At 39.1% G+C, this 72,089-nt stretch overlaps 2 protein-coding genes across 2 annotated transcripts; both read left to right on the top strand.

Moving 5' to 3' along the window:
* Positions 1-22,953: 22,953 nt before the first annotated feature.
* On the top strand, positions 22,954-25,157 carry LOC145820589 (uncharacterized). Its single transcript, XM_082916728.1, has 3 exons — positions 22,954-24,826; positions 24,921-25,105; positions 25,152-25,157. The coding sequence occupies exons 1-3, from the start codon at positions 23,257-23,259 to the stop codon at positions 25,155-25,157; spliced, it is 1,761 nt and encodes a 586-aa protein (XP_082772854.1). The 5' UTR covers positions 22,954-23,256.
* Positions 25,124-27,311, top strand: LOC114316223 (uncharacterized). The gene is made up of 4 exons (XM_082888525.1): positions 25,124-25,228; positions 25,303-25,708; positions 25,792-25,997; positions 26,079-27,311. Exons 1-4 carry the CDS (start codon positions 25,184-25,186, stop codon positions 26,730-26,732), a joined length of 1,311 nt encoding a protein of 436 aa, XP_082744651.1. The 5' UTR covers positions 25,124-25,183; the 3' UTR covers positions 26,733-27,311.
* Positions 27,312-72,089: the final 44,778 nt, after the last annotated feature.

Genomic DNA, 72,089 nt, shown 5'->3' with positions numbered 1-72,089 from the left:
TTGCATTGGTACTTGATTTAATTATTATCACCTTTCGAATTGTCATTGTTAAGATGTTCAAATGGAACCTTGCTATTTCATTGGACATTTGCATCGTCATTCCATTTTATCACTAATGCTATTGATTTTAAATATTGCATCGGAAAAAGTATTGTTTTGAGAAAGGAAATTGTTTTGTGAAATAAGATCATATTGATTTGTTTTGGGATAAATACGTTACTAAATTCGGATATGGGGTGTAGTTGATATTGGTTAAGTTGGCCTGAGTGTCCATGGTGAAAGACTGAAAACATTCATGGAGGAGGTACCACATGCCTTCCGGTTAGCTACCGGTAAAATGGGGATTAGTAATGCTTGTTATGCCTACTTATAGAAAAATTATTGAATTGTTAAATTCTCAGGATTGCATTGTGCACAAAAGTTTCAAAATGTAGTGATGTATGTTTTTGAACATGGCATGACATATGCATTCATCCCAAGAAATTATAAAAAAATGTATAGACTTTGTGAAGATTTTCCTACTGGGCATTGTGCTCACCTCTATAGGATTTTGTGCAGGAAAGGTTGTGGTGATCTTGCCGAGTTAGAGGCGTGGAATATGTTTTGAGAGCACAAGACTCTTTTCTTTTATTGTAATTATTTTTGACAACCCAAGAGCTTTACATGTATGGGTTCAAAGAACCATTTTTTGTGTAATCGGGCTTAAGCCTTGGAATTTATAGCCCTTGGGGGCATTTATTTATACTTGACTTACCATGCCACAAGCTATAGATTCATATACTAGGGATGTTAAATGTATACTCGTATGTGGAATATCTTTTGTAAATCTTTTGACGGTTAATGAGTACATATGTTGGGGATTTGAGAATGACGACAATATTGAGATTTGGTTTCCATTTACATTAAACAATGAAAGTTGGTGAATTTTTATTGTGCAAATTTTCAAGGCGTGACAGAGGAAAACCTACAGCCACAAAGGCCAGTAGTACAAAAACAGAGCATGACTTGCATAATCAGTTCTAATACAAAGCCTAACCTGCCTAAGATTGAAAACTATGTCATGAATAGAGTAAGAAAAATCTGTGAGATTGGATTTGGCTTAAAGAGCAGCCCTCATGTAACGGCTCCAAAATGTGTGTCACGATGATTGTTATGTAATTATGAATTAATATGATTTAATTTAGAAATATCTATCCGAATTGGGAAAATATATGTTGGGGCAACGACTTCGGAACTGAAATTGACAACCTTAATGGGTTCAGAAACCGAAATTGGGTACATGGACATGCTAATGGGAATTTTTAGCACCATTGGGGAAGTTTAATTGAAAATTGATTTCTTCTGACTCAGTAAGTTGTGTTTGGCTCTTATATATGTATATATATGAGGTATGAGGTCATATGAGCTCGTCCTTATCAACTAAGAGCCCAAACTATCTTAAGAAAGAGGGAGGAAAAAAAAACCGAGAGAAAGGAATAAAGAGAGAAAGAAGAAGAAGAAAGAAAGAGAGAAACCAAGAAGAATGTGTTGAAATTGAAGGAGATGCTCAAGATCAAGATTGTATTCAACAAGATTATGCAAGATTAAGTAGCTATGAAGGCCCTAGGTAAGAATCTAACTCTTAATTCTTGAAAATTAAGTGTTATGGAGTTGGACTTATGGATTATGTGTGAGTTTTGCATGCATTTTGTTATAAAATGTTAAAAACATGTTGTACCCTCATGCATGACATAGATTCATGAATTTTTCTTGTATAGATTTGTAAATAAACTCCATGGATTTTAAAGATTGGAGCTCAATTTGCATAAATGATGGTCTTGTATTTCAACTCAAGGATTTGAATATTTGTATGAAATTTAACCTCGACATTGAAGTTGTGATTTTGTTTAAAGCTATGAAAATCCTACGTGATTCGTGATTAGATCAAGATTAAAATATTTCAATTCCCAATCATACAAAACACACAATCTAAATCATCAAGCACTTACGAAAATGATTTAGATTGTTGTTTTCGAAATAAACAATAAATCGACACAAACGATTTTTATGTGGAAAAACCACAATTGAAGAACCTTCAATTACAATCAAAAACCACGTGCGAAACGCAACTAATCAATCCACTACTGAAGAAATAAAGATTACAAAGATAATAAACAAATTACCCAACTCATTCAATTTGTCTTCAAACCTTCTGTAACTCTTTCACCAAGCCTTCGTCTCAGAATTGATTAATCTGAAGTTGAATCCACAACTTTACTTGTCGAATCAACGACTACGTACAGAATCAAACTCCTTTGAAACTCCACGTTTGAATCTTCGGAATCCACCGAAGAAGAACACTTTTGAATATGAAGTAACAAACTCCTTGATGTATGTATCTTAGATCATAAGTTTAGAACTCACTCAAATCATCAAGGAAAACACAGTAAGACTTTCAGAAGAAAACCTCAAACAAAACCCTAAGACTCTTAAACAAGATCTAGGAAAATTAAACCCTAAAATCAGCCTAAACAGATATATATAGAAAACAGAGGTCACGATCTCCGCTCGAGCGCAGGACAGGCCACTCGAGCAGCTTCAGTAAAATACGTGTGTGACCAAACAGGTTTCCACTCAAGCACTGGAACACACGCTCGAGCGCGAAATCACACTTCCCAGTATGTTTACAGACATGACCAACTACTGAGATAACACATATTACGCTCGAGTGCCAATGGGCCCGCTCGAGCGGGAAAGACAAAAAATAAGGAAAATTACAACTTTTCAAAATAGAGTTTGTACGAGGATTTGACAATAAAGGGACCTAACAATCTCCCCCTTTGTCAATTCCCAGACAAAACTCTTCTAAACAATTTTCCTTAAAACACACGCACTAGACAACCTGACAACCTAGCGGATAAGTAATCAAAACAACTTTGTAATCAACAAATAAGGTGATGTAATCAAAAAAATAAGTTGAGCTGCCATCCGAACAATCCATCAAACATCCACCTGTGAGATAGCAAGCAACGCACTAGAAAAACAAAAACTGTGGAACTGCATAAGAAGATATCAAAACAGATGACTATGAATAAACGAAAGTCCTGAAATAAACAAGAGTCCACAAAAACAACATATAAAAAAAAACTATAGCCAAAATGTATCAAAGTATCCAAATATCCAAACTGTACCACAAAATATCCAGACTTCCAAACTGTACCATAAAAATATCAAAACTGTACCAAACTGTACCACCAAAAACCAAAATATCAACTGTATCTTCAAACTCAAAAATTCTCCCCTTTTTTGGCGGGAGACAATGAGTAAAACATGCTAACAAGTATAGATCTGGGTCAAGCATCAGGGGGAAGAGGAGGCTACTGGATGTGAAGTAAAGATATAATATGAGCGAGCTGAGTAGTAGTCTGGACAGTCGACTGCTCCAACTGTCCAAGGCGGCCATCAAAGGCATCAAACCGAGCATCCAGAAAATCCAACCACTGTGTCACAACCTCCTCGAAACGTCGAAGCTGGTCATGAAAAGTCCGGGACGGAACAGCATCCTCCTCAGCACCAGCTGTGGCAGCATCAATCTTTGCCTCCTCGGCAAGTCCAACTACTATACCTATGGAAGTACCAACCCTAGAAGACTCTCCCTTGACATGTGCACGACTCTGGGAAATAGTTTTCTTAGTAAAAGGCCTAGATGGAAAGGTAAACTCATCATCCTCTAAAACGGGAACTTCAAGCTGGGACAAGAGACGGTTGATTAAACAACCATAAGGGAGACCTAATTACTTGTTACCAAAGACAGCAATCATCTTATGAAGAATGAGGGTGGCAAGATCGATGGACATATGACGAGCAATACAGAAAAGAACGAACCCCTGTTCTTGATTGATTTCAGAAGAGTGAGTGGTGACAATAATATTAGCACACACAATAAGATTAAGCAATCGAAACTCAGGAAGGAGTTCAAACTGTTTAATCAAAGTGCCCTTGATCCAAGTAAGAGGAACACCACACAAAACTTCAGCCACGACATTAAAATCACAAGTAGGACGAACCGAAAAAGGATAATGTTCCGGAAACACCCAGCCAATACTAAGAAGCCCTCTAATAAGCTCGGGAGTAGCAGAGATGGACTTAGTCTGAACCTATGTGGTGAAGGAAGGACCAATGTCATCGATATTCTCAATATTATAGAAAAACTCACAGACCCAGTCTAGATTTTGGCGTCCGGAGAAGGACAAAACCAAGTCGCCGCCTAATAGATCAAACAAAAGACGGATGGGGATAGACTCGAAGGTATTGGGCTGGACATGACATTCGAGATGAACAGTCCTAGACACAAACGACTTACGGAATAACTTGGCTTGTTTAGCAGAGGGAAATCTAGCAAGATTAAATGAAAAACGCGACAATGTAGACTTGCGTCTTTTGGGAGCAAACATGGTGACACCAAACATAACTAAAGCCCAAAACAAAACAAAACAAGCCCAAAAACCAAAGCAACAAAGCACAACAAACATTAGTAACAGTGTTAGAAAGATATCAAAACCTAGTATAGAACAATGACAGACTCAGAGCATAATATGAGTATGAGCATAATATGATACCATAATATGAATGACAGTATAATGAAAAAAAAACACTAATGTGTATCTAAAACCTAGCAAATTGGAATCAAACTCACCAAAGCAACATAGAATTGAGAGATGAGAAATCATCATGAAAGGCATGAGATCAACAACGAAGAACCCTAGAACTATGGACACATTAGACTACATAAAAATGCAGTAAACTCACCATGAAGATAAAACCAAGACTTGGTGACAGTGTGTGAAGCAAGGGAGAAAAAAACGAAACAAAAAAAAATAACAAAAAAACAACCTAAAAATGACCTCCACAAGAGCCGAAATGACAGAGAAAATCAAAGAGAAAGAGAGGGAAAAACTTACCAAGGTTGAATCGGAGATGAAAGAAGAAGGAGGATGGCAAAAGCAAGCCCAATGAGGTCGCAGTCCAAGCCCTAGGGAAGAGAGAATGAAAAATGGGGGAAAAATGAACTGAAAAGTTGAGGGAGGGAGTTTTAAACAAAATCAGTACGCTCGAGCGTAGGTTTTAACGCTCGAGCGTGATCCAAAGCACGCAGAGACCCGCTCGAGCTCGAAAACGGACGCTTGAGCGCCAAATCAACCCTCACAGAACTGTAAAGCATGGTGCAAAATGCTGCAAGACCCAAAACCATGCTCGAGCGTGGGAATGTCCACTCGAACGGGGACAAGACATCTTTTTTTTAAAAAAAAAAACAAAAACAAAAACAAAAACAACTAAGATGTCCTGTAACCAGCAGAGAGTCCAATTAGAAGACTGTATCACTAGGATAAGATAGTCCATCAATCATGAATCCTGTAAACTTGTACAAAAAAAATTAAAACACCAGGTCATGAACAAAACAGATAGAATTTAACCAATGACATAAGCAACATAAGAATGCATAACTCAAAAACACATATGAGAGCTCACAAATAGAATGTGTGTATGTGCAATCCATGAGAGCCACAAAGCTAGAGTTAATCCTCATAGTGATCGGATGACTGAACCTTCGACAAGAGTAACTGAATATCACAGAGAAAAGTCAAACCACTAGGAATCATGGGGTATTTGTTGAGAAAACGCAGAGGTTCCCCCTCAATCAATGATTCCCCTTTTTTTTCTTTTTTTTCAACTTTTCTTACTTGTGGGCACTCACTGGTGGCATGCACGCTCAAGAGTATGGAGACCAAATCAGAGAATGATGAAATCAAAAAGAATGGCCTGGTTGGTGCCTCTGAGGTAGCCTTTTCCTAATGCTCAGATTTCAATGAACTGAAGGAGAAACCATGGAAGTGAACAAAGATGGTAGATGGTTAAGAGACTCAACATTACCCATGATATACTAGTATCGGTCAATTCCTCTGTCAAAGTACAAGAAACACTGTTAGTGGTTCATAGAGAATTTTGATCACTTGTGCGAAAACCCCTGCAACAGTTTATCTCAAGGATGTGTACAGAATGAGATCATGAAGTAAATGAGTATGAGCATTCAGAATGAGCTATGAACAAAAAAGAATAAGATCTTGTAAGTAACATGAGCAGTGTTCATATTCATTTTTTATGCAAAGATAACAGGAATCAATGACGATGAGATTATGACAACCAAGTATACAGAAAGCCAACCACGCACACCCACTTAAAAAAATAGGTAACACCCTAGTCACTGAGCACCACACCCAAGGTCTTTCTAAGAAACTCAAACCAAAGAAGATTAAGGGGTTTTGTAAAAATATCAGCTTTTTGATGCTCAGTGGGTACATGTTCAAGAACAACAAGGCCTTCTTCCACTAACTCTCAAATAAAATGATGACGAATGTCAATGTGTTTGGTGCGAGAGTGTTGGACAGGATTTTTTGAAATGTTTATGGCACTTGTGTTATCACAGAAAAGAGTGAGAGTGTTCTGTTCTATCCCATAATCATGAAGCATTTGCTTCATCCACAACATTTGTGCACAACAACTCCCTGCAGCAATGTACTCAGCCTCAACAGTCGAAAGAGAGATGTCATTTTACCTTTTACTATGCCAAGAAACCAAATTATTCCCAAGGTAAAAACACCCCTGGATGTACTCTTCCTATCATTAGCACACCATGCCCAGTCGGCATTAGAAAAACCAGTAATTTCAGCTGTAGTATCAGCAGAAAACCAAACCCCATACCCCAACGTCCCATTAACATATTTGATGATGCGTTTGACCGCAAGAAGATGAGACTCTTTAAGACTGGCTTGGTAATGAGCACAAACACCTACACTGAATGCAATATCAGGACGACTGGCTATGAGGTAAAAAAGACTCCCTATCATACTCCTATAAGGGTAGGATCAACATCAATACCAGAGGAATCTTTGGAAAGGTGAAGACTGGTGCTTATGGGAGTACGTGGATGTTTGGCAGACTCAAGACCAAACTTTGACACAAGATTTTTGGCATACTTAGTCTGAGAGACAAAGATTCTAGAAGGAGACTGTGTAATTTGTACACCCAAGAAATAGGACAACTCTCCCATCATGCTCATCTCAAACTCATGTGCCATACAATCCGAAAAATATTTCACAAGATGATCAGCAGTGGATCCAAACACAATATCATCAACATAAATCTGAGCAACAAGAATATGAGACTTAGTATGCTTCACAAATAAAGTCTTATCCACACTACCCCTTTGAAAATCATTATCAAGAAGAAAGGTAGTAAGTCTATCATACCAAGCCCGAGAGGCTTGTTTCAACCCATACAAAGCCTTGTCTAACTTGTAGACATGATTTGGGCATTTAGGGTCCTCAAACCCTTTTGGTTGCTCAACATATCTCTCTTCTTTCAAGTACCCATTTAGAAAGGCACTTTTCACATCCATTTGAAACAATTTAAAACCAAGAAAACATGCAACACCAAGTAAAATACGAATAGATTCGAGACGTGCAACTGGGGCAAACATCTCATCATAGTCAACACCCTCTACTTGTGTGTAGCCTTGAGCAACCAACCTAGCTTTATTCCTAACCACAGTTCTCATCAGATTTATTTTTAAAAATCCACTTGGTACTTATCACATTCATGTCTCTAGGTCTGGGAACTAGAGTCCAAACATTGTTATGTTCAAATTGACCTAATTCTTCATGCATAGCATTGACCCAACTATCATCTAGCAAGGCCTCTTTAAAAGTCTTAGGTTCAATTAATGAAACATAACACATATGTGATACCTCATCCCGAATCTATCTTCGGGTTTTCATTCAATCTGATACACTTCCAATCACCTGTTGAGCTGGATGATTCAGTTTTACCCTTACTGATGGTTTGAACTCAGGACTTGCGGTGGCAGAAACATCAAGAGTGATGTCTCTTTGTGCACTCTTTGGACTTGAACTTAGCTGATGCTGTCACAACTTCTTGTGCTTGGAGCCGACTGTTATCCTCATTGTAACCAAACAAGATTGGAGATTGGAGACTCACCATTGTTATCCTCATTTGTTGCTGGAGTAGGTGAACATGTGTCATCTATAACCACATTGATTGATTCCATTTAAGAAGAAGTTCGTAGGTTATAGACTCGAAAAGCCCTACTAGTGGTTGAATACCCTAGAAAAATACCTTCATCACTTCGGGAGTCAAATTTGCCCAAAGGCTCTCTATCTTTGAAAATGTAACACTTACTCCCAAAAGTTTTGATGTATTTTACATTAGGTTTCAATCTTTTCCACAATTCATATGGAGTTTGTAAAGTGTCGGGCCTTAAATACACGTGATTTATGACATAAACACCAGTATTTAGGGCTTCAGCCCAAAATTTTGAAGGAAGTTTCTTACTAAGGAGCATGACCCTAGCCATCTCTTGAACAACCCTGTTCTTCCTCTCAATGACTCCATTTTGTTATGGAGTAATAGGTGCAGAAAATTCATGCTTAATTCCATGCATATTACAAAAATCTGAAAACGAACTATTTTCAAACTCACAACCATGATCAGTTCGGATTCTTATGATACGCCCAATGGAAACACCCTGTTCATTTTGGATTTTAAGGACTAGGGCCTGGAAAGTATCAAACGTATCATATTTTTCCCTTAAAAAATTTATCCACGAAAATCGAGTAAAATCATCAACAGTTAAAAAAATGTATCTATTACCTCCGATGCTTTCAGTGCGAGTAGGTCCCATTAAGGCCATGTGAACCAATTCAAGAGGACGTTTGGTTGTAAAGCTATTCACCTTTTTATGAGGGGCACGGGTTTGTTTCCCAAGTTGACATGGTCCACACACATGATTTAGATTTTTACCCAATTTAGGTACTCCTCTCACAAGCTCTTTGTTGGCTATCTTAGTTAGGTCTTTGAAATTCATGTGACCTAATCTTTGATGCCACAAATCAATGTTACTTATGATGGCTGAGTGACAAGTGAGATCATTAGTAGTAACAATCTCATAGCAGTTATCAGATGTGCGAACCCCATGCAAGACAGTATTTCTCTTTTTATCCAAAATTTCACATTTATTTTTTGAAAACAATACTTCATGATGGGAATCATACATTTGAATAATGCTCAAAAGATTTGCTTTAAGACCATCAACAAGTAAAGTATTTTCAAGCTTGGGAACACCAGCCATACTTATAGAGCCCTTACCAATGACTCTAGAAGTGCCACCATCTCCAAATGTAACAATTCTACCTTCATATTTTTCAAGAGAGGTGAAGTAGGATTTGTCACCTGACATGTGACGAGAGCACCCATTATCAAGATACCACATGTGTGAGTCACGTGCTTTTAGAGTAGTGTGAACAACTAGACAAGTCAAATCATCTTTTCTAACCCAAATCTTTTTGGTCTTAACAAAATCAAGTCTGACAGTCTTGGTAAATGTCTTGGCGTTATGAGCACCCTCATGAATCTTAGTATTCCACCTAAACATGTAAGGTTGTCTCTTAATCCGAAAAGTATTCGAATTTTTACCCTTTTGAGACACCTTACCAAACAATTCAAAGCAATAAGGATGAATGTGGCCATACCTACCACAATGATGACAAATAAAAACCGTTTTTACCTCCCTTTTGTTGATCTTACCCCTTTTAGGTGGATGAAGAGAGGGATCATCCTGGTCTGCCTTCAACTTTCCCTTTACTTGAGTCTTCAGGTCATGTGATGTAGAGGCTTGTCCCTTGTGAGCTGTCGCATTTCCATAGTCTAGCCCACTTTTATCACAACCCATTTGTTGAGACCCAAGAATGTCTTCTAATGATTTGGAACCTTTGTTCCACATAGCAATTGTGGCTCTAGCAATTCGGAGTTCTTCATCTTTCTGACAAACCAACTCTTCCAATGTAGCTTGTGACATCTCAAGACTTTCAAGCTTCTCTTCATATGTGGAATACACTTTCAAGAGTTCATTCCTTTCAGTTTCACATGATAGGAATTTCCCACATAGGTCTTGCTTGTCACTGGAGATCTTGATGACATTCTGCTTTGCTGTTACAAGTTCTCCTTTTAGCTTGACATTCTCGCTTTCACATGCTTTGAGCTTGAGAGAGAGTTTGTCATTGATTTTGGACAAATTCAGAGATTCTTCGTAAAGCTTTTCGTAAGCTTATTGTAGTTCATCACCATTAATCTCATCTTTGTCTTCTGATGTTTCATCATCTTCTTTTTATTCCTCATTCTCCTTGACCTCATCCAGTCTAGCAACTAAGGCAGGAAAGGTGATAGATGGCGGTGAAGATGAATCTCCTCTTTCATGAAATTGGCTCAGAATTTCCCATGCATCTTTAGCCTTTGTGCAGTGAGCAACTCGTTGTTGTTCTTCATCAGAAATTGCTCTACGAATAGTAACCAGGACTCTCTGATTGCTTGGATTGTCAGCACTTTCAACATCTTCTTCGATGGCTTGCCAGCCTTCTGGGTCAAAAACTCTCAGAAACGCCATCATTCTGATCTTCCAATACAAGTAATTACTCCCATCAAAGGTGGGAGCATGATGCAGATTCTGTCCACGAGCAAATTCCACTGGCTTCAGAAGAGGTTGTGTGAAAGTGGACCAAAAGGCCATGAAAGCACTATCCCCGTCTTCACCAGATTCAGGTTCTTCGGGTTCTTACTCCGACCCGCTTCCATCATCCCAAGTCACTATGTAGACTTTCTTCCAATTCTTTTTCGAAGGACATTCAAGGGAAATATGGCCAAACCCTTGACATTCATAACACATAACCTATTTCCCCTTTACAATCTTCTTTTCAGTTTTTGGAGCAAGTTTTGGTAGAAAAGTTTTGAGTGTTTCATTACTCTTGTCTTTTGAAATAGGGTCTCTAAAATTAGGCTTCTTTTTCTTCAAAATTTTTTTAAACTGTTTAGTAAACATAGCCGTCATCTCAGACTCTAAATCAAACTCAGTCTCCAGAGTTTTTGCTGTCTCATGAGCACTAGCAAAAGCCACACTATCTTTTTGTTTTTTCTTAGAAATCTGGTGGGCTTCATAAGTCTGCAAGTTTCTAACCAACTGATTAAGCTTGAGGGTATCAACATTCTGAGCCTCCTCAATGGCTGTCACTTTTGATTGGAACCTCTCGGGTAAAGACCTCAAAATTTTTCCAACAACTTTAGCCTCGGGGATTTTTTCACCGAGTGTGAATCAAGAATTCACGATGTCGCTAAGTTTTGCATAGAAATCATCAAATGTCTCATCATCACGCATAAAAAGGGTTTCAAAGGCAGATGTGAGACGTTGAAGTTTTGACCTTTTGACAGAAGTAGTACCTTCGTGAATTGTTTCAAGAATATCCCAAGCCTCTTTTGCTACCTCATACGTGCAGATACGACGAAACTCTTCAGGTGTGACGGAGCAAAAAAGGGAATTAAGAGCTTTACTGTTCCAACTCGAGTTTTGGTAATCGGTTGTGTCCCATTTATCAAGGGGTTTAGGAATATCAACACCATCAATGGTGACAATAGGTTCACTCCACCCATAGATCACGCAGTGCCAAACTTTCTCATCGATGGATTTTAAAAACGCTCTCATACGAGCTTTCCAATAAGAATAGTTTGTACCATCGAGTAAAGGAGGTCTATGGGTGGAGTTACCTTCATGAATTGAATCCATATCACTAGTCACACAAAATCGCACTCCTATAGTTTTGATAAAAACAAAGAATGACCTACTCTGATACCAATTGAAAATCCTAAGTGATTCGTGATTAGATCAAGATTAAAATATTTCAATTCCCAATCATACAAAACACACAATCTAAATCATCAAGCACTTACGAAAATGATTTAGATTGTTGTTTTCGAAATAAACAATAAATCGACACAAACGATTTTTACGTGGAAAAATCACAATTGAAGAATCTTCAATTGTAATAAAAAACCACAAGCGAAATGCAACTAATCAATGTACTACTGAAGAAATAAAGATTATAAAGATAACAAACAAATTACCCAACTCATCCAATTTGTCTTTGAACCTTCTGTAACTCTTTCACCAAGCCTTTATCTCGGAACTGATTAATCTGAAGTTGAATCCACAACTTCACTTGTCCAATCAACGACTACGTACAGAATCAAACTCCTTTGAAACTCCACGTTTGAATCTTCGGAATCCATCGAAGAAGAACACTCTTGAATATGAAGTAACAAACTCCTTGATGTATGTATCTTAGATCATAAGTTTAGAACTCACTCAAATCATCAAGGAAAACACATCAAGACTTTCAGAAGAAAACCTCAAACAAAATCCTAAGACTCTTAAACAAGATCTAGGAAAAGTAAACCCTAAAATCAGCCTAAACGGATATATATAGAAAACAGAGGTCGCGATCTCCGCTCGAGCGCTGGAACACACGCTCGAGCGCGAAATCACACTTCTCAGTATGTTTACAAACACGACCAACTACTGAGATAACACATATTACGCTCGAGCACCAATGGACCCGCTCGAGCGGGAAAGACAAAAAACAAGGAAAATTATAACTTTTCAAAACAGAGTTTGTACTAGGATTTGACAATAAAGGGACCTAACAAGCTAGATATGTTACATTCAACATGTTTTTGAGAGTTTTAGGCCTTAGTTTGCATGGATTTCAAGGTAATTTTTTAAATGAAGAAGTTCTACACTTGAACAGATTTTTGGACTGAGTTTCAACCCAGACCGCTCGAGCGGCTTGGGCCACTACACGAGCGGCCTGGGCCACCGCACGAGCGGCCAGCCTTGCTCTGTTTCACTTTGCACACTGCTTTGGCTCTGCACGTGTGGCCAAGGCCATCGCACATGTGATCTACACGACAGTCTTGATTTCATTTTCTTTCCATTTCTCTGACTACCAGGCTTTCATTTGCATGGTTTTCAGGTGTGCTTTACATACATGTGCATTTCATGAATGAAAAGACAGTTAAAGAACGAATTGAACTAACTGAATGAACAAGTAACGAATGAACCGAGTAGGGGAAGACTGACTAATTAAATTGCATGTGTAATAAGCGGATGTGCTTGAATGTGTTTCTATAGGTCAGACATCGCACTGTGATCACATGTTTCAAGGAGCCGACTGTAAGTAACAACCTTGTAAAGATATATTCGAATTTATAAGTATTTTCTGACTTATAAAATGCTTTATTTCTGAAATGCTATTTTCTTCCTGATTGAATGATTGTCTTGTTTTACGAACTATATTCGTGGTATCCTTAGCATCTGTTACTGCTACTGTTACAGAGATCTTTGTCAGTTCTAATTCTTAGAACTTCTATTTACGATATTGATGGCATGTCCATCAATTCTGACTGTCCGATCTTCATGACCGTTTATACTGTTCTGCTATTGGATGTGCCACGTATATGACTACTATGTTTTCTGTATGAGATGTGGATCTGCTATGCAAATGATTATACTTTTCTATTTACTGCTATAATTAACTGATTTGGATTACAGTAAGGACATCATTCTTAACCTTTTTACACTGTTGTTATTCATTGGACTCTAGCTCATTGTTTTACATTTGTGTGTAGGTGCCCAAGTGCAAGATCGGACTTAATGGCGTCGACCTGAGCTCTGTCTTTGTCAAGCCAGCTATCGTGCCTCACTTCGAGGTTCAAATAGGGTCAAGCTTCAAGGCTTTATGGTTGGTTTAGACTCACCCTTTGTATTGTGACCATGTGTTATTTGTGATCAACCGTTAATTTGATATTGGGATTAAGTCCCTAAGTTTAGTTAATGTCTTTGTTCAAAAGCTCGTTGTGAACGTTTGTGTAAATAATTTACTATTTGGACTTATGTGTATATATAAAGTTTTGTTCTGTCAATTTAAGTCTTTACAGCTCATTGAATGTTATATTTTATTATTTCTTAGCTTCTGCTAGCCCCGATTATTTTGATTTGTATAAGAAAGCCTTTGGTAATCACGGATTACTAGCCGGTCACTTCATCGAACCTTATGAGGCGGGGTTCGGGTCGTGACACCTCAACTTTACAATCTCTCCAAAATCATTGAGATTGGACTGGCAGCCATTGAAAACAAAGTCATTTCTTAGTTTCCCACGGGTGTTCAGGTCAACTTAACACACACTTTAATTCATCTCCGCTTGCGGTAGGAGCCTGCCGTTAGCCGTGAGGTATTGCAGCTGCTGGAACTCAAACTAATCCCCGCCTGCAGTAGGAGCCTACTGCTGACCATGAGGTATTGCAGCTGTTCAGACTCGAACTAGGGAGCAAACCCAATCGAACCCTTGAGCCATACCTAGAGGTGGACAAACTATTGGTTATAATTTTCAAGAAGATTGGGCTGGCAACCATTGAAAACACAACCATAGAAAGTTTGCCTATGTTTGGTTCTCTTTTGGAATTGGGACTCTAATAAAAAATTTCGAAACTCTTTTCAAAACTTATAATTAAACGCACAACTCAAAAACATATCAAACGCAATTCCAAAACTAGTTTCAAAACTCAAAAACAAATTCTTTTCAAAATTTTATTTTAAAAAAATTCAAAAATATATATATTTTTTATTTTTTAAAAAATTATTTTTAGAATCATGATTTGAGTGTGAAATTGTATTTTGAGTTATGAGTTATGAGTTATGAGTTATAAGTTGAGTTTTGAAAAGAGTAAATTTTTTTGGTTATGAGTTTTGAAAAGAGTTTTGAGATGTATCTTGAATTTTTTTGAATTTATTTTTTTCAAATATTTAAAAAATTTCATAATTTTATTTTTTAAGGTAAATAATTCTTTATTTACTTTACTGCGCACTGCATTTCATACATTTGTGTGCCGAATTTTTTAAAATATTTTAAATATTTAAAAATTAAAAAAATCATTTTTTATTTTAAATATATAATTTTTATTTCAAATATTTTATTTTATTTTAAAAATATATTTTTAAATATTTTAAATTTTAATATTTTAATTTTTTTTACTTTTTTAAAATATTTAAAAAAATTTAATTTTAAAAAAAAATTGGATCGCCATACATATCTAAATCATAAAAAATTATTTGACGAATACTTAAAAAAATAACAAAAAATATTTTTTGAAAAAATTAAAAAATATATATTTTTTCAAAAATAAAAATAAACAAAAAAAATGAAAAATATAAAATAATAAATAATTTTAGTGGACAAAATAAAAAATATTTTTTTGAAATTTTTTTAGTAGAATTTTTAAAAAAGATTGGTTATAAGTTTTGAAAAATATTTTTAAATTGAGTTTTGAATTATGTGTTTGGTTATGAATTTTGAAAATAGTTTTTGAATTGAGTTTTGAGTTATATGTTTGGTTACAATTTGAGTGTGGAGTTGTGTTTTGAGTTTAAAATATTAAAAAACAAATCAAATATTTACAAAATAAAATAAAATATTTAAAATTAAAAAAATTATATATTTAAAATAAAAAGATAAAATTTTCTTAGGCATTTAAAAAAAAAATCCAAAAAATTTCAAAGCATAACTCAAAATTCAGAAACTCAAAACTCAAAATACAACTAAAAACTTTTTTCAAAACTCAAAACTTTTTTCAATATGCAAAATTCAAAAACTGTTTTTAAAACTCATAACTAAACAAATTTTCTCTTTTGAAAACTCAAGTCACAATTCCATACTTAAATTACAACTCCACACTCAAATTATAATTTTAAAACTAAACTAAACTGATTCTTCAATTTAAAATGAGATTTCATCATTTTGAGATGAAATTTCTTCATTACTAAACAATTAAAAAAAATTCAATTTCCAAAACGGAGAAATTTTGATTTTCATCACAAATTTCTAGTCTTTGGACAAAATTTATCGGCTTTAGGGATGAAATTTACAATTTTTGGGTTAAAAATTTTCATTTTTATCCTTGAGTTTTCCGAACTTTGAATGAAATCTCTCAATTTTAGAAATTGAAAAACTGCTCAGTTTTATGAAATTTCACTATTCCTTCTTTATTTTTCAGTTTGCTTGTTTTTGGGGATAAAATCTACATTTTTTTTTTTCTTATAGTTTCTCATTTTTAAGTGTGAAATTCCCCATTTTTAATGAAATTTTATTATTTCTGAAAATTGAGAAATATTTCATTTTGTCAAAACTAAGAAATTCTGAACTTAGTGAAACTACGAAATTTATGAATTTAATAAAATTTAGAATGAAATTTCTCAAATTCGCGAAATTGAAAAATTTCTTAGTTTTTTCAAAACAAAACCAAAATTTTAAATTTTCTGAGAACTTATAAATTTCTTAATTTATCAATTGAAATTTTCACACAAATTTGAAAATTACTCAAATTCTTGAAATTATATATATATATATATATATATATAACTCGGAAACTCTCATCTTCTTTTTTAGAGAGAAAGAAAAAAGAAGAATACCAAAGACCTCTAAAACTAGGGATGGCAATGGAGCAGATTTGTATTGCCCTGTCCCTGCCCCATATCATATTGAGAGAAGGGGCAAATTGAGAAGGTGACAGGTGCAAAACGGGAGCAAGTTAACCTTCTAATTTTAAAAATGGGAATAATAATAATAATTGGAGTTAATATGTATATTACACATATTCATTGTAATTAATGAAAGTTAAAAGATATGAGATGATAGAAAAATAAGTAAAAAATTAATATGAAGTGTAATATTTTAATGTTTTAATTTTATTATATTGAAAAAATTTAAATTATTTATATTATGTATATTGGTTAGGGAATGTAGGGACGGAGCGGGATAAAAAAAAATTATCATCCCTATATAAAACATCATCATTAAATTTATTTATTCTGATGTAGCAGAGAGTTGAGTGTTGGTTGATTGAATCTTAATCAAATCATTTTGGTCTTTCACTTTTCAATTGTGACACATTTGACTCTGAATTTTAAATCTAGTTCCAAATAAGGATAACTAAAGGTACCATTACTCAATCTCAAAGGCAAAATCATCAATTTAATAAAATATAAATTAATTTGACAAAAATAAATGTCAAAAATATTTTTGAATTTTGAAAAATATTTCTGCCCACCAATAATAAAATTATGTAAAATTGATAAATCTTTTAGACATTTATTTATTTATTTATTTATTTTACCAAATTAATTTTTATTATGTGTTTGGATTATGATTATGTAATGGGTGGTTGTTAGGCTTTTAATGTGTAATCAATATATTTAATACTATGTGAAATGTTTTTAGTTTTGGATTTTTTGATTAAATGGATTAGTTTAATAATGATATCAAAGTTATCTCCATATTTGACTTTTGAAAAAGTACAAACCATTTAATGAAAATAAAAACAACTACCTATTACATGATCCTCATCCAAATACATAATAAAAAACAATTTGGTAAAATAAATAAATGTCTAAAAGATTTATCAATTTTATATCATTTTATCTTTAGTGAGTAGAAATAATTTTTAAAAATTCATAAATATTTTTTTAACATTTATTTTTGTCAAATTAGTTTATATTTTACTAAATTGACGACTTTACCCTTAAAATTGAGTAATGATATTTTCAATTGTTCTTATTTAGAACAAGATTTAAAATTCAAAATTAAATATGAGCCATTAATGTAAGGGTCATGCTTAAGTGTGCAACCCCCTTAAGGTTGCACACCATATGCAACCCAATTGTTAGCCGTTAGATTACAATAATTGATCAAGACCATTGAATTGTTTAATCCTGAAAAAGTTGAAACCGGGGCAACCGGTTAATGCTTGTATTTGCATGATTGCATCCCACTCACTCTCTGTATTTCGTCTCTATCTCTCTCTGTTCTCCTCTCTGTGTAAGGTTGAGTCAGTGTAACCGTTGATTTCCATTACAGGGAGAAGCCCCTGTTGGGTTCGTTCCATTGACGAAGCTCTGTAGGGAACAGTATAACGGGCGATTTCCAACAACAACGTAACTAGAAGGCTGTGTTGGTTCCATTGCTGAAGTGAAGCCCTTCTCTCGAACTAGATATGAGGTATGGAGCTGTGTCCCTCTCTCTGTCTCCCTCTCTGTCTCTCTGGCCCGTTCACTTCAGCTATTTTCCCTCAACTAAACCCCCATCCTAACTTCAACCGCTCTACGCTTCGCTCCAACGGAAACCCCTCCATTGGCAGCTAACCTTTCTCTTTCTGTTTCTCAAGCGAGTGTTTGTGTTTGCACAAACAGGTAACCCGTGTGAAAATGTCATGTTTGTGTTTGTGTTAACAATTTTCGGTCATCAAGTAATTGTTGGTAGTAATGTCATGTGCAGTATGGCCCCAGCGGAAGTTAAAAGGGAAGGTGATGGTTATGACATTCCAAATGAAGCAGATGACATCCGTTTGATGAATGAAAGTCGGGCAGAACCTGATCATGGTTGCGAAGCTGGTCCGAGCAATGAAGAAGCAACCAACATGAACGTTGAAGATGGCGGAGCCGATGTGAAAAAAGAAATGGTTGACGATGCTCATCGCAATGACATGGTTGGTGATGTTGAACGTGCTATTCTGGAACAGAAATTTGATTCGGTCGAAGATGGAGAAGATTTCTACAATGCGTATGCTAAAGCGAAGGGATTTAGTATACGAAAATCCAGATTTAACACAAATAAAGAGGGAAAGGTCGTTAGTAGGCTGTGGTTGTGTTCAAGGGAATGTCAGAGATTACCAAAATACTTGGACCGTGTTGCTGAGAAGAGTAGAGCTCCCAAGGCACTAACAAGAGTAGGTTGCAAAGCCCAATTTCGCATACGGTACGATGCGGATGCTGGTGAAGGGGGAAAGTATGTTGTGACTCACTTCGTCGCAGACCACAACCATGAATTGGCGGAACAACACTGTGTGATGTATCTGAGGTCACATCGCAGTTTAAACAGCGGTGACAAAGCTCAAGCAATGGCTATGCGCAATGTCGGTGTGAAGACTAGCCAAATCATGGACTATATGGTAAATCAGTCCGGGTCTTATGAGAATGTTGGTTTCATCCGCACGGATCTGCACAACCATATTCAAGCCGAACGTAGAGCAGAAGTTGAGGATGGTGATGCGCAGGGTGCGTTGGTTTACCTATGCGCAAAACTTGATGTTGATGCACGTTTTTTTTACAAGTATGATGTGTGTAACGATAACAAGTTACAAAATCTGTTCTGGGCAGATTCGAAATCGCGGGCCGACTACGCAAAGTTTGGTGATGTGTTGATATTTGACTCAACTTACAGAACCAATGCATACAAGAAACCGTTTGTCATGTTGGCTGGTGTGACTAGCCACTTTAGGACCACGATATTTGCATGTGTTTTGCTAGCTAATGAGACAATTGAGACATACACATGGGTTTTGGAAACATTTATGGAGGCGATGGGCAATAAAGCACCTGTGTCCGTACTGACAGATGGGGATAAGTCGATGCGAGAGGCAATCAGAAGAGTATTTCCAGATGCAAGACATCGATTATGTAATTGGCATCTTGGGAAAAATGCTGTTTCAAATGTTCACATAAGTGGCTTTGCACATGCTTTCAAGCAGTGCATGGACATGGAAACGGATGAGACAAAGTTTGAGCATGGCTGGACGACAATGGTCGAAGAATTTGGACTTCAAACCAACAGTTGGGTGTTGGAGACATATGAGAAGCGTCATATGTGGGCTGAGGCATATATGCGTGGACATTTCTTTGCTGGGATGAAGAGCACTCAGCGCTCGGAGTGTATGAATGCTTATTTCAATCCCTTCCTCCAACACAAATTGAAGCTATATGAATTTGTTAGGCACTATGATCGGGCTCTTGCAAGGATAAGGTATAACGAGGCTGGAGATGATGCTGAAACAAATAACACTTTTCCGGTATTGATTACTCCATTGCGAGATATAGAGAGACATGGAGCTGAGCTATTCACCCGAAATATATTTAGAATGTTCCGTGATGAAATCTTAGAAGAGGGGAAGTTGAATGTGAAGGATGTGTTCCCTTTGCCGGATGGTCAGAAATGCTACTATATTCATAAGTACAGAGTGAAGGACAGATCATGGATAGTAACACACAGTCCAATGGATGCTGCAATGAGATGTTCTTGCATGAAGTTTGAGTCGTTGGGGCTACCTTGCTGCCACATGATATGTGTTATGAAAGCTGAAAATTTAACGCAAATTCCCCCAACTTGTGTGCTGCATAGATGGACAAGGGCTGCAAGCAAGGATGGCCAGCAATGGCCTCAACCCTCAATTGATAGCACTACAACACAGACGGCCCGGTATGGGATATTGTGTTCTTCCTACAACGAAATGTGTTTCTATGCCTCGCAATCAACGGAAGGTTTCAAGGATGCTAGGGATGCATGTCTTCCAATGACGACCCGGATGAAGGAGTTATATGAGAGGAATTTGAACGGTGGGAATGGAGACAAAGGGAAACATTCATTCTGTCGACAATTTGGAGTAGAAGATCCTGATGTTGTGAAGACAAAAGGGAACCCAGGACGGGCCTCGTCCAACTGTCGAAGACCAAGAAAATGTGGGAATTGCAAATGCATTGGGCACACAAAGCGAACGTGTCCTAAGGTTCGGTTTAGCCGAACAGTGGGTAATAACTCAGATGCAGATACACCCCACATAACTGACCGTGAGTACAATGCGGAGTCATTGCCCGTTCGCTGCAAAACTGGGTTGGTGGATCCAAGTACACCGCACATTAAGCAACGGCGACTATTTTTTGATGTTTCTCCTGATTCCAAGCAGCCTGTGGGCCAATACGGTAGTGTTGAAGCAGCAGTGTGGAAAAATGATTCGAACACAATTGATGAGGCGAATCAGGTAATTGTATAATTTGTATGATTTACTTATTCCCTTAGCTATTGAAACACATGGAAATAATGTATGTAGTTTTCATTTTGCACGGATTGCTGTACGTAACGTGTAAATAATTGGTTATGTACAATGCCAGGAAATGGCACAACGTTACTTATGTACAAGGCCACGAGTTGTAAATTTCCCATATTGTTTAGAGTGATGTTGTCATTTGTGTTTGCAGTGACTTGTCATTTTCAAAACTAACTGAAGGTGAGGTGAGATATATATGGGTTGTCTGTGTGTTGTTTTGGGTGGGAAATTGGCTTATGTCTGTATTCCAAGATTCCTATTGCGGGTTGCTTGTTTCTGTTCCATATTTGGTTGGATCTAACTGAAGGGTTTTTTTGCGGTGTGGTTTATCAACTAACGATGTGTTTCGCTTCGTATTGATTTGTTATGACTTGTGTCTGTAAATTAGTATTATATTTCGAGTAAAATACGAATTTTGTCCAAGTGGGTTTGCAAAATTACATACCAGCACATGCATTTTGTATATAATCCAAGTGGCAGTTAATTTTGGGTGTTACTTGGAGAAAGTAACCCAACGAACTCGTTACTTTATCTCCATGCCGATCGGTATATGAATTACGAGTTACGAACAGGAGTTGTGAAATTATTTAATGTTTACTATGGGTTTATTGTTAGTAAAATTATGGTGGGCCTATATGGACAGCAACGAAGCAGTAATTTAAAGTTGACAAGTTCAAGAAGAAAATCAAGCAATTGTGGTATTGGTTCAAATGCCTGAAATGGATGAAGACTTCTTTCGATGAAGTGATGGTAACAAAGTAGAAAGTAACAAAGTAGAAAGTAGAAAGTAGAAAGTAAGTTGTTGTGTTGTTGTGTTGTTTGTAACAAAGTAGAAAGTAGAAGGGAAAAAACTACACAGAAGTTACAATGTAGAAAGTAAGTTGCCACCTGTCGAAGTGCATATAATTGAAGTTACCACCTGTGCCCAGGTCCTTTTAGCCTTTCCTCGACAGATACAGACTCCCAATTCGTTCATGTTTCCTGTTGGAGGGTGGCCACTAAATCCATGAGCACTGCCAGTAACTGCTCCAGCGTGTAAGTCAGGTGGCATGCAAGATTCAATGTTAGTTGAATGGAGCAGCTGTTGGGAGGATGTGGGAAAAATAGGTGCAAAGAGGAATTTTTAATCTAATATCCAATCAGAATGTAGGTGAAAATATGAGTGAACTTTTTTTTTAAAAAAAGTAGTTCCCATTTTTTGGATTATAAACCCGAGATGTATATTTTGTTTTTGATATAAACAAGTTGTGTATTTTCGTTACGTAAAATGTAGGACAACAATTGTGTTTAAGTCATTACAATACAGAAAAAGGTTATTTCAAACGTATTTTCAAGTTTACCGACATTGAATATATTTTGATTAAATTACAGGGAAAATTCAATATTTGGCAGAGTTTGATGATTCATAGTCAGGGGCAGTAACTGTGAGTGGCCAAGTGTTGCGGTTCATTGACCCAGTTTGCAAGGACTGTGGTTGTGTTTAGTGGACAATATTCTGTCGATTTTTGTCTCATAATGATGAGGGACATGCCCCACAATGGTGAAAAGGAAGGTCGACAGGGAAGAGTCAATATTTGGCAGAGTGGACTTGAAGATTCGAAGTCGGGGCAGTTACAGTGGCAGTTATGGTGTAGACGTGTAGGATCATGCAATGATGGGCCACAAAAACAGTATACGGATATCAATACTAAACCTCCACTTCTATCTGTCGAGCTCCCTTTTCTTGTGTTTATTTCATGGCCACCAACTGTTTTAAACTTCTGTCGACAGAGCAAGGCTCCTGCTTTGACTCATGCTTCCTCCTGAAAGTGTGCCCGCTAACTCCGTGACTGGTGGTAAAAACTTCCCCTATCACTTCTAGGTGACCCACATGCAGAGAGCCCACTTTCAGGTCGTGGACATTCCTTCAGACTTGGCCACATGCCCTCGATTAAGTGGACCATCTGTCGACAGAGACTGGCAAAACTTGGTGCAAACAATGGCCCCCATGTTCAAGTTAAATATTGCGGAAGTGATTGAGACCCCCCCAATCACCACCACCCCCCCCCCACACACACACACACGTGGGGGCTGCTATTTGGAGAAGGAAAAAAAATAAGAAATTGAAAAAAAAAAAAAAAAAGTGGCCAATCAGAGAGAGAGGGGGTCATGGGGGTCCAAGTCATATGATATTTAACTTCAACGAGGGGGCCATTGTTTGGGCCCAAAACAAGCATAAAGTACAGCCCAATATAAGAGCTTTTAAATATACTGGCCCCATCATAAGCTATAAAAGACCCACCCTTTCAACTTCAAACCACTTCATTTCCCTCTGATTCGAACTCCCCAGACTGTACTCCTTCTTCTCAACCATTGCCGTTCAAAACCAGAGCACCACAAAACCCTAAGCCATGGCACCGAAAAAATCTCAACCATCTCCATCTGAGGAGAACAATGAAGACCTACTCCGCTTCCCGGACCCTATCAGAGCACTTATCGCTCCTCTAAAATTTGCTGCAACCCTATTGCCCAGCCAAAGCTCTGTCGCTAAGGCTACTCTAGGCCCTACCTTCGCGTCTTACTTCCCAGACGAGCTAGCTCCATACTATCCCCTTGGTAATGGTGAGAACCTTCTTCTCAACCAAGCTGGACTCAAGTGGACTAACTGGAATGTCAGCAAAAACCCACTCAGAGGGTGGAGGTCACCAGACTCTGATTGGCGAAGCTGGGCCAGGAGAATTGAAGGTCACGACGCCGAAGTATGGAAGCACCAGGGCATTGCTGAAGCAATTAGACTGTCGACTAAAATTTATGACGTGGAGAAAGGGCTGATTGCTGCTGCTGCATGCTTTTGGTCGCAGTCTAGTAACTCCCTACTCCTCAATTTTGGTATGATTTCCCCTACCATCTTAGATGTAGCTCACTTGACTGGTCTGCCAATCTTGGGCAATCCAATTCATGCTCTCCTTGAGCCTCCAAAAGTGACATTTACTTTAAACACTGACATGTGCTATACAGAATTTGCCAAAAAATACCAAGGCAAGCGTGGTTCCCCTGTCGATGACAAAGAAAGAACTGCTTTTTACTTACTTTGGCTTTGTGAGTTTCTTTTTTGTGTCCCTGGGTACAAGATCACGAAAGAATACCTCCCCCTTGCCTTGTGTATGCAAGACGGCCAACTTATGGCTTTAGCCCCTTATCTTCTTGCCACCCTTTACAAGGCCCTATTTTCCTTTGTCGACAAGAAGATTTCTGGCAACTGTGGTGGCCCCTTCTGGCTCTTCCAGGCCTGGTTGTATGCCTATTTCCCTGAGGCACGACCCCCACCACCTAACACCTTGAAACCTGTTTGCCACTCCTATGCTGAGCAACTGCTCACTTATAACAGCCATTCAAAACTCACTTTCACAAATCATCTTACCATGTTTTACAACCTTCCTTCCCAGAGACCTTCCAACCTGTACATGCCATTTCAAAACTTTGAATTCTCCTCCAGTAGACTTCGCTTCCTCTTCACAGACCCTTCTGATTTACACAATGAGCAAGTCCAAGAACAAAATGAGAGTTGGAGACACATTCTCACCTGTAGACATGTCTTGGTTGGCTGTTCCATATCCTCCGCCAAGCTATCCAGCTGCAGTTTTGAGACATACTGTCCCAATCAATGGTCCAGGCAATTTGGTCTTTCCCAGGCTATCCCTTATCCTTATTTCCACCCAACCATCCATGAGGAGATTGGGTCCAGAATCCACTTGAAAGATCCTACACAAGCTGAATCCATTCTGACAGAGAACACCAAACTTTTCCAAGATTTTGGCCCATTCTTCTTCAAACCTGCTTCGGACTGCTCGGCTGCTTTTGACCATTGGTGGGGACTTATGACTGCCATTATTTTCTGCAAGCCACTTGAAAGCTGCCTTAACGATACTTGTATTCATATTCAGGGCCGCATATCCTCGCCTTCCAAGCTTAAGGCTACAGGTATCCTTCCTTCATATACTTCATATCCCTGACTGTGTCATGCAATTTGTTTTGTTTTTTTCTCTACAACACTAACTTGTTTAACCCTTGACAGCCAAAATTGTGCCTGCTGCTGAACCATTGGTTAGGGACCAACGTAAAGGCAAGGATCCAATGGATGCAACTACTCAGACAAACACCCCCTCAGTTCCGAAATTAATGGCAGACTCTTTCGCAGCCGCGCAGACACAAGCACAGAGAGGAGCTACCACCCGTACCCCTGCTGAGACAGAGGTCACGGCGAAGAAGAAAGAAGAGCCTTCCACTGCTCCTGCTCTAAGCACAGACCTAAGTGAGTGGGATATCCCTCTCAGCCAAATGGTTGGCGAAACAACATCAAATCCTTCAGGGCAGCTCTACCAAGTAAGCCTTCACTTTACATATTTACAGCATCTGAATTTGCATTCACGCCCGACTGATCACTTACTTTTGTGCAGAGAAAAAGAAGGAGATTACTCCTTGCTGCTGCTGATGATGACGATGCTTCCACTTCTCCTCAACACATTCATCAAATTCCCAGTCCAATCAGTAATGTACCCACAGAACCCACTGTACAACCAACTCCACCACCACCTGAAGCATCGCAACAAACTCCCTTACAACCTGCTTCACAGTCTTTGCCACAGCAATCCACACAGTCTGCATCACAACATCCTTCCACTTCTCCTCAACACATTGTCCCTTCTGTCTCTAGCCCTCAACCATCACCATCCAACCCCTCCAATTCCCAAACGTCAAACAAAGAATCTCAGAGGATTGAATTTGACATTTCAATCAACAGCCAATCCTCTCCAACAGATGACAACACAAAATCCCCTCAACCAGAAGTTCACCACAACCAAGGTAAATAGAAATACAAATGTTACTGTTCGTTTGGGAAAAAAAAACTTCTCTTTAAGTAACTGGTATTGTTCTCCAATTTACAGGGATGGACATAATACAGGACTCATCTCCACGACCAATGGGCGAGACAGAACTTGAAGGTCCTCATGACTTTCCCCTGCTAGCAGAACCAGAGAAACACCCTCAAGGCGCTGATGCTGCCATCTCATCAGTACCAGAAACAACTCGTCCTCATGCGACAACCACAGCTGAACAAGGCCAACCGTCTGCGTGCACGTTATCAGGACAGGTACTACCATTTCCAACCTCATCCTATTTACTCTTTATTACTTGCAAGCATATATTCTCACCAAACTATTAATGTTCACAGGCCGTCGGTCCATGCCAGGATATTTGGGCCGAAGTTTCTATTCTTCAACAAGATCTAGACGAAATATCCCCATTGCCTCAAAGGCTACATCTGTTTGATGCTGAAACTCAACAAACCTTAACCACCTTCATCAACCTCATTAACACCCCAGTTGAAGAAATCATTCTCCACAAACCTGATGAAACCTTGGCCTGTCTTTCTGCTGTTGTAAACCTCTCCCCTAATCCTTTCAACCCCATTCAACTAAAGCAATTGGCCAAGATCATCACAGAATGGCCAACCCTTTCAGAGATGGTTCAGACTTGCTCGAAGGATATTCAAACCAATAAGGATTTCCTAAACGAAGCCCACACCATATCTACTTCACTCAAACTCAGCCAGCAGACCTCTGCAGCCATTCTTCAGCAACACTCAGCACTTGAACTTGAGGAAGCCAAACTCATGGCAGAACTTGCCTCTGTCCGGCAAAGAAAGGCTCATCTGCAGCAGCAACACGACCAGCTTAATCAAGAAGCAAGGATGATGCTCTCCCAAATTAGACATCGTTCTGCATCCATTCAGACAACTAAAGCTGAGTTGGACCAAGCCCAAGCCATGCTGGCAGATGCTCAATCAGAGTGGGGTGTTCTAGGCGTTCTGTTCCCCAAATCCTAGGCTAGTTTATATATGTATTCTTTTGTATTGCACACCTAGGAATGATTTGGAAAGGTAGGAATGATTGCCTTTTTAATGATAAGATTGTTGATGGGCCTGAATTGGCTGAGATGGTGAAAGTGAGGGTTGCACTTTGCTGTAAGCAAAGTTATAGAGGCCTACAGTATTCAGTGGACGACATATATTGTATTCTGGATAGTATCAAAGTCTCATTTAGGGGGTGGTGTTTGGTGTTTTTTGAAACTGGGGTGCAGGAGTTTGGTCAAGCTGTGGTATGCAGGATTTTGGTCAGTCTGTGGTATTACCATATCTTCTTGGTGGCTACTTTTGCTCTGCTGTGCTTCAATGTTGCTATGTTTTGCCTTATTTTTGGCTTGTTGCTCTGGCTTAGTTTATGGGGTCAAGCATGCTCATTTCTGGTTGCTGCTCTGCTGTGCTTCAAATCTGCTCTGCTATATATGTACTCTGCTGCTGCTATATGGGATCAACGAATAGGCTTCAGTCTGCTGCTGCATATTGGCCTTTTTGCAATTGTTTGAATGATGTTTTGGTGTGCTGTATTGGAAGTCTGCTGTTGGATTGGGGAAAGCTATTGGAGGTCTGCTGCGGGCCTTGTTGTAATTGTTGGTCTGCTGCTGTACTAATTTTTTTTTTTTGGAGGTTGAAGGATCAGGCTCAAGTCTCAATGGAGGTTGAAGGTTCAGGCTCAAGTCTCAATGGTGGCTGTATGGTCTGAAGTTTGTTCATGCTGCCTTGGAGTTTCATCTGGTTGCCCTATTATGTGGTTTTGTGAGGATGGGCTTGGAGTTACATTGTTATTGTTTTCCTTCTGTTTTTGTTTCTCTTCGTTGGTCTCCAACCTCCTCTTTGTTTATGTATCATTGACACCTTGTATGTGCTTTTCCATCAATACAGTTTTTTGTTTTGCTGAACAAAAAAAAAAAATTGAATATCAATAATCTGTGTTTTTAATGGTCTGTTGTATGGTTGTTTTTATTTTTTGTGCAATTTTTCACCGTTTGTGCATTTTTATGAAGTAATCAATTCCCCTTCAAAGTGCATTATAGTCACCGCCATTTGTTTCTTCTGTGGGCTTTTTTTTGCTTTGTTTTGGACAAAATCATGGCATTAAAAAAAATCGAACAAACATAATTCATGTGGTAAAAGCGAACAAACATTACTACTTTCAACTTGCATTGTTTGTTGGACAAATATCACATTGCACTGGACAAACATTAGTATAGTCATTTGGGCAAATATGACATTGCATTGTTTGTTCTGTACTGTACCCATAACATTGGAATTATGTGTATCACATTACGTACAGGCCACGATAAAACCAAACAAACATGACTACTTTCCCTCGTTTGTTCGAGTCCCAAACATTGGAATTATGTGTACAATCAATACGCGTGGGAAATTAGTATTATCACAGCTGCGACCTAAAAAGTTGTCACGACAAGCTGATGCAGTAATCCAGTTGTGGTTGGGCATCGAAATTACACTCGTACTGGCAGGCCATGATAAAATCGCTGCACTATTTGTTGTAATTGCAATCAATCACATGCACGAACGATACTCGCCCATCTTTGTATTGTTCACATCCATAACGAAGTCAAGCACCAACTTCCGGCGCACAGAAGGATGAAACTATGTACAGAAAGCGAATAACACAAATCAGGTACGGTTACAGCGGTAGGGAATAAACGGATTTATTTCGCAATTGGAAATTAAGTGGTACAATGTACCTTGTGTGGACCGCTGGGTATATCAGGCCGCTGCATGTACTTGATCACAAACATCCCACAGTCGAAAGTGCTACAAATGAAATGTAACATTCAGTCTCTCGTAAAATATAAGCAGGTTCGTTAAATGAGTGATTCAAGAGTGAAGTCAATGTGACGCAGGGTTTGTGGATTACTCGTCCAGCTGTTGTAATGGCCTTTGTTCTAACATGCGCACCTCAAAGGTACGCATGTCTACAGCATATTCATTTCCAAACTGTAGTTGCAGTAAGGCATGCATTGTTTGAACCTGTTGCAGAATGAGACGGTTAGTTTATGTGAAGGATGTGACAGTGTGGAAGTAGATTTGTGAAATTCAGCACGACATACCAACATTTTTGCTGTGTTCAGCTTGTTGGTGTCCAGTGTGGCGGATGCCAATGAGTCAAATAGGTACGCCACACGGTCTACCATATCTATTTTTAGGCACACCCAATGTACTCCTCGATAATTGAAAGGCATGTAAATCTACACATAAACATAAACACAAGCGAAGACATTGTTTAGAGGGCATGCGAACATGTACGCACTTTCATATTTACATTGACATTCAAGTAAATGGGATCGACATTCATATTACCGACGTCCATATTAAATCTACTCGCTTCAATGGGATGGACATTCATATTACCTTCTCATATGCATCAAGCACCCCAGTATATCTGTCATGTCCAAAATATGATTTGACCATATTTTCATGGTTCAGAGGTTGAGTTTTTTGATTTAGTATCAAAGTCTGCATGTTTAGTGTGTAAAGTTCAGTCAGCCAAAGTTTTCTGAAAATATGTCTTCTGCAATACACAACCGACCTAAAACACTTACTTACCGACAAATATACTGGAAAGAACCACGCAGTATGCCTACCGTCTTTGTGTACTTGCCGCTGTCCGTTAGTCAATTGAACCGCGACCAAGTTGATTGGCTGGAACATTGTAACAGACCAGGCAACTTGCGAAATAAGGTTTGCCATTTGTTTAAATGTAATACGAAATAACAATGTCCCTACATGGATATGTCCATCATGCAAATATAGTGGAAATAACATTGTCAGATGCCACGACTTACAGTGTCGGATAGCCATGCCCCTGGTTTCAGCGTGCGCATGTCACGTCGCGTAGCACATTCGCAAGGCATTTCATGCAGATTCATAGACACGACAATGTCCCTACATAAAACATATACATCAATCAGTAAGAAGCAACCTACAGCCTAGTAAAACTTAAACGTATCTGGCTTAACTCTACAACATAAGATTAGTTTTTCCTGTTGTACAACTATGGCAGATATTCCTGATTCTACTAGGCTCCAATCCAATGAAGATTAGTTTTAAGTTTTTAAAAAACAAAATGAAAAGACAAAGTTTTAGATATTACAACTCATGACATGTCCAATAGTATTTGCTAAAATAATATGTGAAAATTGAAATGCTCATTTACAGGTCAGCAAGTTAAAAAAAAAAGAAACACGTTTTTTACAAACTGGAGCCAACAATATCCCAAAATGATCAAAATGGAAAATGTAAGCAGAGTAGAAGAAAATAGGTAGGGAAAATTGCACTTCATTATAAGTTCTCAAAAAAATTTGCAAATCATTGGTAAACTTTATTAAGTTTCATAATTAAAATTATAAAGGTTTCCATGAATGTGTAAATATTTTTGTGAAAATATCAGTGGTTTGCAATTTTCCCAATAGGTACATGTGTGCAGGATAAGACCAAAAGAAGAAAACTTCAGACAGGAAATTTAGCCACTGATCTTTCCGTAGCCCACTGCATTAAATTCAAAGAGAATCCTACATACGACATGGATAAACCCATCATAAACCCATCATAAACCCATCAAAATCATAGAGAATGCAAAATTAAAGAACTGATACCTACAAGAATCAAATAAACATAGCACGACACATGAAAATTGTGGAATTCAAACTTATTTCACAAATACTACGGAACAGGTTAATTGCGAGTACTAAACTCATCCGTACCTTTCATTGTTTCTGTCGTCAAGTACAGAGTCAACAACTTCGTCTTGGGCCGCTGATAAAACCTCTCTGCTCTCCAGTGTTATCAAGTCCTTCTATCAATATAAACAATCAAGTAACATCAACTCCTCCTATTAATATAAACAATTAACTAACTCACCACTGTTCAGAAATGTGATTTGCAAAGTACATAACACATCCTTATGCATCTAAAATTGGTGAAGCGATGTCTAACCTCTGAACGGAACCGCTTGTCCAACCTGTGCAGTTTGGACAGGAGTTTGTCCGAAATCTGTAAGACAATTGTACAACATTTGTTACTGCAAACTTGCAGTAGAATGACAAATATTAAAATACAACACAAATAATGGTTCTATTATGATCAGTAATGCTGTCGGCATCAATTGGTAATGAAACATACGAAAGGTGAAGTGATGTGGCGACTTGGGAATTTTTCGGCAGTAAGTCGAGTACTTATTTTGCTATCGTTGCACGAATGCATATCCCCTACGTCTGTCGCTTCAACACCTCTTCCTCTTCCTCTTCCTCTTCCTCTTCCTCTTCCTCTTCCCTTTCGTGTGGCTGTTACAATTTGTCCCGCTCCCAATGTTTGGGCAACCTTACCAGCAGAAGGATGCACATTGTCTGCTTCTCCTCGCATTGGTGGCAAGGTTTGCAAATCATCAAACGAAGATAAACTCTGTTTTGCAACGTTCCTCATGGACAGAAACTGAACTGAAAGAGATTTGCTTTCTTCGCTTGCGTATGTTTCCTCCAACGCAAGGCGACGGTTGTTGTGCATGTCCCCAACTTCTTGGACGGTACGCAACTGTCCAACGTGCATATCAATTATCTCATTGGACAACATTCCATTCACATAATTGTCCTCCCAATCCACCCCCTGTAAATCTTGAACATTACCCTCATTTGGGCTACCATAATAATTTGGGAAGACCACGCCGCCATCATGCAACTCGACTCCCATGGTAGGGTCAACACCCTTTTCCTCTGAGCGAGCCAATTGTGCTGTTTCCGATAAACCTGCCAGCACTTGCTGCATCATTTGCTTCATTTCAGCAATGTGTGTCTGTTCAGTAAACGGTTGTTTCCCAGACAATATAGCTGCAACCAGTTCGTTCAGCATTCCTTTCAGTTCACCAATGCTGGAGGATATGTTAATGTTACAATTTCTTTCAGTGGACTCCACCTAATCACACAAACACATACATTAACCTGGTACGATATTTCATCTTCAAGTAACCTCTGTGAACTGTGTGAAGCATGTGTACTGATTGCTTTTGCTTACCTTTGCATTGTGAACAGCTTCCTTCCCTCGGAAATTGAGCAACATCTCCCTTATTTCCGCATTGCTGTGAAGCACTTGCTTCATGGTTTCCTTCAGTTCACCAATGTCAGTCTCAACCTTGCTCAAACGAACATCATCAATCCGTGGTTTCTGTTTGTTATTGACATGGTGTGTGTCAATTGCGTCATCAATGTCGTTGCTTTCCGCTTTTGTTGGATGAAACTCCACCTAACATAGTTGTCAAATCGGGATTCAAATCATAAATGAAAATGGTAATGCACTGAATCGTTAATCGAGCTCAACTGTGAATCGTAAAGTTTCCGTCTGCTTTCTTAAGTTGCACACAACATATGTGTACATACACACTTTACATATTAAATATATCTAATAAAAATTAATTACTCCATTCGTCTGAAATGGAAAAAAAATGTTGTTGTAAATGATGCTCATCTGGTGTGGATAAAAACTTCACAGTCGATCCCATGTTTACCACTTTACCTTTTCCCAATTACATAAACAAAGAGAAACTTTCAATTACAAACTAACTAACAATAACTGAACGACAATGTTTTGACCTTTTTACAAGGTTAAAAAACCAAAATCTTCAAGCTTTTCCAAAAATCTGACTTTAGGGCTTAACGAAAATTCATTTCGTAACAGAAGTAGTACATAAAATTGAATTTGTAAGGCTACAACATCGTCCACATGGAAACTTCATGTTTTCCCCCCAAAAGTTCGAGTATTTCAGAGTAAATAGGGAGGGACAAACTGAAAATATGACGTACGCTAAGGAATGGGTCACTGTTTGTCGGTGCTTGTCACCTAGTCATAGGAACACATATTCTGTCTGTCACCGTTATCCATAACACAGGTGGGGCAATGCTGTCAAATGTGCAGAACGAATGGGTTGATTACCTCATGTTGCTGCAACATTTGCTTCCTTCCCATAAGTCGCCTCGTCTCCCGTATTTCGGCATCACCCCAATCATTTAGCCGAGGGATGGAGCGTGTAGTAGCCGACGTACTCTTGCAGGGAGGGGCAAAACGATCCAAGTAAAATAGCTGCATTGTAAGGGGGAAAAGATATTTACTATACACTTCCGAGCAAAGTAATCCGTATTCGCTAACAATGCATACAACTTACAACACAATCATATGTATGTGTTTATGTGTCTCGATGGCAGAATCCCCATGCAGCTTTCCGGTTCAAAAGGTAAGCTTTTCGTGGTTACAAAAAATGTGGCCCGTACAGGTATATTTGTCATGCTGTTCAATAACAGGTAAGTTTGTATTTCGCAACGACTGCCATTTTATTGAACCATATGCACAGCAATGGATGAAATATGTAATCGGCATGGTACAAACAAACAACGGTCGATTACGTTACCATTAGAAGGAAAACACATCCAGTTGCCTGGCGCTGAAGTTTCATCTTATACTTCCGAACACCTTTCACAAGGAATTGCAGTGTCACCTTTGCCCAATTACATGCCCCCATACCGGTCATGTCCTTCACGGCATGAACGAACGACAGGCTCAACGCGGTCATTGTGGTAGGACACAACATGGCCCCCAACACGTACAGCGCAAACTTCCGCCGAAACTCGTCATCCGCACCATCACTCTCAGTCAGATAAACTCTCAACTGGTTCAAAGGAATGATTCCTTTAACAGCTCCAACCTCTTCGTAGATATTGGGATATGCGTCTATTGAACCAGTGAACTGCACGTTATTGCCTTCTGACCGTATACCCAATAAGACATGCACTTCCTCACAGGTGAGCCTCAGGTGACGGCCATGAACAGTCAACGAACACGTGTCGGGATCGAAGTTCTGTACCAACCATTGGCACATGTTGTGATCTATACGGGTACACTTTAACCCCAGGAGGCCACCGAACCCAATATCAATGACTGCCTGCTTTTGTGCTTCGTTACACCGGTTCACGATATCAAAAATTGCCTTCAATGATATGCGGACTTGCATTTTACTCTGCAATGTGATTAACGTGAACATTAATACAAAAAAGTAACCAACATTGTGTCGATAGCAGGTCCTCCCCAAATGCAGTTACGAAAACACTAAGCACGTAAGTACCTTTGCAGATTTCTTTGCAACTTCTTCACCCAGTTCCTTGGCACTTGCCTTAGCCATGTCCTGAAACCTCTTCTTCTCATCACAGGGGAGTTCCTTCCACCTTTCCCCAATATCCTTTCGGCTCTGTAAGTGTTACACCAACGTGACGCACATACAGGACAAATAGGAGCTGTAAGTCCAAAATAATTGTCAGCAAAAGTTGTATCACTCGCAATGTGTGCACATTTTCTGGTATTTACATATGTTTGCACATACAAATTACTATTTCGCACACAGTTGAAATAAAAATGGACATGGAATTTTACAAATAATCGGAGTTTATAAGAACATGCAATATGGCTTCTATGACTGCTGGAAATCGCTGAATGCGACACAATGGAAGCACATGATTGGTGCGCGCATGGAATAGAAGTCCATACTTTGCTATCACAGCAGTCACGTGTTTCCATCACGGTACTCTACTTACTACATGTCTGCACACAAACCATATTCGGTCCGGGGTTGTCTGCTTCTCGTCTTTCCTTGAATTGTTCCTGGCTGCAACCATTGTCAATTTCGGCGCAAGTATATGTTAGATATGGATGGATATATATACATATACGTACACAATTTGTGACACAAACAAATTTGGTCCCAACTACATAATAATGCATCCGTAATGTCCAATTTTGGTTGCTAAAAATATAATAACCACATCATTTCTGCAACAAAAATTATAAATGGTCCAAATTATTTTGGCCCTTACTTTTGGTCTCTAAAATCTTAATTTCTTGTGAGTACAAACTGAAATCTGCACAGGCGCAAGCTATGAGTTCAAAATATGTAATGCAGAATTGTGCAAAAATACTGTCACATGTTTCTGACGAGAGGGATTCGTACTGTGAGCCGCTTTGAAGGACACGGATCGAACCTGTAAAAAATAAATGGCCCAAGTGGCCGCTTTCGACGAGGGGGCTCGGTAATGTCAACCCTTTCCATTCCTGAACCTTTGCCACTTGCCTTCAATGTTTTCCTTTGCCTGTAACAAATATCAGCGTAAATGAAATTTTGTTCAAGGCCAAATTACATCGGTGATATGTACGTTTTGTGCATCCTATCATCTTCGTCGGTTAACTTTCAAGTTAGTCAATCTTGCCTTCCCATTTCAAAAGTTGTGCCATTTTCGTGAAATTGGTAACGTCGTTTTCCGTTGTCACCGAAAATGATGAACCGAATTGGTTTAGTATAACTCAGTGAATTATGGATTTCACAAATGCTCTCCGCAGAATACGCGACATGTGCCGTATGTGCACATATTCTGGTAAGAAATCGACACAGTTTTAATCCATTACACGAAATTCATGGTGCAATTTGAGGCTATCGCAAATGTGTCAAACTCAAATCGCACAACCTCCTGATGGCAGTACATAACGGCACAATATGCCATACACGAACAGACCGTGGTATTTAGTAGGTACAGGAAACATAACCTTGCAAACCTAAATGTATCAAATACTGAACGACATAAACTCACAGTTGCTTCGCATTGTCTGACATGTCGCCCATATCCAATTACGATAATTCCTGCAAAGAATTGCATGCAATATTCATAAGGATGCAGAAAGAACGTTAGTCCCACATTGTAACAAAACGAAATTGACTGTTAACAACTTACAATCAACGGACCATTGAGTCGTACGTGCATTGTACGAGTGGTACTTTTCGTTTATTTTCAACTACGATATGTTGTCGTTAATTTATGCAGATATGGCATGCCACTGTTTTACGAAAATTAATTGGCCATATGTTGTACTCGTTTTATAGTATTTACGACTTGAAGCCCGAATCAACAACCAATGCGCACACTTGAAACAGGGCCACATCGGACATTCAACCCAACAGCACCCATACGCAACTTACCTTCATGCAGAGAAATAAAAACCCGACTACACTGCTCAACGAAGACCGTCTGTCAGTTTGGAACTCCTCAATGGCAATATCAGTTTGTCACCCGTGTAGTTTGTATACCTAATCGTACGTATGGTTTCAATTACCTAAGGAGGAACAGTTTCATAGTTCATAAATGGTAATGTCGTGCGAGTGGAACACAGTAGGTCATAATAATAATGTGCTCCGAAATAAAAAATAGACAGACTCACACATGCCGGAGAAAATGGTGACTGTTACCGTCGGCGACCTGGCGCAGTCGAAATGGAGACACAGAGAGAGAGTGTGTTACTGGAGGTGGACAGCAAAACCGAAATGGAGAGAGAAGGAGGGACAGCAAAGTAGCCGAAATTTGTATGGGAAATGGAAATGAGTTGGTGAGATTAGAAAGGCTACGGCATGTGTGTCATCATGAAAAGTACTGCGTCTGTGGGATTTCAAAAGCGCTGTCTGCCGACTTTGGTTTTTGTTCCAAATTTGGGAGGGAAACGGAAACGTACGTGACACTACATATTAAGGCCAAGTTTGGCAAGTTGGGAAAAAAAACCAAAAAGTCAAAAAGTTATTACTATTCACAGGAAGTCAAAAATTAGGCCTACACAATTCCGAATTCTAATTTTGCTTTACACATTAATTTATACAATTTTTTAATACACATTTTTTTATAAAAGTCAAAAAGTTAACCCAAACATCCACATTTTTTTCATCCACAAAGACAAAAATTGCACTTTTTTAGTCCAATTTTTTTCCTCACTTTTTAAATATAAATAAATGTATTTTTTCACTTTTTGTGAAATATGAGTTCCGTTTGGGTTAGGGGTTGAAATGATGTGTGTGACAGGTGATGTGACTTAAAATAATGTGATCAAAGTAAAAATATTGACTTTTTGACTTTTGGCTTTTTGTAAACATGCCAAACCAGCCCTAAAAGGTGGTTAGGAAGTTGCTATTTTTATGTTATTTTAGTATTTTCATATTTTTTAAATTTAATTTTTTGTGTTTTCAAAGTAATAGATTTTGTTGTACTTGGATATGATGTTTGTGACAGGAAATTTGCACTGATTATGTGTTAATGTTGTTCGTCCCAGTGTATGGATCAGACAGGTCTAAGCTCCTCCAGGCCGTGTCCAAATGATCAAGCCCACCAGATAACCTGCAGGCAAGTTCAACGGGGAACGTAGTAGTCCCCCAACGAACTCTCGGACGAGCAAGTTGTTGGAAAGAAGCAGAGTATATGGGAGAGGATTCCAAATAGAGAACTTAACCTTTTTCTTGTCTACAACATTTGCTTATATCCTTTTCTCATCATTTCGTTGTCCCTTCCGACCTGCTCTCCTTGCCGAAAGCCTATGTTGTACCTTACCTTGCTCAGGGTAAGGGGGTCCTGTTCCGACGGAGAGGTGTTGTCGTAATAAATGCTTGCCTCAAAGGTCATGGAGGTGGTGCCAGTGGCGGCGGCGATCGCCGTAGGGGGCGCAAAGGTCGTCCCCGAAAGGCAAGTGGAGGATGAGGCTGTTGGCCCTGGGCCAAGGAGGGAGGGACAGCCTCAGGGGGGTCTTCTACCTCAAGAAGGAGGAGTCGGTAGGACCGCAGGGCGGCTGGAGGGAGAAGAAGGCCCAGCCAAAGCAGGGGCAGATCGCCTTGTAGGGATTGTAGAAGAGGCAGCCTTGCGCTCGGCCTCCAGATTCAACGAGGCTGAGCTGCTAAGGGGGTTATACTTCGCTCAAATGGAGGTAACCACCTTAGCAGGGGCCCTGCTGAGGAAGGCGGGGGGTGGCAAACTCAAGGCAGATGAAGCCAAGGCCCAGCTTGCAAAGTTGAAGGAGAAGAGTGCAAGTTGGGAGAGTGTCCACACTGAGCTGCAAACGGTTCAGGCGGAGCTGGAGGACACACGCCGCCAGGTTGTGTCGCTCGAGTTCCAACTTGCTGGCGAGCAGAAGAAGATCGACGAGGCCCAAAGAGCCTGTGCCGCCGCGGTCGAGCGACATGAAGAGGCTATGAGCAATAATGAGGAGCTGGTCAGGCAGAAGGACGAGGTGGATAGCAGAGTAGGCGATCTCTAGAGGGAATTGGAGGGCGAGCGCGCCAAGGCAGGGAAGAGAAAGGGAGGCTCCATAGGGACTTGGAAGCAGAGAGAGTGAATATAGCGATCCCGGTTTCCCTTTTCTTTACTTGTTATATATAGACTTAGGTTCTGTGGAGCTGATTGTTGAGAGTATGTTGTTTGCACCCTTTAATCCTTATTTTCAGTCTTGGGTTGTGTTGGGAAGATTTGGAGTAGGTTGGTTGAGCTTAGGAACCCAGTCTGGTTGCCCAGATTTTGGCTTGTCCGCTCGAGCGGGGGTTTGGACGCTCAAGCGGGGAATACACCCATCCAGTATGTCCTGTGTAGTGTTGGCCGCTCGAGTGGGGGATTACACGCTCGAGCGGGAAGTCGTGAATAACGCTCGAGCGGGGAGTTGGGAGCTCGAGCGGGGACATGTCTGCAAAAACTTCTGCGAGTGTGCATTCGCCGCTCGAGCGGGAGTTTGGCCGCTCGAGCGGGAGTCTGTGAGTGGCGCTCGAGCGGGGGTTTCCACGCTCGAGCGGGGCGACTGGTATAAAAATCCGAGATCCGACTTTCTGGATCATTTTTCATCTCCTTTTTGATTTTAAAACCCTAGAACCGTCTTCTCCCTCTCCCTACACACCTTCTCTCTTAGGTTTGATCTACTTAGAGTGTATTTCTACCCTAAGTCCTTTGTTAAAAAGATAGAGAGGGTCAAGGGCTTCCGTTTAATCTGAACAATCGTGGGTTTGGAGCACCTTGGTTTTCGTCATCTTTTTCATTCCAGTTCTTTTCTTCAAGGGTAGGGATTTCCTACTCCATCTTATAAGTTTTGTTCTAAGTTTTGGTATTTTGATATGTTGGAAATGCTTTGGTAATTTTGGGAAAAACCCTAGTTGTAATAATAAATTAATTTGTATAATTAATTTCAGGAGATTGGGGAATTTTGTTAAATTCATGAAATTGAGGAATTCATTGATTAAATGGAGTAGTTGTGTAATTTAAATCACTCACCTATTGAATTGTTGATATTGATATATTTATTTGCAGTCTAGAAATAACTGTTTTGGGCTATCGGTGGAGGATAGTCGTGATTGTTGTAGACATTGCATGTGGATTAGGAATAACTGAAACTAATCACATTGGTTAAGTCATTAATTTTTGACTATTGCATTGATACAGAAAATACGTGTATTGATTGAGCATTGCATTTGCATACATTGTTTTGTGTGGGAGGAGATAGGGGATGTACTCCACGGTTTAGGGGAAGATAGGGGATGGACCTCTAAACCGGATTTTGTTTGGGAGGAGATAGGGGATGGACTCCATTAGCATCACTTTTATGTGTGCTTATTTATATAGAAGTGTTTTATTGATACAACACTAAAATGTGTATCAATCTGGAAGTATGAAGTGTTTTGATTTGAGCTTGAGTCTCATTTGTTTGTTGATATTGGAAGAATGTGAATATGATATATATAATTCACTGTTGTAAGTTTGGCCAGGTTATGAGCCATGTTGATAAAGTTGGAAAGTAAAACGTATCTTAGACAATAGTGTCATGAGACTGTAAAATGAAGTAATTGATTATCTTGGTTAACCATCTGTTGAACGCTATTGCTTTATTCATTGCTTATATGTGGTTTAGTATATTTCTACTGGGCTGTGGCTCACCCTTTATGGGAACATCATTTTCAGGTTCAGGTGATAAGCTACCTCCAAGGACTTAGCTTGGAAGGACTTGGACTTTGAAGACTATTTCTAGTTATTTGTTTTATTTTATTGTTAGTACAAGTAAACACTCAAGCCTAGGGCTTTATTTATATTTGAGTTAGAACTCATACTTTTGTGTCCAAGTGTTGGCTTGGAAAGATGTAAGCCGTTAGGGCATTAAATTTGATGTTACATGTAATGTTTTTGTTTAGTAAGACTCTGATGAATATTATAATGAATTATTGAAGTGTTTTCTTTAAATAATGCATGTCATTGATATATATATAATGGATAAATTTTTAGGGCGTTACAGTGAATAAATCAACTTGATTTTTTACAGGTATGATATACTGAATAAATCAGAAAATTTGAACGGTTTGGATTATCAAAATTGGGCCTAAAAGTAGGCCCGACGGCTCTGCAAGGACGGGCACAAGGAGGGGCTTGCAAGGAGAGGATCCTTGTACGGGGAAAGGGGGTCCCAGTCTTAATTCATTCTGTCTTTTGTTAGTGATTTTTTGGCTTATGGACTAAAAATTAAAATGAAGACTGTTTGGTTTGTTTTTGGGAGAGTTGTTTTTGAAAAAAAATTTGGGGAGAGAGTTTAAAAATTTTTAGGTTTGTTCTTTTAAATAACAACAGCAGCTCGACAAAATCAAAGCATATTGATATCAAGTTCCTAGTTGTAAAAGAAAGAGTGCAGAGTGAACAGATTTCCATAGAGCACATTGGGACAAACTCCATGATAGCGGATCCACTTACGAAGGGACTACCACCCAAGGTTTTTCATGAGCACACTGCTCAGATGGGTGTTGTTCTATTTGAGAACATTCTGGTTTAGTGGGAGTTTGTATTTATATTACTGCTTTATGTCAGCCTCGAGTTTTAGCTATGTAATTGGATTAATTTCTGCAGAAATGAAATATTCTGTTTATTACGCTCTGTTACGTATTGTGAAGTATTGATCTCAATAAAGTTAAGTAGGACCAGTTGGAAATAGGCATGTATGGATCACATCACATGTAATTTCCATGCTACGCATCCATGATTGATCTATGTCATTTAGCTGTATTAGTATACGTGACCATTGGTGGGTCGAGTTACGATTGATGTAATGAAGACCGCTTTGATCCTATATTAATATAGTTAATGGACAAGATTGTTTGGATACCCTCAAGTTATGATAACAAATTTCTGAGCTCAGTAAAGTTAAGCACATTTTTCAGGATACATATGTGGTCCAGTGGGAGATTGTTAGATAATGTCTCAATGGGACCACATAATTAAATGTGGTGTTATCATTTATAAGAAGCCTACAATTTAAGTGATTCAATTTAGTTAATAGGCTTAAGGGTATATGTGTTATGGACCTAATGTGTAGATACTAGCTAGTTGTATAATTTCTATTTCTATGACAGGCAGAAATAGAAATTAAAACATATTGGTTAAAATTGGTTTTCATTCCTTTTGAACTTCCACAACCTTTCAGTTTTGAAAACCAATAAATAGAAATTAAAACCAATAATGGTTAAAGTTGGTTTTCATTCATTTTTAACTTCCACAACCTTTCAGTTTTGAAAACCAATTACAACCTTTAAAAGGTTATGGTCCGTATTCCTTCCCAAGTGAAAAAGGTGAAAAAAGAAGAACACTGCCATTTTATTTTCTAAATCCTCTCAAGGAAAAACATAAGGCACCAAAGGGGAAAGGATTAGAAGGCAATAACATAATCAATAACAAAGAGTTCATTGATAATCACGCTTCCGTTTAACCGTTCATCAATGGATTCAGGTATGTCATTTTGTCTTGATTTCTTGATAATACACATGGTAAATGATCAAAAGTGTAAGGTTTATGTTCTGAAATTTATGTTAACAATGGTTGTGTATTTTGGGAGAGTTGTTTTTTTGGGAGTTTGGAATGATTTGATATTTTGGGAGAATTTGAGTAGATGTGTGTGAGAGAAAAAGTGATTGGAAAGGAGAGAGGAGAGAGAAAAAGTGATTGATTGATATGTAAGTGAGAGAAAGTGATTTTGAAATTTTTTTCACAAAAACTAAAACCAAACAATTTTTTACAAATTTTTTTCTTTAAAACTCGTCTCCCAAATGCAAACCAAACATAAATTTCCGTTTTCCGGCTCTGCTATACAGGTTATACAGAGTATACACCTCAATCTCATTCTCACTCCCCCTCACTGTCACACTCACTCCTCCTCCACCGAATCACTCCTCCTCCACCGAACCCAGCCTCACCGGCGACCACTCCCGACGGCCACCCACTCGTAAACCCAACCCACCGCTGTAGCCCTCATTTTCTCTGCTTCGCGAACCATAGCTCGACCGCGACCACCATCGACTGTAGAGAAGGAATTTGTTGACGATAACGTGGGCTTTCAGGCCATAGATGAACCAGGTTCGTCCTCCAAACGCTGAAATAAAAAAGTTAGGGTTGTGATTCACAAAATATATTTGAAAATTACTGTTATGCAGATAGATAAATGGTATGCTTGAAAAATGCGGCACATATTGTGACGAACATTTATGCATTTACCTTTTAGAGTTAAAGTATAAATTTTGCAGAACGTAGTATGAATACGCAGAAACTGATCCAACATAAAATGAAAGGATCACATCTTTGCAGAACATAGTATGATTATGCAGATTGATAATTAGTTGAACGAATGCATATAGTTGTGTAATTTTCAATGTGTGATTGATAATGTGATTTTGCTGAATTTGTTGTCAATCACGCATGAATTGTTGTAATGAACTGCTATCAACTAATGTGTTAGCTGCGTGACTTGAATTAACTATTATCAACATTGGTAACTATTATCAAACTGAACTTAAATGTTCATAACTATTACTGATTTGTTGATAAGTATTTCAGTGTGCTTTGTTGAAAATCACATGTGTCATTTGTTGATAACTATTTCAGTTTGATAACTACTGAATCACAGTCTCCAACAATCTGCCCCTAATCATTTCACTTCAGCATGATTTGTTGATAATAGTTGTTTAACATGTGTGATTGATAATTTACTTGACATTGACCTGATATGTTTGTAAAACTGCCATGTTTGTTCAGATTGAAAATGCTATGTGTGTAACATGTCTGTAATTAATCACAAATGCTATGTTTGAAACTGCTGTATTTGTTCAGTTTCAAAATGCTACGTGTGTACATTGAGCTGCGATGTTTGTTCAAATGCTATTAACAGTTTAGTCTGTGTAACCTCTGTGCAAATGCTATTAAACATGGCAGTTTGAACAAATAGATGTTTTCAGTAAAGACACACTCTGTCCCTCAAATTAACCTAGACCTGCTATTAACCCCATCAAACAGAAGCATAGCAGACCACTACAAATTTCTCATGTATGCGGATTTTAAAAATGGCTTCTTCTTCTAACATTAGCAACATAAGATTACAAACGAGGCTGTGCAATTGTGGAAGAACCGCTGCCATACGTATTGTCAGAACAATAAGAATGGAAATGAAGGGCATTTGTGCTTTGTTTGCCCATCAAAATATGTAAGTATGTATTGGAAATTTTAATCCTTTAGTAGTCACAGTAATATTTGTCGTATTCAACTAACTGATTGTCATGCATTGTAGAGTACCACTCCCACTCCCCATTGCAATTACTTCAACTTCGTGGCTGAAGATGATGAAGGCGTTATGTCCACAATCCCTTCCAACACTAGAGCTGGTGATGCTTTAACAGTAGAACACTTCAACGATGTAAGGACGAGGCTTCATGACTTGGGAAATGACCATGGTCGAAGGCTTGAAAGGATAGAAAATATAATCAAAGCGATGGTGTATTTCATTATTTTTTCTAGGGCCTTGCTACATGCCCCTAATTTTTGGCCCCCTAATCCCCCTAAATTTCAAACCAAGGCAAAAAAAAAAAAAACGGTAAAAAAAAAAAAAAAAAAAAAAAAAAAAAAATTGCCCAAAACCACGTCGTTTGGGGCATTAGGGGGATTAGGGGGGGGCATTTTTAGGGGGACAAATCATTTTGCTATTTTCTATCATTGAGAAATGATTTGTCCCCCTAAAAATGCCCCCCCTAATCCCCCTAATGCCCAAAGCAACGTCGTTTTGGGCATGTTTTTTTTTTTGCCTTGTTCTGATTTTTCGGGGGATTAGGGGCCCCCAAATTCGGGGGATGTAGCACAGCCCTTCTATCATTTTGTACTTGATCATGTAACTTTCGTACTTGTTTGTATTTTGGGAAATTGAATGGAAGTTTGTACCAGTTTTTGTTGTATTGTACTTCATTATGTAAGTAATGTTTATGGAATGAATTTTATTATGATGTAACTTATGTAACTTAATAGCTTTGTGGAATGAATTTTATTATGGAATGAATGTACGGAATGAATTTTATAAGTTATTATGATGTGACTTATAATGTTAGTCTGTAATGAATTTTGGGAAACATTGGTGTCATTGTAAGAGCTTTGTGGATGCTATTTGGCAGATCTGTGGACGAATTTTGTGGATGGTATGTGGATTCATTTTTGTGGATGCTCTGTGGATGAATTTTGTGGATGCTTTGTGGATGACTGAATTTTTTCGGTGCATTGTCACTTATCTGTGGCCTGTTTTCTGTTGCAGGTTCTCTTATCTGGGTGCATCAATTTTGGTTGTAATGAACAACTTCTGTTATGTGTTGCAGGTTTGTTTGTAATTAACAGATTTGGCAAATCTGTTATCTGTCAACTAGTATCTGTTTGTCACTTATCTGTGGCCTCAACTATTATCTGTTAGCAAGTTGAAAGCAGATGTAGGATGCGTGGTACATTTCTTCACCATCGTGCTGACTTCTTCATTAATGAATATCAATACTCTGTTTCTGCATGGTCTATTGTATATTTTTTTGTTTGAAGGGGAGCTGATTAGTTCATAACAATGCACAATGGGAGAAAAATTGGTAATGCACAGGTTGACCCCATGGGGTATGCTTCCACACAACCGTCGTCTTTGAAAAAACAAAACATTTTGTGCCCATATTGATGGTAAGAGTGTATGAGACCGTTGGCTGGTTGTGCACAATTTTTGTTTGCAATTACAGCTTGTGATTCCAGGCAATGATTCCGACACTTAAACCTTGTTGTCCATATTGAACGATTCACAAACATGAAGTAATCAACAAAACGTAGGTTAATGATAGTTTCTGATATCGGTCATTGACATTACAAAAATATTACCTTGTCATCGTACCAACAAAAATCATAAGACAGATTTTAGTCGAGGACGGTGAGCCAAAAAAATACCTTCAACAAATCATTTTGATGAAGACGTTAATGCATGCACCGTTGCAATGGTTAGCAGAGTATGACGGTCTGTTAGTTTCTAAGTCGTTTATTTTCGCGCGACGATGCCATCTCAGAAGACTACGCTTACTATGTCATACACATGTCCAGGTCTGCTAATCCTCGCTCAAATCAACAACTTCGGAGTCTGAGTAATCTGAAAGGTCAGGGTCCGACACCAGTGCAGGATCCTCCATTATAGCCTTTATCGCAGATGCCGGGTTCGATCCATGTATCTTCGACTCTGCCTTTGCGTCCTCTATCTGTGAGTTCCTAATGAGTCGACGAGTCATTTGATCAACCTCACTTTGCAAACGATGCCTAAGTTGGGAGTCGCTGACATGAGGGAATTGTCGCTGCATTTCAACCGATCGGGCTTTTGTGACCTTCAGGAAAGCACATCGACAGTGGTGTTCACACTGAACTCGTTTGGCAAACAGTGAAACTGGAATTCCAAAATACTTCCCCAGGCAAGCATCTTGTATTGGGGTGCAGTTGTAATCCCGTAGAGGTTCAAAACTCCACAGTGGGAACCCTGTTTCAAAGAAACGTCGATCACCGAAGGAATCAATATACCCACCTGCATAATCCAATTCTGGTGACTTCGGTCGGGAGCTGCCAGCCGTTGCAAGTGATTGTCCACGACCACGTTTACCGTGGTGTGCATCCATAGGTGTGAAGCTTCTTGATTGAGTCCAACTTTGTTTTCGCAGGTTCACGAAGAATATATGGACGCAAAAACAAACCCAAATGCAAAGGAAACAACACTGGTTGCAACCTTTTTGTGGTTGGTTGTAAATGTTAAATTACCTTCAACCCATAGTCATTAATACGTTGGTGGTAGGTTTAAAGACGTGAACACACTTATTGTTGTTTGGTGGCAACAACTACCCAAACTGCGTAAAAGCAACTTAATGACTGCGGGTATTGCATTTAAAGGTTCGGTGCAATTGGAACGGCATATGTATCTGATAAGAGCAATTTTGCTAACCTTTATGGATGAGTAGACATGTAATTGGCTTGGGGCACAAATACAAATGACGAATGTGACTGTATGATGAACTGTGGGTGTGGAAATCAATGACAGTGGGCTAGTACTGATGGAAGGTACAGTGCATGTGTGTTGGAAATGCCAAATAATGGACGATCAGGGGTACTGAACGGATGACTTGGTGCATGCAAGAAGGAACGAATTTTTGCAAGATGAATTCGGCCAGTTTGAGAAATTAATACGATGTATGTCACAATGCATGAGGTCTTCTGCAAACATACAAGTCATGTACCATATATTACAAATACTTACAGCATAGTGTTGTGTAATATTATGAATCTGTACATTCCTTTAAAAAAGTAGTCAGTAAAATAAACCATACACATATTCCTACAAAATGTCCGATTCGAACAAGATTGAAGCTATTGTTGAAGCTCATGTTGCTCCTGTATTCCAGCAGTTGCAAGCTATCTACGAAAGGCTGAATGAAGTGGACACACGGTTGTCAAGTTTGGAGCGGCAAGTCGGCGCTATCAAGCAGAACGTTGATTGGCTGACCGATGACAAATTGGCGGCGGACGAAGCGAAGTCTGATAAGACAATGGATGAGGACAGTCAGTCAGACAGTACGGACAACTCTTCAGAAGACGCTGCTGATGATGCAGCAGATATGTAGATTTGATTTATTTTTTTTTTATCCTTCCCTGTAAGCCATGAAAGTTTTTTTTTGGCTGGAGTCATATGTGCTAATGGGCTGATATATAACTTACATACGAAGAGTATTGAGTTTTCATTCATAATGTGGTTTCTTTCATTTTTGAAAATTAATTTTGCCTTTTTTGTAATTAAATTATAAATTAACTTCGGTAACAAAAGCAGCCGTAAATTATATACAGTTACAGTCGCATTCATCCGAACAAGAAACATGCGTAAACAAAACAGTACTAAGTCAGCAGCCACGTCGACATGTTTGATCCATGTTTACATCGACATGTTTGATCCATGTTTACAGTTGGTCCATATTTACATCGTCCAGCAAAAACAATACTGGGGACCCATAATTAACATCCATATTGAAATCAAAGAATAAAAAATTAGTTAAAGTCCTATTGCCACCCAAATTAGTGGCGTACTGGCAGCCCATTCCCATCACTGGCCTAGCTTGTGGCATTGCTCATATGAAGGCAGTCCCGGTACTCTGCGATCTTTGCATTATTGACATCCATAACGATGTCAACCAACAACTTATGACGCACAGAGGGAGCGAACTTTGTCCACAAAAATCGTAAGACAAATCAGTTAAAATTGGAGGACGTACGAGGAAGGATTTGATTGACAAATGGAAATTAAGCGGTAGAATGTACCTTGTGTGGACCGGGGCTTAAATCAGGTTGCTGCATGAATTTGATGACGAACATCCCACAGTCAAACGTGCTACAAAAATAATTTCACATTAAAGTTGTCGTCAATACGTAATAGGTTCATTAAGTCAGTCATGCAGCTTAGACATTAATGTGAGGGAGGGATTGTGGATTACTCATCCAATTGTTGTACTGGCCTCTCGTCTAACATGCAGCGGTGGAAGGTACGCACGTCTGTAACATAATCATTTCCAAAGTGTAGTTGCAGCAAGTCGTGCATAGTTTCAACCTGTTCCACAAGGTTGAAGTTGGTTTACGTAAAGGATGTTCAAGTTTTTTGTAGTGTTCAGAAATGCACCAGAAGGACATACCAAAATTTTAGCTGCATTTAGCTTCCTTTTGTTCGGTCGGTTGGATGGGACTGAGTCGAATAGGTAGGCTACACGGTCCACCATATCAATTTTAACGCACAACCAATGCACTCCTCTGTAATTGAAAGGCACGTAAATCTACACGAAAACACAACGGCAGACCTTGTTTAGAGGCCATGCAAATATGTAATGGCTTTCATATTTTCGTTTTAATATAACGGGATGAACATTGATATTACCCTCTGGCATGCATCAATCGCACCAGTGTATCTGTCATGTCCGAAAAATGATGTGACGATATGTTCATGGTCCAGAGGTTGCATATCTTTATTTAGAATCATAGTCTGCATGTGTAATGCGTAAAGGTCATTGACGGAAACATTTGTCAAAATATGTCATACACAATACACAACATAGCTTTAAACACTTACTTACCGACAGATATACGGGAAAGAACCAATCAGTGTGCCTCCCGTCATTGTGTAAATCCCTCTGTCGATTAGTCAATTGCACCACCACCAAGTTGATTGGCTGGAACATTGTATGCAAGACACAAGGCAAGTTGATTAGAAAGGTTTCTGAGTTAGGGGTACTGAAAAACGCAGATTCATATTTGTGCAGCCAACACTTACAGTGTCGGATAGCCACGACCCTGGTTTGAGCGTGCGCATGTCACGCCGGGTGCCAACTTCACATGCCCGTCCATGAAGATTCATGGAAACAACAATGTCCCTACAAGCAATCAATGATCCTTAGAACGATAGTTATTTCACAGTGGACTGTCATTGAAAATTTGCAAGTAGTAAATGAAACAATACATTTCATTTTTGCTATCGTCAAATACATAGTGAAGAAGTTTTAGTTCCTCCGCCGATAACAACCCTTCGCTGTCCAACATCGTCAACGAGTCCTACAAAAATAAACAGCCAACTAACAGTACACATTTCATAAAAGTATTGAAGCTTATATTACAAGGTCTGTAGTCATAAAAAAAACGTGAAATGATGTAAAAACTGTGAGCCCCAGAGTTTTCCCAACTTGTGATGTTTGGTGCGGAGTTTGTTAGAAATGTGTACTAACATATGGCAGCAGTCATAACTGCAAACATGCAATTCTTTGACAACTAGTACAATACAACACAGATGATTGTAAAATTACTGATTCACATTATTGATGTGGGCATGAATTGGGTATTCACAACTTGTGGGGCATTAAAGGCAGTATTTGTACCTTGTTCACGTTGTCCACACCATCAACATCCACAGGTGAACTGCTGTCGTCAACTCCACTATTTGTTTTGCTATCGATGCACAATTGCATATCCCCGACCTCAGTGGCTTGAACTCCACTTCCGCACATTTTTCCTTTTCCTTTTCCTTTTCGTCTTCCCTTTGCACTTCTTCTAACGATTCCAGTTGCTCCCAATGGTTTGCCAAGCTTAGTAGGAGAAGTATGCACATCGCACGCCACGTTCTTCACGCCCACTAACTGAAGGTCAGGACTGTATTTATCTTCAGTTTCATATGTTTCCCCTGACTGAAGGCCTCCCTTCTTGTTGTTGTCGCCACCTTCTTCGATGTTCAGCTTGTGCCCATCATGCAAATGACTTTTGTCCCTTGCCAAGGTTCCCTTCAAAATATGTTGTTGGTGATCCACCCCTTGTACATCTGAAATATTACACTCCATTGGGTTAACTTCGTCCGATGGTTTGACCACGCCATCCTCATGCGCCTCGACTCCAACAGCAGGGTCCACACCCTGTTTGGCCACGCCTGCCGGTTGCGGTGTAGAGAATATACCTTCGATGAGGTGGTGTAGCATTTGCTTCAGTTCACGTAAATTGGTTTGTTCAGTGAACGGTTCGTTGCAGCCCAAACTGAAACGTTGAAGCAGTTGCTTCAGCATGTCCTTCAGTTGAGCAACATTGGAGGAGAGGTTAATGATACACACATCATTGCCTTCCACCTAATTATACATACACATTCGTGAACTTAGTCTTACAAACCATCTTCAAATGATGTGGCTCAACTGTGTGAAAATTGCGTAATGCTTGGATGGATTACCTTGTCATTGCGAACAACTTGCTTGCCTTCGAAATGTCGCAACATCTCCATTAAATCTGTTTGGTTGTGGAGAACTTGCTTCATCATTTCCTTCAGTTCACGAATGTCGGACTCCAAATTGCTCATACGGACTTCATTGTACTGTCCTGTTTGTTGGTTCTCGACATGGCATGCATCCATGTCAGCATCATCGGCGTTACTGTAATCAAACTCCACCTAATCATAGAAACGCATAAATGAAGTCTGACATTGTATGTTGAAGACAAGTGGGTCGATGGTGTGAAATGTGCACAGTGGTAGGAGTGCTTACCGCAATTGTTGGGAAATTTTGCTTCCTTCTGATACGTCGCAGCGTCTCCCGTATTTGGGTATCACCCCAATAATGAAGCCGAGGTGTGGACCGCGTCGTAGTCGAGCTCAGACAAACACAATCAAGGTACAACAGCTGTGGACATTAAGGGGCATACCATAATTAAGTTGTTCTTCCCACAGAAATGAACTATATTCAGTAACAATGACATTCATTATTCTCAATTTTGCAGTGGAACGTACATAGCATACCGATTTTGTTGAGGATGCTGTCAACTTTATAGGCACATATCATGCAATGTTTTTTGGGGAAAAAATTGTACAGCACACCAAGGACTTTATTGATGAAACCAAGAAAATTTTTTTATGTACATGTTCCCCTCTTCGCAACGTAGTTTTAATTGGTTCCTCCATTGAGGTTCAGCATACTTTTTGCCCTGTACTCTTTGTTCTTAAATTCATGACGGTAGTCACACAAAATTTATTTCTGCAAGTACCATACTTGGTCAGGAAGAGTGCTGTTTGTCGTACTCACAAAGCAGGTACCATTGTATGTCCCAATCAAGGCCAATTTGTTGAACCATGACAGAACAATGCATGAAACACATGAAGGGGGGAATGGAAAAAAAAAATTCAAGGTATTGGCATACCATTAGCAGGAAAACACATCCAGTTGCACCGCGATGACCTTTATACTTGCGAACACCGTTGTGAAGGAATTGCAGTGTCAACTTTGCCCAATTACAAGCTCGCATACGATTCACGTCCTTCACGGCATGAATGAACGATGGCTTCAACCCGGTCATTGTGGTAGGACACAACATGGCCCCCAACACGTACAGCGCAAATTTCCGCCGAAACTCGTCCTCCGAACCAGCAGTCTCGGTCAGATAAAGTCTCAACTTGTTCAAAGGAATGACTCCGTTAACAACTCCAACCTCATCGTAGATATTGGGATATGCTTCCAATGACCCAGCCAACTGCACGTCATCGCCTTCACACCGTATTCCCAATAAAACATTAACTGCCTTACACGTGAGCCTCACTTGACAACCATGGACATTCAATGAACTACTGTCAGGATCGAAGTTCTGTACCAACCATGCGCACAAGTCGTGATCTATACGTGTACACTTCATCCCCAGGAGGCCAGCAAACCCAATGTCAATGACTGCCTGCTTTTGTGCTTCGTTGAACCGGTTAACTAGCTCAACAATTGACTTCAATGATATGCGGAGTTGCCTTTTACCCTGCACATTTTTTACCCTTAAATTAATAAAAAAATACAACCAACAATGTCAGCAAAGCAGGACCTAGGCAAATGCATTTACGAAAACATGAAGTACGTAATGACCTTTTCAGACTTCGGTGCACATGGTACTACTTTGGCGTGTTCCTCAGCGCTCGCCTTAGCCATTTCGACAAACCTCTTTTTCTCATCAGAGGGGAGTGCCTTCCACCTTTCCCCAATCTCCTTTCTAGTCTTTAACCAAGAAAATGACAGACGTACAAGACAAGTAACAACTATGAGTCCGAAATTACTGTAACTACAACTTTATGCCAAACGCAATCCGCGTGCATTGTTGCTAATTAAATAAGATTGCAAATACAAATAACAGTTGCAGCAAAAAGTCAGCGACGAAACGTAGCTGGACTTTTACAACGAACTGAAATTTACAAAAACAATAGGAAGGTGACATTATTACATGCTACAATCCTACAAACGCGAAACAATCACAAGCCCACTACGACCATTCAATACAACGTGTGGATAGCAACCCAGCGATGTGTTTCCATCATACTGTATTATAGAGAATACAGATTTCAACACTCACCATTTTTCGTCGAGTGTTGTCTGGCCCTTGCATTTCCTTGAATTGTTGCTGGCTGCATGCAAGCATCGTCAAGCTTATCATCACTAAATGTGAAATATGAATACATATATATATATATATATATATATGCAAGTTTTTATGTCACGCTGGCCCTGAAATCGGCATAAGACAGCTTTCGTACATCCGGGACTGAATCGACACCAAGTTAAACATTTTCAGACATGCGGAACAAAACCAATTTGAAACATCACAAACTGAACTTCGACGAGGCGCGTAATTTCAGTACGAAATATGTAATTCCAGATTGTCAAAATAAAGAACTAGTACCTGTAACAAATGAATGGTGCAACTGGCCGCTTTCGACAAGAGCCAGCGATAGTGTCAGACATTTGGATATGTTGTTCGGCAATTGTCTTCAATCTTTTCCTTCCCCTTATGAAAGAGCAAATCATACAAATTAGATTGAAGGGAAAATTACAGGGGTGGTGTACACATTTTGTCCGTCGTCTAATTTCGATCGATGCACTTTAAACTACCTAAATTGTGACAGTCCATTTCAAATTTCGTGGACATTTTCGGTCAAATTGCTAATGCCGTTTGTCATTTTTAAAACAAAGATTGTAATGTCAATTGATTCAGATTATGTAAGTTCAGTAAAGTTATAAGTTGACTACAACAAAAAATACAGTTGCCACGTATATGCATATTTTCTGATACAAAACAGTGAAGAGTTGAAATCAAATGGACGTAATTGAAACAAAAGTTCAAAATTGATGGTGCAAAGCGAGGCCATTCAAAATTTCCTACTGCAAAACAAATAACACAAACACAAAAGTACAAGGGCTGCTGTAAGAATTGATCCGGAAAAAAATCAGCGTATTCCTTGGTGATGGATTTCGTTTGTTTACAAACATATGTACCAAACCAACTGGTAGCAAGTCTTTAAGGAGAAAACTAACATTGTTGGTGCGAGGTGACCAATATCCATCAGATGCAATGACGACAACTCCTGCAAAGTATTGCAATCAATATTTACAGGAACACAAACAAACGGCTGCAACATGTGGCTGTTAACCTTAAAATTTTGCGTAAACACAGACAACAACACGCAGAATTTCCCAACACATACAGATTTTGAAACAGACAAAAGAAAGGGCACACATGGAAATTTTGCATTTCTTTCACACAGCTTACAATTAAAACAATTATGTGTAGAAGCGATAAATGCATAATTTCACAAATATTCAAGAGGAAGGACTACATTGTGTTTTTCATTTAGGGCTGAAGGACTACACGCACATACTTTTATGAAGGCCCGCCTACAAATGACAAAGAAGCAACTGAACTATTTCATGACGGGGTTAAACAATCAGGACACGATTCTTCTGTGACAGAAATTGGTGCTCATCCTAGGCACAAAAACCAGATGAAACCCCATCCATCAAGTTGAGGGCTTCAATTTCCTACTGAGCAACTTGGTTGCAGAGAATCGAGGTGGCTGCATCGTGGCCCGTGCTCCATTACCTTTGGGTGGTCAGACAGTGGGCAGATCAGAGAAGAATACTTTTCTCTGGTTGACGTGTCTGTAGGTGAAATCTTTAGGAGGGATCTCAACTGTGCGTGCACATACAGTGTGCTCCCATCGTAGGTGATGTTCAACTGCTTAACGAAGTTGTTCAGTTCTTCAACTTCACGAACTGTCGTAAGGGTGAGGTGAAGAAATTCAGAGAAGTCAACAAGCCCAGGCAATTCATGAAGAAAATCTAATTTGTAGAAATGGACAACCTTGCCTGTCATTGCACGCAACTTTTGAATGACGGTTACCTTTCTGTTGAAGTTATCATCTTGCATATATATACAGCAGTTACATTTGAAGAGGAAGGTAGCTGTCATTCATGAGTTGCGGGCTGGTTGAACTTCATTGAGCGTAGAAATGAAATGCGTACTCTCATTTGTCTTTTTTATGACCTTCGTGCAGAATGAGAATGGATGGGTACGTTAGTAATATTTTTTGGCAGGCAGTGGCAGTCTTGCTTGTTTCATTGTCGCATACAATTGATGAAACTTGTTTGTCAACCACAGAAAAGTATTCTTCTCTGATCTGCCCACTGTCTGAGCACCCGAAGGTAATGGAGCACGGGCCAGGATGCAGCCACCTCGATTCTCTGCAACCAAGTTGCTCAGTAGGAAATTGAAGCCCTCAACTTGATGGCTGGCCTTGCCAACAACTTAAGCGGCCGGAGAGTGCGTGCACACTGTATGTGCGCGCACAGTTTAGATCCCTCCTAAAGAGTTCACCTACAGACACGTCAACCACGGAAACAGAGGGCATTGACGATGCCCGGATGGACCACATCTTAGAAAAGTTGGATATTAGACAAGGACTGAAGGCAAACTTCTTCCTTAATCTGTTAGGGTTCTCCGACTCAGGTGGGGAGAAGGTATTGGTTTTCAGCCATCGTCTCCGGCCACTTAAGTTGTTGGCAAGGCCAGCCATCAAGTTGAGGGCTTCAATTTCCTACTGAGCAACTTGGTTGCAGAGAATCGAGGTGGCTGCATCGTGGCCCGTGCTCCATTACCTTTGGGTGGTCAGACAGTGGGCACGATGCAGCCACCTCGATTCTCTGCAACCAAGTTGCTCAGTAGGAAATTGAAGCCCTCAACTTGATGGTTGGCCTATCCAACAACTTAAGTGGCCGGAGACGATGGCTGAAAACCAATACCTTCTCCCCACCTGAGTCGGAGAACCCTAACAGATTAAGGAAGAAGTTTGCCTTCAGTCCTTGTCTAATATCCAACTTTTCTAAGATGTGGTCCATCCGGGCATCGTCAATGCCCTCTGTTTCCGTGGTTGACGTGTCTGTAGGTGAACTCTTTAGGAGGGATCTAAACTGTGCATGCACATACAGTGTGCACGCACTCTCCGGCCGCTTAAGTTGTTGGCAAGGCCAGCCATCAAGTTGAGGGCTTCAATTTCCTACTGAGCAACTTGGTTGCAGAGAATCGAGGTGGCTGCATCCTGGCCCGTGCTCCATTACCTTCGGGTGCTCAGACAGTGGGCAGATCAGAGAAGAATACTTTTCTGTGGTTGACAAACAAGTTTCATCAATTGTATGCGACAATGAAACAAGCAAGACTGCCACTGCCTGCCAAAAAATATTACTAACGTACCCATCCATTCTCATTCTGCACGAAGGTCATAAAAAAGACAAATGAGAGTACGCATTTCATTTCTACGCTCAATGAAGTTCAAACAGCCCGCAACTCATGAATGACAGCTACCTTCCTCTTCAAATGTAACTGCTGTATATATATGCAAGATGATAACTTCAACAGAAAGGTAACCGTCATTCAAAAGTTGCGTGCAATGACAGGCAAGGTTGTCCATTTCTACAAATTAGATTTTCTTCGTGAATTGCCTGGGCTTGTTGACTTCTCTGAATTTCTTCACCTCACCCTTACGACAGTTCGTGAAGTTGAAGAACTGAACAACTTCGTTAAGCAGTTGAACATCACTTGCGATGGGAGCACACTGTATGTGCACGCACAGTTGAGATCCCTCCTAAAGATTTCACCTACAGACACGTCAACCACAGAAACAGAGGGCATTGACGATGCCCGGATGGACCACATCTTAGAAAAGTTGGATATTAGACAAGGACTGAAGGCAAACTTCTTCCTTAATCTGTTAGGGTTCTCCGACTCAGGTGGGGAGAAGGTATTGGTTTTCAGCCATCGTCTCCGGCCACTTAAGTTGTTGGAAAGGCTAGCCATGAAAGTGAATGCTTCAACTCTTGATTCAGAATTGGGTGTGGGAACGAATAGCTCTCTACAAAATTTGGAAATCGTCATCCTCATTTCAACTCTTTCAATTGGCTTTCCTATGTTTTAAGTTGAATACCGTCAACTATGCATGAACTTCAGCACTGAAAGAAAGAGTTGTTTACTGTGTTACACGGACTCGGGTACGGGTCCCAGGTGCGGTATGCATGTACAGGTCCGACTCATTATATCTTAACCCTACATTCAATGGTACACGGTGTGGGGAAAAAATATCATATTTTTAATCTAATATGTGCCATAAAATGGTACTATATGTAACTCACGGTGTCAAAATCACATTTATAGTAATTTCACAATAATTTGCACATATAATAATTGTGTTTTATACAATTATATAAGAAGTGTCCGTTGAAAAGTATCCGACACATATCCCATACCCTTGTCCGACACGGGTATTTGATCTATTTTGAAGAGTCCGTGTACCACAGATTGTTTCTAAACATAAGTTCCGGCAATATAAAATCACCGAGTACAGCAAAATTTAAAGCACAATTCAACCGAGTGTGCTACCTGTTGCGGAAACAAGATTAGTCATTGTTTGTTTATCGAGTTTCTTATTTTTGCTTTTTTGGCTACTCGAAAAGAAAAAAAAAAATTGTTTTTCCCGTGCCAACATTACACAAATTTCTTTTAAAGTCTTCTTTCGTTATATATAACCCAACATAACAAGTTCGCCATGTAAATGTAGAACACCTTTTATTCTTGTTGCTAACTACTATCATACCTATGTTCAACTTGCAGCACTGATAGCAGAGGGAAGACTTCCTATTCGGAAGGTAGAAAATACAAAAAATCGAGTACAGAACAGTTCCTATTGGGTTCATTTCGGTTAGCAGAGGGAAGAGTTCCTATTCGAATAGCACAAAATACCAAAATGGAGTACAGAACAGTTCCTATTGGGTCGATTTCGGGTTGGGTGTGAAGGTATATGCGAATGATAGAAGACAAACAAGGAGACAGATAATGTACCAGCACGAAATAAAGGAAATACCAACCGGATCAGACGAACCGACGGTGGTGCTCGATTAACCCTTGCGGTTGTGCTCCACCGACAAAAATCAACTCAAAAAAAGTATTTACGCATCCACTTCCATGGCTAGCCTTCCCAAGAACTTAAGCTCAGCACTCAAATATTGTTCTCTGTAAAACCCTACAGCTACGGGGAAATGGAACAACGGAGAGACGGGCAGACAGAAAGACAAACAAAGAGAGAGGTCCGAGATGGAAGAGAGACGGACGGGCCGACGGAACTTACACCTCTTCTGAACACTTCGGCAATTTTTTAAGTTTTATACTTGTTCTGACAACCTACACCTTTTAATGAAAACTGACATCATTTATAAATTAATTTTCTTCATAAAAGTTACACCTTGGAACTTTATCTTTACATTACATTAATTTTCTTAGTAAAAGTTACACCTTGGATCTTTTCCAAAAACGAAACATTCAGCTTTAATTCGGATTGGTCTTCTTTGGGAACTTATATCTTTTGTAAAAACGAAACATTCAGCTTCGATGGTTGCTCTTATTTGGGAACTTGTACCTTTTGTAAAAAATCACAAAGTTTACAACTATTCCTAAAGTTTACACCTTTCCTAAAAATTTACACCTCCTCTCGGAAATATTTACAACTTCTTGAAAAATGACACATTTTGTGGAAAAACCTTTTTCGTAAAATTTACACTTATTATTTCAAGTTACACCTTTAGTGAAAAACAAAACTTACATCTTTTCTATGGTCATTTACACCTTCTACGGACAAACATACACCATATTTGAAAAGGTTATACCTTTTGTCAAATAATTTCTTGGTGTGTTTGGTAACGTTTACGTTTTCAGTTTATATTTACAAAAAATTTATAAACTAGTTTTTGTTTATTTTTTGAAAAACATAAACTACAAACGCGTTTCGTAATTGACAAAATGTTTTAAAAAAATTTAAAATATAAAAAAGAGTGAGAAATGGCGAGTGGTGGCAAGTGGCAGCGGAAGACGGTGGTGGAAAGTGGTGACGGTGAGTGGTGGGTGGTGGTGGTGGTGGTGGTGGTGGGTGGGTGATGGTGGCAGGTGGTAGCGAGTGGGTGGTGGTGGTGGTGGTGGTGGTGGCGGGTGGTGGGTGGTGGTAGCGGGTAGGTGACGGGTGGTGGTGGTGAGTGGATGGGTAACGGTGACGGGTGGTGGGTGGTAGCAAGTGGGTGGTAGTGGCAGGTGGGTGGCGGATGGCGGGTGGTGGTAGGTGCTAGGTGGTGGCGAGTGGTGATGGTGGGTGGGTGGGTGGGTGGGTGGGTGACAGCGGCGGGTGGTGGGTAGTAACGAATAGGTGGTGGTGGTGATGGTGGCGGGTGGTGGTGGCAGGTGGGTGGCGGATAGCGAGTGGTGGCGGGTGGTGATGGTGGGTGGGTGGGTGACGGTGGCGGGTGGTGGCGGCGGGTGGTGGTGGCATGTGGGTGGCGGATGGCGGGTGGTGGTGGGTGGTGGCGGGTAGGTGACGGATGGTGGTGGTGGTGGTGGTGGTGGTGGTGGGTGACGGTGGCGGGTGATAGGTGGTAACGACTGGGTGGTGGTGGTGGCGGGTGGCGGGTGGTGGTGGCAGGTGGGTGATAGGTGATGGTGGTGGTGGGTGGTGGGCGGTGGTGGTGGCAGGTGAGTGGCAGGTGGTGGTGGGTGGCTAGTGGTGGCAGGTGGTGGTGGCAGGTGGGTGGTGGCAAGTACGTGGTGGTGGCGAGCGGTGGATGGTAATGGCAAGTGGTGGGTGGTGGCGGTTGGATGGCAGGTGGGTGGTGGGTGGTGGGCAGTAGTGGTGGTGGTGGGGGTGGGGGTGGGGGTGGGTGGTGGTGGCGGAGGCGGAAGACGGTGGTGGAAAATGGTGGCGGGTGGTGGCTAGTGTTGGGTGGTAAAAAAAAAAAAAACTGAAAGCTCAAAATGGAAACACATTTTTTGTGTTTTTATTTTTTGGCCAAATTTATAAACTGAGACCACTGATTTATAAATCAAAAATTTTGCCAAACAAGTTTTTATTTGAGTTTTTTAAATTTTTGTAAATATAAACAGAAATTTTACTCCTTCTGTGTTTACGAATATTTTGAAATGAACGCTTTGTTACTCCATTTGTGGTTTTGAACACTTTGAAATGTTACTCCTTCATACTTTTCGTGAAAATACTTACACCATTTTTGAAAAGTTACTCCTTTAAGTTTGTGAGCGGCAACTTAAAGCTTCGTCAGAAGTCACTTATAGCATTTGTGATAAAAAAAACAAAAAATTTACACATTTAGCTTGTGCTTACACCTTTTCGTGGCAGGGCTTACACCATTTTTGAAAAGTTACTCCTTTTGTGTAAGAATTTTTTTCATAACATTTATACTTTAACTTCCAACTTACACCTTTTGTGAAACCCCAACTTAAAGCTTTATTCGGAAGTCACTTACACCTTTTGGGAAAAAAAAAATCATCAAATTTACACCTTTTTCTTAAGCTTACACCTTTTCGAGAAAATACTTACACCATTTTTGAAAACGTACTCCTTTTGTGTAAGAATTTTTGGCATAACATTTATACTTTTTCTTCCAACTTACACCTTCTGTGAAAGATTGTATAAGCACAGAGTAAATGTTATGACAAAAATTCTTACACAAAAGGAGTACATTTTCAAAAATGGTGTAACTATCTTCCCAAAAAGGTGTAAGCTTAAGCAAAAGGTGTAAATTTCATTAATTTTGTTTTTCACAAAAGGTATAAGTGACTTCCGAAGATGCTTTAACTTGGTCTTTCACAAAAGGTGTAAGTTGGAAGAAAAAGTATAAGTGACTTCCGAAGATGCTTTAACTTGGTCTTTCACAAAAGGTGTAAGTTGGAAGAAAAAGTATAAGTGTTATGCCAAAAATTCTTACACAAAAGGAGTACCTTTTCAAAAATGGTGTAAATATGTTCCCAAAAAGGTGTAAGCTTAAGCAAAATGTCTAAATTTTATGAATTTTTTTTTTCACAAATGGTATAAGTGACTTCCGACGAAGCTCTAAGTTGGGCTTTCCCATAAGGTGTAAGTTCGAAGACAAAGTATAAATGTTATGCCAAAAGTTATTACACCAACTGAGTAACTTTTGAAAAATGGTGTAAGCACTTCCACGAAAAGGTGAAAGCTTAAGGAAAATGTGTAAATTTGATGAATTTTTTTTTCCACAAAAGGTGTAACTTCGGAGCAAAAGTATAAATCTTATGAAAAAAATTGTTACACAAAAGGTTTAAGTTGGGCTTTCACAAACGGTGTAAGTTCGAAGAAAAAATATAAATCTTATGCCACAAAGAAATGTCAGTAACTTCGCAAAACGTCTAAGTTCGGTTTTTTCCCCCGAAAACCTGTAAGTTCCTAAAATCGAATCACACTGTATTTGTCTTGTTCAGATAATGGCAATGTGAGAGAGAAGGGCATTTCGGAGGGCTTGGCCTTTCTCCCAGTAGAACTCCGTTTCATACAAGACGAGTCTGGGAAGGATTCCAATAGCGACTCCGAGTCCAAATCCAACCAAGTATGTCAATGTAAAAGAGAACCGTTGATAGACTGAGGTCAACAGACATAGAGACCTAGATGGACACTTATCGACAGAGGGACCGAAATCGACAGAGATCGACAGAGAAGAGACCCACGCTGGAGACAGACCGAGATAAACAGGGATCGACAGAGACAGACCGACATCGACACAGAGAGTCCAAGATCGATAGGCAATCTTTCAAAAAATCTTTGCTTTGCGGCGGCGGTGCAAGTGGAGTTGCCGATCTCAGAAGGCTGTGAGGACCGGAGCCCACCGACGCTTGGGTGGTCAGCGGGGGTCACGAACCCTTTGATTTGTTCAGTGGTTGTCTCAATTGGGTTTATGAACACTTCGAAATGTTACTCCTTTTGTGTTTACTACTTTGAGATGAACATATGTTACTCCTTCTGTGTTTACGAACATTTTGAAATGAACCCTTTGTTACTCCTTTTCTGGTTATCAACACTTTGAAAAGTAACTCCTTCGTTAATATATTTACACCATTTGGAAAAGTTACTCCTTTTGTGTAAGAATTGTTGGCATAAGATTTATACTTTTTCTTCGAACTGACAGTTTTTCTGAAAGCCGAACTTAAACCTATTTCGGAAGTCACTTATACCTTTTGTGAAAAAAAAAAATTCATTAATTTTGCACCTTTTGCTTATGCTTACACTTTTTCCTGAAAATACTTACACAATTTTTGAAAAGTTACTCCTTTTGTGTAAGAATTTTTGGCATAACATTTATACTTTTGGGCTTATATACTCTTTCACAGAAGGTGTAAGTTTGAAGAAAAAGTATAAATCTTATGAGAAAAATTATTTCATAAAGGAGTAACTTTTCAAGAAAAATATAAGCAGTTTCATGAAAAGGTATAAGCCGATGCAAAAGGTGTAAATTTGATGAATTTATTTTTTCACAAAAGGTATAACTGACTTGCGAAAAAGCTTTAAGTTGGGCATCCACAAAGGTGTAAGTTCGAAGAAAAGCTATAAAAGTTATGCCAAATATTTTTACAGAAAAGGAGTAACTTTTTAAAATAAATATATGCACTTCCACGAAAAGGTATAAGTGACTTGCGAAAAAGGTTTAAGTTGGCCTTCCACAAACGGTGTAAGTTCGAAAAAAGGTATAAATCCTATGCCAAAAATTCTTACACAAAAGGAGTAACTTTTCAAAAAAAATTATAAGCACTTCCACGAAAAGGTATAAGCTTCGGCAAAAGGTGTAAATTTCATGATTTTATTTTTCCACAAACGGTATAACTGAATTCCGAAAAACCTTTAAGTTGGGCTTCCACAAAAGGTGTAAGTTCGAAGAAAAGGTATAAATCTTATGCCAAAAATTCTTACACAGAAGGAGTAACTTTTCGAAAAATATATAAGCACTTCCACGAAAGGTGTAAGCTTAACCAAAAGGTGTATATTTGATGAATTTATCTTCTCACAAAAGGTATAAGTGACTTCCGAAAAGGGTTTAAGTTGGCCTTTCACAAACGGTGTAAGTTCGAAGAAAAGATATAAATCTTATGCCAAAAATTCTTACACAAAAGGAGTAACTTTTCCAAAAAAATATAAGCACTTCCACGAAAAGGTATAAGCTTAAGCAAAAGGTGTAAATTTGATGAATTTATTTTTTCAGAAATGGTATAACTGACTTCCAAAAAAGCTTTAAGTTGGACTTTCACAAAAGGTGTAAGTTCGGAGAAAACGTATAGATCTATGCCACAAAGAGATGTAAGTAACTTCGCAAAACGTCCAAGTTCTGTTTTTTTTGTAAGTTCCTAAAATCCAATCACACTGTATTTGTCTTGTTCAGATAATGGCAATGTGAGAGACAAGGGCGTTTCGGAGGGCTTGGCCTTTGTCCCAGTAGAACTCCGTTTCAGAGAAGACGAGTCTGTGAGGGCTTGGAATAGCGACTCCGACCCCAAATCCAACCAAGTATGTCAATGTAAAAGAGAACCGTTTTTAATATAGCGCAACGGACAGAGAGAGAGAGAGAGAGAGAGAGAGAGAGAGAGAGAGAGAGAGAGAGATAGACTGAGATCGACAGACATAGAGACCTACATGGACACTGATCGACAGAGGGACCGAGATCGACAGAGATCGACAGAGAAGAGACCCACATGGACACCGACAGACCAAGATCGCTGGAGACAGACCGAGATAAAAAGGGATCGACAGAGAGAGACCGACATCGACACAGAGAGACCAAGATCGATAGCCAATCTTTCAAAAAACCTTTGATTTGCGGCGGCGGTGCCAGTGGAGGTGCCGATCTCAGAAGGCTGTGAGCACCGGAGCCCACCGACGCTTGTGTGGTCAGCGGTGGTGACGACCCTTTCATTTGTTCAGTGGTTGTCTCAATTGGGTTTATGAACACTTCGAAATGTTACTCCTTCTGTGTTTACTACTCTGAGATGAACATATGTTACTCCTTCTGTGTTTACGAACATTTTGAAATGAACCCTTTGTTACTCCTTTTCTGGTTATCAACGCTTTGAAATGTTACTCCTTCATACTTTTCGTGAAAATGTTTACACCATTTTTGAAATGTTACTGCTTTTGTGTAAGAATTGTTGGCATGAGATTTATACTTTTTCTTCGAACTTACACCTTTTGTGAAAGGCCAACTTAAACCTATTTCGGAAGTCACTTATACCTTTTGTGGAAAAAAATAATCATCAAATTTACACCTTTTTCTTAACCTTATACCTTTTCGTGGAAGTGCTTATATTTTTTTTTAAAAGTTACTCCTTTTGTGTAAGAATTTTTGGCATCAAGTTTATACTTTTCTGGTTATATACTCTTTCACAAGAGGTGTAAGTTTGAAAAAAAGTATAAATCTTATGACAAAAATTATTTCACAAAAGGAGTAACTTTTCAAAAAAAATATAAGCACTTCCACGAGAGGGTCAAAATGTGTAAATTTGATGAATTTATCTTTTCACAAAAGGTATAAGTGACTTCAGACAAAGCTTTAAGTTGGCCTTCCACAAACGGTGTAAGTTCGAACAAAAGGTATAAAAGTTATGCCAAAAATTGTTACACAAAAGGAGTAACTTTTCAAAAAATTATAAGCACTTCCACGAAAAGGTATAAGCTTAAGCAAAAGGTGTAAATTTGATGAATTTATCTTTTCACAAAAGGTATAATTGACTTCCGAAAAAGGTTTAAGTTGGCCTTACACAAACAGTGTAAGTTCGAAGAAAAGGTATAAATCTTATGCCAAAAATTCTTACACAAAAGGAGTAACTTTTCAAAAAAAATATAAGCACTTCCACGAAAAGGTATAAGCTTAGGCAAAAGGTGTAAATTTGATGAATTTATTTTTTCACAAAGGGTATAACTGACTTCCGAAAAACCTTTAAGTTGGGCTTCCACAAAAGGTGTAAGTTCGAAGAAAAGGTATAAATCTTATGCCAAAAATTCTTACACAGAAGGAGTAACTTTTCGAAAAATATATAAGCACTTCCACGAAAGGTGTAAGCTTAACCAAAAGGTGTATATTTGATGAATTTATCTTCTCACAAAAGGTATAAGTGACTTCCGAAAAGGGTTTAAGTTGGCCTTTCACAAACGGTGTAAGTTCGAAGAAAAGATATAAATCTTATGCCAAAAATTCTTACACAAAAGGAGTAACTTTTCCAAAAAAATATAAGCACTTCCACGAAAAGGTATAAGCTTAAGCAAAAGGTGTAAATTTGATGAATTTATTTTTTCAGAAATGGTATAACTGACTTCCAAAAAAGCTTTAAGTTGGACTTTCACAAAAGGTGTAAGTTCGGAGAAAACGTATAGATCTATGCCACAAAGAGATGTAAGTAACTTCGCAAAACGTCCAAGTTCCGTTTTTTTTGTAAGTTCCTAAAATCCAATCACACTGTATTTGTCTTGTTCAGATAATGGCAATGTGAGAGACAAGGGCGTTTCGGAGGGCTTGGCCTTTGTCCCAGTAGAACTCCGTTTCAGAGAAGACGAGTCTGTGAGGGCTTGGAATAGCGACTCCGACCCCAAATCCAACCAAGTATGTCAATGTAAAAGAGAACCGTTTTTAATATAGCGCAACGGACAGAGAGAGAGAGAGAGAGAGAGAGAGAGAGAGAGAGATAGACTGAGATCGACAGACATAGAGACCTAGATGGACACTGATCGACAGAGGGACCGAGATCGACAGAGATCGACAGAGAAGAGACCCACATGGACACCGACAGACCAAGATCGCTGGAGACAGACCGAGATAAACAGGGATCGACAGAGAGAGACCGACATCGACACAGAGAGACCAAGATCGATAGCCAATCTTTCAAAAAACCTTTGATTTGCGGCGGCGGTGCCAGTGGAGGTGCCGATCTCAGAAGGCTGTGAGCACCGGAGCCCACCGACGCTTGGGTGGTCAGCGGTGGTCACGACCCTTTGATTTGTTCAGTGGTTGTCTCAATTGGGTTTATGAACACTTCGAAATGTTACTCCTTCTGTGTTTACTACTCTGAGATGAACATATGTTACTCCTTCTGTGTTTACGAACATTTTGAAATGAACCCTTTGTTACTCCTTTTCTGGTTATCAACGCTTTGAAATGTTACTCCTTCATACTTTTCGTGAAAATGTTTACACCATTTTTGAAAAGTTACTGCTTTTGTGTAAGAATTGTTGGCATGACATTTATACTTTTTCTTCGAACTTACACCTTTTGTGAAAGGCCAACTTAAACCTATTTCGGAAGTCACTTATACCTTTTGTGGAAAAAAAAATTCATCAAATTTACACCTTTTTCTTAACCTTATTCCTTTTCGTGGTAGTGCTTATATTTTTTTTTAAAAGTTACTCCTTTTGTGTAAGAATTTGTGGCATCAAGTTTATACTATTGTGGTTATATACTCTTTCACAAGAGGTGTAAGTTTGAAGATAAAGTATAAATCTTATGACAAAAATTATTTCACAAAAGGAGTAACTTTTCAAAAAAAATATAAGCACTTCCACGAGAGGGTCAAAATGTGTAAATTTGATGAATTTATCTTTTCACAAAAGGTATAAGTGACTTCCGACAAAGGTTTAAGTTGGCCTTCCACAAACGGTGTAAGTTCGAACAAAAGGTATAAAAGTTATGCCAAAAATTGTTACACAAAAGGAGTAACTTTTCAAAAAAATATAAGCACTTCCACGAAAAGGTATAAGCCTAAGCAAAAGGTGTAAATTTGATGAATTTATCTTTTCACAAAAAGGTATAATTGACTTCCGAAAAAGGTTTAAGTTGGCCTTCCACAAACGGTGTAAGTTCGAAAAAAGGTATAAATCTTATGCCAAAAATTGTTACACAAAAGGAGTAACTTTTCAAAAAAATATAAGCACTTCCACAAAAAGGTATAAGCCTAAGCAAAAGGTGTAAATTTGATGAATTTATCTTTTCAGAAAAAGGTATAATTGACTTCCGAAAAAGGTTTAAGTTGGCCTTCCACAAACGGTGTAAGTTCGAAAAAAGGTATAAATCTTATGCCAAAAATTCTTACACAAAAAGAGTAACTTTTCGAAAAAAATATAAGCACTTCCACGAAAGGTGTAAGCTTACGCAAAAGGTGTAAATTTGATGAATTTATCTTTTCACAAAAGGTATAAGTGACTTCCGAAATGGGTTTAAGTTGGCCTTCCACAAACGGTGTAAGTTCGAAGAAAAGGTATAAATCTTATGCCAAAAATTCTTACACAAAAGGAGTAACTTTTCGAAAAAAATATAAGCACTTCGACGAAAGGTGTAAGCTTAAGCAAAAGGTGTAAATTTGATGAATTTATCTTTTCACAAAAGGTATAAGTGACTTCCGAAATGGGTTTAAGTTGGCCTTCCACAAACGGTGTAAGTTCGAAGAAAAGGTATAAATCTTATGCCAAAAATTCTTACACAAAAGGAGTAACTTTTCCAAAAAAATATAAGCACTTCCACGAAAAGGTATAAGCTTAAGCAAAAGGTGTAAATTGGATGAATTTATTTTTTCACAAATGGTATAACTGACTTCCAAAAAAGCTTTAAGTTGGACTTTCACAAAAGGTGTAAGTTCGGAGAAAACGTATAGATCTATGCCACAAAGAGATGTAAGTAACTTCGCAAAACGTCCAAGTTCCGTTTTTTTTGCAAGTTCCTAAAATCCAATCACACTGTATTTGTCTTGTTCAGATAATGGCAATGTGAGAGAGAAGGGCGTTTCGGAGGGCTTGGCCTTTCTCCCAGTAGAACTCCGTTTCATACAAGACGAGTCTGGGAAGGCTTCCAATAGCGACTCCGAGTCCAAATCCAACCAAGTATGTCAATGTAAACGAGAACCGTTTTTAATATAGAGCAACGGACAGAGAGAGAGAGAGAGAGAGAGATAGACTGAGATCAACAGACATAGAGACCTAGATGGACACTGATCGACAGAGGGACCGAGATCGACAGAGATCGACAGAGAAGACACCCACATGGACACCGACAGACCAAGATCGCTGGAGACAGACCGAGATAAACAGGGATCGACAGAGGGAGACCGACATCGACACAGAGAGTCCAAGATCGATAGCCAATCTTTCAAAAATTCTTTGATTTGCGGCGTCGGTGCAAGTGGAGTTGCCGATCTCAGAAGGCTGTGAGCACCGGAGCCCACCGCGCTTTGGGTGGTCAGCGGGGGTCACGAACCCTTTGATTTGTTCAGTGGTTCTCTCAATTGGTTTATGAACAATTCGAAATGTTACTCCTTCTGTGTTTACTACTCTGAGATGAACATATGTTACTCCTTCTGTGTTTACGAACATTTTGAAATGAACCCTTTGTTACTCCTTTTCTGGTTATCAACGCTTTCAAATGTTACTCCTTCATTAAAATATTTACACCATTTTGGAAAAGTTACTGCTTTTGTGTAAGAATTGTTGGCATAAGATTTATACTTTGGACTTTTTCTTCGAACTGACACCTTTTGTGAAAGCCCAACTTAAACCTATTTCGGAAGTCACTTATACCTTTTGTGAAAAAAAAAAATCATTAATTTTGCACCTTTTGATTAAGCTTACACTTTTTACTGAAAATACTTACACCATTTTTGAAAAGTTATTCCTTTTGTGTAAGAATTTTTGGCATGACATTTATACTTTTGTGCTTATATACTCTTTCACAGAAGGTGTAAGTTTCAAGAAAAAGTATAAATCTTATGAGAAAAATTATTTCACAAAAGGAGTAACTTTTCAAGAACAATATAAGCAGTTTCACGAAAAGGTATAAGCCGAAGCAAAAGGTGTAAATTTGATGAATTTATTTTTTCACAAAAGGTATAACTGACTTGCGAAAAAGCTTTAAGTTGGGCATCCACAAAAGGTGTAAGTTCGAAGAAAAGGTATAAATCTTATGCCAAAAATTCTTACACAAAAGGAGTAACTTTTCGAAAAATATATAAGCACTTCCACGAAGGTATAAGCTTAAGCAAAAGGTGTAAATTTGATGAATTTATCTTTTCACAAAAGGTATAAGTGACTTCCGAAAAAGGTTTAAGTTGGCCTTCCACAAACGGTGTAAGTTCGAAGAAAAGGTATAAATCTTATGCCAAAAATTCTTACACAAAAGGAGTAACTTTTCAAAAAAAATATAACCACTTCCACGAAAAGGTATAAGCTTAAGCAAAAGGTGTAAGTTAATGAATTTATCTTTTCACAAAAGGTATAACTGACTTGCGAAAAAGCTTTAAGTTATCCTTCCACAAACGGTGTAAGTTCGAAGAAAAGGTATAATCTTATGCCAAAATTCTTACACAAAAGGAGTAACTTTTCAAAAAAATATAAGCACTTCCACAAAAAGGTAGAAGCTTAGGGAAAAGGTGTAAATTTGATGACTTTATTTTTCCACAAAAGGTATAACTGATCGACAGACTGTTATCGACAGATATAGATACCGTTTTTAGTATAGAGCAACGGACAGAGACATAGAGAGAGAGAGAGAGAGAGAGAGAGAGAGATAGACTGAGATCCACAGACATAGAGACCTAGATGGACACTGATCGACAGAGGGACCGAGATCGACAGAGATCGACAGAGAAGAGACCCACATGGACACCGACATACCAAGATCGCTGGAGACAGACCGAGATAAACAGGGATCGACAGAGAGAGACCGACATCGACACAGAGAGACCAAGATCGATAGCCAATCTTTCAAAAAACCTTTGATTTGCGGCGGCGGTGCCAGTGGAGGTGCCGATCTCAGAAGGCTGTGAGCACTGGAGCCCACCGACGCTTGGGTGGTCAGCGGTGGTCACGACCCTTTGATTTGTTCAGTGGTTGTCTCAATTGGGTTTATGAACACTTCGAAATGTTACTCCTTCTGTGTTTACTACTTTCAGATGAACATATGTTACTCCTTCTGTGTTTACGAACATTTTTAAATGAACCCTTTGTTACTCCTTTTCTCGTTATCAACGCTTTGAAATGTTACTCCGTCATACTTTTCGTGAAAATATTTACACCATTTTTCAAAAGTTACTGCTTTTGTGTAAGAATTGTTGGCATGAGATTTATACTTTTTCTTCGAACTTACACCTTTTGTGAAAGGCCAATTTAAACCTATTTCGGAAGTCACTTATACCTTTCGTGGAAAAAAAAATTCATCAAATTTACACCTTTTTCTTAACCTTATACCTTTTCGTGGAAGTGCTTATATATATTTTGAAAAGTTACTCCTTTTGTGTAAGAATTTTTGACTTCCGAAAAGTTTTAAGTTGGGCTTCCACAAAAGGTATAAATCTTATGCCAAAAATTCTTACACAAAAGGAGTAAGTGTTCATAAAAGGTGTAAATGATTTATACTTTTCAGTAATCAGTTACGCCTTTTCTGAAATTCCTTACGCCTTTCTTGAGACCATTTACACCTTTAGTCATATAATATATTATTTTATTAATTTACCTGGAAACTGACCTGCTTAGCAGGTCACCAATGTGTAAGTTTCCAAATATTTTGATATAACCCAATACATATAAATGTGTAAATGCAAAATGGAAGGGTGTAACTGCCTTGCATACCATATGCAAGGCACACATGAGAAAAGTCCTTAATGTAATTCACCTTTTATTTATACTGATATAGCAGAAAGTTGAGTGTTGGTTGATTGAATCTTAATCAAATCACTATATAGCATGCAATTCACGTCATTTGAGGTAATTTAAGAGTTATATTTTAACAGTCTCAAACATTATAAAAAAGAAAATCTTTCATTCCACAATCCTTCATCCAAAGTGTTGATAAAATATGATCAAAATATTACTGGATTAAAATGAGACAAGATTTATCCAAATAATTATATTTTTATTTTTTTATTAATTGCTAATACCATATAAAATAATGACCCTGGTAACATTATTCAATTTAAACGAGTGCTCCACAACATGATTATTAGCCTTGACAAGTGATCACAACATTTCAGTCCAATCAATCCACCAAGGTATTGAATCCATTTGTTTGTTTGTTTTTTTTTTTTTTTTAAATCATCAAAAATCAATTGTTAATTATTTAATTAAATTAAATGTTAGGGAGAGTTGAATACCCAATTTCTTCCTTTCAAGCACCTAAAAACTATTTCTACACCACTACGTCACAAGGTCATGCGCATCGAATCCATTATTGAATGAGCCGATTAGATCAAGCAAGGAAATCCTTGCCCTGGTTCTCGCAATTGTAAAAGATCGAATTTGACTGAAAGCATTGTTAAGCCACTGACAGAAAAAATAAAATAAAAAAATTTGGTCCCTTCAGATTAATCGAGGTGCGCATAACCTACTCTGGACACCTCGTTATAAATAATAATAAAAACAAAAAAAACCATTGACAGATCACAGTGACTTGGGGGCGCTAGGAGACGGAGAAATTCAATAGTGAGAAATTAGAATATGAGGGAAGGCGACTTCTCTGTGATGATTTTTAACCAAGTGGGTTTGTTCATGGTGAGATAGAGAAGATGAAACAATTATTTCGTTGGGTTTAAATCCCTAGGTATTTTTTGAATACAAATTTGAATAGAATTTAATGGTTTAAAAAATCTTACTTAAAGACCCAAGCTCAAATAAATTCTTAAAATAAGACCTCCTGCCAAATGCCTCTAAAAAAAAAACATTGGATGTCTGTTTTTAATTGGATGAGTTAGACAGCATACAAAATCGAAAAATAAATGTATTGCAATTGGACTTATTGTTGGGATCTGGGATCCCGCTCAAGACCTTGTAGAAATTATTCTATGCAGAAAAACACACCCACACTCAAGGAGACACAATATTTAACGTGGTTCGGCCTCAATGCCTACGTCCACGGGAGAGTAGCCGGTTATCACTATAACAATGGAAATATTACAGAAAGATTACAATAGAGGAGGAGCTCACACTCTCCTCACTCACACACTCACCCGTCTCCCTCGCTCACACCGAGGGAGACGGTCTCTCCGCCTCACATATTTCACTCTCTGTGGCTTGCTCTGCTCTCACTCACTCTCTCTCAAAACCTCCCCTTAGCCTCCATTTATACACAATTACAAAGGAGATGGAGAGGCTGGCCTTGCATATGGCCAGCTATGGCTTCACATGGCCAACTCACCTTTGTTGGCTTTGCACTCTTGCAGCACATGGAGAATCGCCCCTCACATGGGGTGATGATATTCCACAAATCACCCCCTCAACCCATGTGAGGTGATCCACAACACACATTGCTGCTAATCTTGTCACGCCCAAATTCAACATAGTTTGCATCTCCTCACTGAGACGCTGTATCCCTTGAAAGCTAGAGATAATACACCAGAGATACAAGAGGAGGAGGGAATCCTACATCCTCAACTCAACTCACACCACTCTCTGATTTGGAGAGAACCGCTGCTCCTATCTCCTACAGATCTCTTCCACGCTTCCTGTCTCGGATGTCTTCAGCATAGTCTGCATCTCCTCACTAAGATACTTGCACCCCCTGAAGCTAGAGATAATACACCAGAGATATAAGAGGAGGAGGGAATCCTACATCCTCAACTCAACTCACACCACTCTCTGATTTGGAGAGAGCCTCTGCTCCTATCTCCCACAGATCTCTTCCACGCTTCTGTCTCGGATGTCTATACCTGCTATGCTTGAACTTGCGCAACCAAGATATCCGACACCCCCTGATTGGATGTCCTGCACCACCTACTGGGATGCCCTTGACTGTCATGCATTACCGTGCAACTCCTTGCATGATGAACACGGGAGCAACTAGAAAACTTCAGAGTTTGACACATCAACATCCTCAATTTTTCCTTGCTCGGAGCTTATTTCTGAACTTTCAGCCTTTGCCCTCTACACTTCTGAACACCTCCTGGCGTTTCCACATACGCTTGTTATCTGTGCTGCAATCCCTGATGTTCGGTTCTGTCTCACTTGTACGTCCGTACTGATATTTGACAGTTAGCCCTTCTGCCAAGACAACTTCCATCGGTCTGTACAAGTTACCACTATGCAACTCCGTGCATAGTGCTCGCACCCATGGCTTCTGGTCTCCCTGCGTCAAGCTTGCTTGAGAGATCTATATCAACTCTATCATCTGCTGCCATGGAACTAAAGAAACCACCATAGAGAAATAAGACTTGCCACTCCTTGGCACGCACTCTTGCGTTTTACTTGTCTCAATTTCTTTGTCTGGAAGTTCCTGTGAACTGTCAACAACCCGCTGCTGCACACTCTTCTCGCGCCTCTGTACGACACTCTAGCGTACCCTTGCACTGTTGCACGTCTGCAATTGTACTTCTGCGCTTAGTATGCTCCTCTGCAACTATTGTTCTACATGTCCACATACCATTAGTACCTACTCGTATACAGTAGCTCCAACAGCCACAGTATTTCCCTAAGCCTGTA

Source organism: Camellia sinensis, chromosome 1, assembly GCF_055761805.1.
Source record: "Camellia sinensis isolate YWXY chromosome 1, ASM5576180v1, whole genome shotgun sequence".
Lineage (NCBI taxonomy): Eukaryota > Viridiplantae > Streptophyta > Magnoliopsida > Ericales > Theaceae > Camellia > Camellia sinensis.
This window is presented reverse-complemented; position numbering and strand designations above follow the sequence as displayed.

What these genes read in the sequence shown, in the direction of transcription:
- LOC145820589 (XM_082916728.1), top strand. Translation starts at nt 23,257, where the DNA reads ATGGCACCGAAAAAATCTCAACCATCTCCATCTGAGGAGAACAATGAA. An exon ending in TTCCAAGCTTAAGGCTACAG is followed by an intron (nt 24,827 to 24,920) that starts GTATCCTTCCTT and finishes AACCCTTGACAG; the next exon opens with CCAAAATTGTGCCTGCTGCT.
- LOC114316223 (XM_082888525.1), top strand. Translation starts at nt 25,184, where the DNA reads ATGGTTGGCGAAACAACATCAAATCCTTCAGGGCAGCTCTACCAA. An exon ending in AGAAGTTCACCACAACCAAG is followed by an intron (nt 25,709 to 25,791) that starts GTAAATAGAAAT and finishes TCCAATTTACAG; the next exon opens with GGATGGACATAATACAGGAC. An exon ending in CGTGCACGTTATCAGGACAG is followed by an intron (nt 25,998 to 26,078) that starts GTACTACCATTT and finishes TAATGTTCACAG; the next exon opens with GCCGTCGGTCCATGCCAGGA.